A 72,089-nucleotide genomic window follows, 5' to 3' on the forward strand; every position below is an offset into this window, starting at 1 on the left:
ATCTTGGGCAAACCTGTCCCTATTTTGTGAGCTATATGCTGGAGGATAAACTGTGCCCCCTCTTAAGAATTGCCCATTCTGTACATACCCTTAGCTCCCACATGTTCCTGCGATGTGCGCTGTCATGCCACATGTACAACATATATGAGCGAGCCTTCTAATTTGCCCTCCTTGCATATTTTTATTGTCATTCTGCATATTCTGAAACCTGCCTTTGTTATTTTGAAAGCCACCCTGATCATTCTGGAAACCTCCTCTACCTCTGAAGCTCATTCCTCTGCCTCCTGGCATGAACGCATTCCCTCCTTGACCTGATTGGCATTGATTATTCGCCTGTGACGTTCCTACTGATTGCTGAATTCCCAGCCCTTCTCCACTTTTTTGACAATTTCTTCTGAACTAGCTTAGCTTCCTCGAGTTTCCTAGCATCTTCCTTCCTCTTATTTTTCTCTTGTAGCAATCAGCAATGATGCGAGATAGTCAATTGAATCTCTGCCAATGGCTTTGCTTGCATTCCCACTAGCTTCTGGAGCTGTCTCTGTACCTGTTGTGGCAATCCCTGACACAAAATGTGGTAAAATACTGGCACTGATTTCCCCCATGACTCTCTTGTTTCCAAAGTCCACCGTTCCTGAATAATTTGAATGTAAGCAAGCAAATCTTGATCCTCTTTCATTTTATGTGGCATAATTGTACCCGTATCTGACATATCAGGATACTGTGCCCTGAGCATTTTCCAGACAGCCGGCCTACAATTTTTAAATGGCGCTCCATCATAAGCTGTGTTCGGTGCTGTGAAACTTGAATTACCTGTTCTCGTCCAAATGTCATCAGCCCTTTTCCCAGGAATAACTGCTGGGAGACCCTTAATGTCCCCTATGGCTAGAGTATTTCCTCCTGTCAACTTTTCTAACTCAATTGTCCTGCACCTGCTGTTAAACTAGGGAGTTTACATTTTAAATGATCCTTGTCCATCTGGAGCCAAGGGAAATACTGTGGCCTGGCCCCTACTTTCTCCAATAAGGGGAACTGCATGAACCCAAATCCGCAATCGGCTCCCATAGTCTGCCTATCCATAGTCGGGACAATGGTTCCCGATTTTCTTCTCCCTGGCAATGACCTTAACCTGTTTACATATGGTGACGATTCCCCCCTCTCACTATGCGATCATCCTTTAGGTTTAGGTCGCTCTGGGGACGCCATGGGATCTGGCGTCCTATCTTTAGGTTGGTCTAAATCCGACCATCTCAATTGCTTGTCTGTCTGCAAAAATCCCGCAGTATCACATGCACTTTCTCCCTCCTCCCCACGGAAAGTGTATCTGTCTTCGTCTGACATATCCAGTCCCCAACTAGTATGGCTTTCATCTTTCTCATCCCTATTTATAGTCAGCCTTTCTAAAGACAAAGCTCTATGCGCAAGACTTAACAGATTTCCTTCCTTGCCTCGTGACTGGGCAACTATAGATCAATCTTCTTTTCCCCTGCTTCCCGATTCTCCTTTTGTTCTCATCTCCTGATAAGCTTTATCAATCCTATCCCTGATGCTTCCTATCTCGAAATTCTCATGTATGTTTACCCTAGATGGTCCTGGCATTGCTCCTTACAACAGGAGAAACTCCTCTTTGTCATCCCATGATATTACTGGACTCGGTTCCATCAGCTCTCAATGCGATAATTATTGCGTGCCCTCTGTCTCCTTTTCTGCTCCATTTCTTCATTTCTTTTCCCTTCTTTCGTTTGCTTTATGCACCTCTTCATCCCTTGGTCTTTGCATTCTTTTATCTTGTAATTTCTGTTCTTCTTCTGCTTCTTTCTTCTTTTCTAACCTGTTTTATTCTTCAATTGCTCTCTGCCTATTATAATACTTCCTTTGCTCCTCTGCCTGTTCTTCCTTTCTTAACTCCTCCTCCTGATAGATCTGTTCTCGTCTTTGTCTACTTTTCCTTTTATGCTCATCTTCCAATCGTTTCTCTCGTTCCCTGACTTTTCTATCCAGTTCGTCTTGATCTTCCACTTGCCTTACTTCATCGATACTCATCCCATCGAGTTTGAGCAGTATCTGTCCACCCATCCATTCATTCTGTGTGAGCGTAACCTCGTCAGTTTTATCCTTTTCTCCTTTACATCTCTTAATCTCCCATTCTATATCTAGGGATACATTTGGTTGTTAACTTTTCTTTGCTTTGTCTTGTAAGATTAAAGGTCACCTCCTTTCCTTTAATCCTTTCTTGGTTCTTGTCAGTGCTATAAGCAGGTGGTTCACGTATCGGATTACTATATCCTGTTGCTGCCTTTAGTTCTTTTAATGGATATAATCCTTCATCTTTTCCACTTTCGCCATTTACTTCGGGCGAGGTAACGGGAGCAGAAGGTCAACACCTTCCTCCCTACACTGATTAAGCATCCTGTCCTCAGAAGGCGGATCTTCTCAATCATCCTGGTACATTTTCAAGAGCTCTAAACTAAATAGCTTTTTCTCCAATGTCTTCCCTGTCTATGCAGGCTGCAAGTATATGGTCAGGTATTGCAAAACCTCTTTTGACAGCAATCCCCCATGTGGTCAGGGCATAAACATTTTGTCTGCTGTACACTTGACGAATTCTGCAGTGTACTGTTTGAGCTTGGGTACGTGTTTTGGCAGTTGCTTGCAAAAATGCATCAGCGGAGTAACATCCCCCATTGTGACAAGTCTCAATTGACTATAAATACTGTTGATTTACACAAAGTACGTTTCAACAAATAACAAATATGAGTGCGCACCAACAGTCGCTGCTCAAAGCTTCTACTTCTCAGTTTACTCCAATCTACCTGTTCAGTTGGGCGCCAACAATGACTAAAAAGATAGTTATTAAATGTTGATCTCTACTTGCCACAGCCTACCTTTGTCACTGTTAGGCAAGATTGTTTGCAGTACCCTTTGGGTGCACTACAATAACCCTGACCTCTTGGCAATAGGAACCCAACCTTTGGTATAAGTCTGTACTACACAGGTTGGTAGTGTGGTCAAGTAGACAGGCTTATCTCAAGAGGGGTCAGTGTGAGCAGTAGGGGAGTTACACAGGGATTCACAGTGACAAGTGTCCAAATAAACTCTTACACAAAAGGTTTCTTGATTAAACTATTATTAATTTATTTATCAATCAGTCATAGTAAGCCTTCTTCAGAAGGGAGCAATATAAAGCAACACACAAATATACTTCAGAAATACACTCTTAGTTTTCTAAATCAGTAGATACCCATTTGGGATAGCTCACAGACACTACCTACACATTCAGGTGATGTCAATTGTTAGGGTGCAGGGGACATTAATATATCACTGTTTGCATTTAGACTTTCTTAGGAGAGTGTCAAAGAAAAGAGGGATCAGAACAAAACAACTATTTGCACAATGATTCTCAAGCATGTGAGTACTTGCAATAACCCCCCCCATGTAAAGTCAATTAACCCTTTCCTGGAACGAAGGCAGAAAACACTTAAACAGAGGAGAGAAAAGTCAGTCAGGGAGCCAGGCCAGCCAATGTTAAGTTAGCAAAAGTCAAGATGAACTGACACACTTCTTGCAAGTAAGTAGAAATTCTTTCACAATGTTTTAAAAGTCTTGGTAGAATAGAAGAAATCAAAGTAGGGCCACAAGCTGATTTGGCTTGTGAGGTAAAGAAGCTGATAGCAACTCTACAGATGCAACCAAGCAAGTCTCCAACAAGGACAAGTGGCTACACAACAAGATGTAATTTCTCTTAGACTTTACAGTACCTTTAAGTTGAAGAAAAAGTGCAGCAGATGACTTCTGTTCCTGTGCAGCTCTGCAGATCTCGCTGTTCCTGAGCCTCAGTTGTGGGGACAAGAGGGAGGATGTCTGAGGACTTCTGCACTGCAATGGGACGGTCACAGCTCGCAACCAGCAATATTCAAATAAGTGGAACTTCAGTGTTTCAGCTCCTTGTGTCTACCGGAAATAGCAACACTGCGGTTCCTGGCTGTCGAGTTGGGCTTTCCTTGCGTCTGGGGTCCCGCACTCTGTTGAGGGGGTTCAGGCTTGGTCAGTCCTGCTTCCTGGGAGTCTGGAGGATCTTCCTGGACCTCTTGCACAGCTCAAAAGCAACACACACAAACTGGTGTTCCTCTTCCTGGGTATCCGGTTCCAGCAGCAACTGCAGTGGAAACTCGACCAGCTTTGAGAGAATGTCCAGGTGGCTTAGTTTGGAGTTAATTGGTCCCACCAACTCACGGGGAGAAGTTGTCCTTGCAGGGGCTTCTCTGTTGATACAAATTTGGAATTTCAGCACAACAGCAGGGTTTCGCCAGGCAAACTAATGGTCCAGGAGTTGCAGCAGGCATCCTCTTCAAGTTCTTTTTCAGATTCCTTCGTCCAGTGGTCGACTCTGCCTTCCAAGCCAAAAAGCCTCGCCTTTTATGCAGCTTGCTCTCATTCATTGGAGCCTATCTGTCAGTCACCCAGCAGGGTTGCTGTCCTTGCCGGAAGCCAGCCGGCCAATCACCTGAGAGTGAATTCCTGTCTCCTAGGAGACTAAGCACAGGGAATTTTGGATACCTCCCTTGCTTCTTGCCCCCGCCAGCCACCCTGGAGCCGAGGCGGGCTTCACTCGGGAATCCCACCAGAGGGAAAATGAACAAAGGGAACAAACGCGGTTTGGCGCGCAGAGTAAATCTCAAGAAGGACCTTTCCACAAAGAAATGGCAAAAAAAGAAGACTGAGGCCATATTGAAAAAAATGGCACCCGTGGGTGCTTTACCGTGGCTGCGAACACAAGCCGCTGTAAAATCCCTTAATGGTAATAAAAAGTAAAACACTGCCACCGGCCACCAGCCATTCAGTGAGGAAAGGATAACATGAAAATGTTACATGAAAAGCTAGACAAAGTAGATACTAAGTACCCCTCCAGCACCCTGTTGTAATATAGTGTGTGCTGGGTCTAGAAAGTTACAAGTCTATGTTATCTCTTGTACCTAAAATACCCTGATAGGAGTTTGAATCATTTACTCTCATAGATCTACCTATGTGCTTCCTAAGTACCTAAGAACCCCTTGGGTTTTGAAATGACTCTTTCTAAAAGCTCCTTGAACTTAGGACTCTGGGCTATACAGACGCTCCTCGTTTAGACGCTCCTCATCATATATTAAACAAACAAACCCCCAATACCTTATGCTTTTATCACAATCCCCATTCCCTTATTTTGCCATCCCCCTTAATCTACTCACCATTTGCCTTTCGGCTCCTGACCCTCTGGAATGTCTACTCCTCCAACCAGCCACTGTCGCCTTCTGGCTGCTCAGCGCCTGTGGAGACCAGGAAGGATTTCGTGAAGGAGAGACCTTTCCCACATGTATCAGTCTTCTTGCAAGAGTTCTATAATGGCCGCTCTCCACAGGAAGCCTCGAGATCCTCCAGCTAAATGGCGGAGGACGTACAATATTCTGAAAGTTCTAAAAACCTACTGGACGACGTGTCTGAACCATCCTCTTTCTTCTACCAAGTGAACCCATTAGGTTCCTTTAAGGTGATGTAACAGTATCTGAGAAGGATGGGGATGCAGATCTTACTCATAAATCAATAATCAAACTGACTCAGGAAGTTTGGCGAAAATCACAGTTATTTTATTGACAATGATCTAAAACAGGGAGTACAATTGACATCAATGGATGTTCGCTCAAGTCTCTCAAACATTTCATAAAAACACACAACTTTATACTAAAAATTCATCATAAGTGACATCATACTACATGGCATGGCAAAATCAGAAAATCTACTATAGGGTATGATAGGCTTAAAGGGAACATCTAAGTATACTTTCTGTAGTGGCAGGGATCGTGATTGGGTCTTTAAGGTCAGATGGGCAACCCAGCCCAAGTGCAAGTCATCTTCCATGTCAGACTAAAACACAATGCTCTATTGGCTTCTCAAACTATAGGGCTTCTTGTTACGTGGCCCTCTACAATTGGCTGGCACGCTTGTACCCATCTGGAATATTCCACTCACTAGCAGCATGCAAGCTGGTACCCCAGGTGCTGGGGGTTGGCTTTGATCATGTCATGCCTCCCCACCCAATTAGCCCAATCCATCATCACTCCTGCAGTCTTCCATTTAATTACTTTGTTTGAACTCGGCCTTGCAAAGACTCACTGTGCCATAGAATAAAAGGGAGTGAAGGCATGGCCTTATTTTCTGGTCTCGGTGTAGCTCGCCCCAAAGTCTAATTTCATCTGACCATATGACTGTAGACCACGTTTTGAGCTCCTTTGCTGTATTCAATACTATTAAATGAAGAAACCTTGGCACTTCTAGTGATTTTCCGTTATACTTCAAATAGGAGATCAGCTCGCTACTCACGTTCACTGTATCTTCTTAAGTAGATAACCAGGCTCTTGCTGGCCCCGACTCTTGACACTGGTCCAGGCAAGGCTACTTAAATCTTCCTTTGCCGTCAGCTATTTTATTGAACTGCGCCACACTTGCACGGGATCCAAGTTTCCTAAAATGCATAGTGGAACATCCAGATTCTATGAATTCCTATATATATACAATGGCGGCTCCGCCTGCAATCTATTCACTCCGTAGCCAGCCTCATGATTACTTCGTCTTCTTGTGTTACTGCGTCTTTACATTTGTGAACTGGTTTTGCATTTTCTTCAGTGCTTCTCTGCACGTGCAATCTTCATTTTGCTCCCAAAATGTTGCTTCATTCGCAGCTTTGTCATCAGATTCTATTTGATCTATATACTTTCTTCATTGGCATCTCTTCTATGTGCGTCATTTCTGCTTCATGTGACATCAGCAGTCTTCACTTTCACTCATGTTCACACTTCTTCTGGAACTTCCTTCAGAAGACCGTCACTTCTTTGGAGATACATATAGAGTTTTCTCAATGGATACCTTGTTTCAAGGACTCTTCGTGATATAGGCACCATTATTGGCTTTACGCATGTCGCATGTTCCGGCAGCCAACATATAGGCAGAATGTGGGTGGACGTCCGGTAGAGATACTTGGCTCCTCCTCTACAGTATGTTTGCATGCAAAACTATATTGATTTGCTGACAGCTCTTGTGCTGAATGAGCATACACTCCTTAAAGAAAATCTTCAGTTGTGACACATCTGGGTCCATTTCTTGGTTCTGATAGCTCTGCTCTGGAGAGGCACTTGTCCAAAGAACGAATTAATATGATTCTTCAAATACCAAAAGCCCAAACCGGAAAACTAATTTCTTGAAATGGCTGGTCAGTGCTACAAGTGGATAAAGAGCTTTCGATTTGAACAATCATACTGTGACTGCAGGGTTACCACTTCATTTATGTGCACTTGTGGAGACTGCACTGTTAGTGGAACAAGCAGATAGATACCTTGGTTCGGGGACACCTGGCCACTGCAGCAGTAGATCATGTTGCTTTAGCATTGCCCTTGAATGGAAGGAGGCAACACATTTGACTGTCATTTGACTGAATATGACACATTTCTGCTCTCCACTGCGAATACAAACATGACAGCTGGTTCTATTCTGAACCTTGCTGCTTTACTCCTCTGACATTCTGATGGGGATGTCCACGACTGTGTATGAATAACAGATAACATTTCAACTCTCATATTTCACTCAAACATATTCCACTGTAGAAGCCTGGGATGATCCTGTTTATTGATGGGTCTTTTGCATAATTCTCTGGAAAAAATGCAGTTTGTACACAATTTAAATTGTAGGAACATTAACGTCTACCAAATGCTAATTGTGCTCAGGTTGTTGTAGTAATTGCTCTCACTGAAACATGTGCGCTGGCAAAGGGTAGATCCACCAAGATTTACACTTATTCCCGCTATGACTATTGTGTTTCTCATGACTTTGGCATTCTGTGGAAACAGCGTGGTTATGTGACGTCACCTAATACTCTATTATGTAATAGGCTTTATATTCTTTTCTAGAAGCATTACTCTTGCCCTCTCCACTGGCAATGATGAAGTGCAAGACAGATGATTTATCAGGATCAATGCTAGCAACAGGAAATTCATTGGCTGATAATTTAGCAATGATTGTGACTCTAGTAGGACTCCTTGCTACTAACAATGTTCTTATCTGTATTTAAGTTGATCCACCGCAGAATAAATCTATTTCTAGTTGGGTTGTGCTACAGGATCAGCCAGAGACACATGGGAGTCATGCAGTAGCTGAGCGTAGACATCAGGATGCCGGATTTTGCTGTCAGTAAAGAGAAGGGAGGAATCAGGTGGCTGATCGCACTTGGCAGGGAACTGAATTGCTGGCTGTAGTGAAGCAGGAGCCACAATAGACCAATGAAGACTGCAAGCACACTTCAGTCATTGACAGATTGCCAAATCCTCACCTTATAATCACCACTGATGACGGGATGACAGGAGATGGACCCCTCGATGCAAATGATTTGTTATTATTGGACCTATATGTCACTGAAGCCGGTCCACCTGCTTTGTGAATATCCTTTTTTGACATGCGCTTTAGGGATCCAAATTTTTAGTTTGTTTTTATGTGCATTGGCACACGTGACTGTTAATGAGTACACAAACCATGTTGTGGACAGATCACATGGACGCACATTTGAAGGTGGGTTGAATAAAATAACAATCCCCTCTTAAATGCTTGATGGGTTGATTCTGCAAAAATGTGCCTTTCTCTGTTCATACATTGTACTTTTTCAATCAGTCTGAACCAAGTTGTCTGCTGGCTGGACAACTGGTTTAGGATCCGTGGGCCCGCTACCTCAGTGGGGAACTTCGGAGGAGACAGGCTGGATGAATTGAGCAACTCTGTAATTCAGTTCATGCATTAGCTTGCATTATAATTAGATTCTTGTTCCAGTTTAGTGGAGGGATATACCTCTCCTTCTTTCTCTGTCAAATAGGTTGTGCAGCACCGCTGCCTAGGGTCATCTGGGGTTCGAAGGGAGAGTTTAGTTCTTCCTCTAAGGACAATGATAGTTTAGCAAGAGGTCATAAATTGAATCTAAGCATCAAACTGAATTGTTGCAATTTCTTGGGACACCCGTGTGTGTTGCAACACTACAAGATCTTGCACCAGAAGAAGAAAAGAACATTGGTCCTGAAAAAGTAGTACTTGTTTTCCCAAAATGTTGTGGTGCTTCTAAAATGGCCACTGGTATCACCCATATCATATCTTCCTGATCTCGCCATCGGATCCATTCAGTGGGCCATTGCTGTAAAGTTGCCTTGATTGTCGTGATCAATGGAGACTGGTTCATACTGCATTTTCTTACTGTTTCAGGGAACTAGTGCAACACTTGTTCAGTGTGTCTGACCTAGAACGTGGGACAAACTGTAAAGACTTTGCCTTCTACACAACAGTAATGGATGGACCCTTTTTATATATGTGTATAGACTATATCTAGATAACTTAATACCTTAACTTTGCATTTTGATTAGTTGTTCTGTGCTTGTTTTCCTGATGGGTAGAATATGAGAATGAGAATACAGATGTCGAAAGGCTGACAATGTCACTGTTGCTAAGACATTTTTCACAGAATGTATTTCTCTATTTGTTGTTGGTGTCACTGTCAGATGTAGACATTGACATCACATCACACTGGCCAGATGGTTGGGAATATTTGCAAGGTTTTGAATAGCTCCCAACATTTCCAAGGCACCTATCATCCCCATCGGTGGAACAGTAGAATGCCCCAATTGTGATATCAAACACAGATTGTATGCTGTTGATCCATGTAACAAGAGTGGTCTTTAAAGGGTGTCAGGCCCTACCATTTGTTTTGGTGCACATTTTAAAAAAAATCCAAATAGAAAGCATAGACTATCCCCCAGAAAATCCTGATTGGGAATCCTATGTTTACAGTCCCTACTTTTTCAGCAACCATATTTGGAAAATTATGTTTTAACTACTGTAAGTCCCTAAAACCCAAAGGGGTGCTCTGCCCATGAACACATCACAGAAAGCCTGCACAGCAACCATGTTGGTGGGTCTGTATCACATCTTCCTCACGACCCAGACAGCCATCAACTGCGAGGGGCATCAGACGTGGGTCCCTGCCTTCAACTGTTATAAGGCGCAGCCTCCATCTGAAACATCAGTTTAACTACAGAATCTCTAAAGTCCATTTCTTCACTCATACCTGGAGAGATTGTATCATTAGGGTCATCCTCATTTAAATCTGTTCCTCTATGTGATTCTGTTGTGAAAAGTGCCACAGCTTTGACCCCCTTTCAGAGTGGTAATCCTACTTCAAATGTGGGAGATGATTCACTGAAGGGAAAAGCCATAATGTCGGTATTAGTGAGGGTAAGAGGAGAGAGGGGTAGTAAACAATGTAAAAACCAGCGGAGAGATCAAGGAGCACCACAATCCAGGGCAATTTGGGATGGTGAGCACATGCGCGAGGTCTCATTCTGCTAATTTCCTTTTGCAGAACACAGAATAGGGGGATTTTCAGAATATTGGAATCAAGGACATTTGTAATACAGGTAAACAATATACATTATAAAATTGTAAAGTAGTATGATAGGCTGCTGGCAAGGGTTGCAGGATTAATGGGGTTTTGGAGGTTTTGGAGGCCTTTTCTATGATGGGCTAAGCAGTAACTCTTTTGCATCAACCAAGAAGGTCCAGAAAGCAAGAGACAGGTGAATAACGTGATGAAATGTGAGCATATTAGAGTTACTAAGATTGTGAACACTTGTGGTGCCAAAGGGCCAAAAAAGGAATATGGGTTAAGTTGGTATGTAAGATGATGGGTACCAGCACAACAGTGGTAGTGAGAGTGAATTACACAGGAAAGAGCAGGAGAAAAGAGTTCTAGGGAGAAGAGAATGGAAAGCTACATATGAGTAGTCAAACAATCTCTTATTTTCAATATTTTAGAAAAGAGGTAAGAGGCAATATTTTTGGCTGAAAGACAGGAGGAGATTTAAAAAGGATGAAGGGGCTGCATGAATGGAATGGATGGCAGAGGATAGATAAGGGGGATGGAAGCAGAGACCGGAAATGAATTTGATATAGCAACTGTACCTAATTGTGTACAGTCCATGATAGACAGGAAGAAAGGATTTCTGGTAGGAAGCCAGAGGAGCGATCGGACGGGCCTACTCCTCCTACTACTCCCCTTAATTTTCAAACTAATTGGGTTGTGGTCACTACTAGGGTCCGTCACCACTTAACAAGTCCACTATCCTTTCCCACAACTCCAATCGGAACACAAGTAATCTATTGTTGAGGAGCCCAAATGGTTATTAAAAGTCTGATTGCCCAGAATATTGGGTGCAATCCCTACAAACAAACATGAGCATCCTTCATTAGTGCCTTTGGGATGTTTAATGACATCTGCTAATGAAGCAGGGAGCATGAAGGAATTCTGATAGTTCACAAGATCATTCCTCAGGCCCATACTATTCCAGTCTTCCAGATACTATATCATCTCCCTAAACAATTATGGATCTAGCATATTGTGTATCTCATTTTCTAGGGAATTTCAGCCATGACTGTGTGTGAACCAATTTCAATTATGAAACACTGAATGTACAAGCCGATTTACTGGTATTTCCTGCTGCGCTTCCACTCCATTGAATATATGAATTCAATTTCAAAGCTTTATTAAGAATAGTCCTTTAGCACAACATGTGTAGAACATATGAATATATGTAGAACTTTAAATGGACACATACATTGAGGTGCAAGCATGGGGAAACAAAACATGATTTTATAATTTTCGGTTGGAAACCATACTTCCTAAACCACCACACACTTTGAGGTAGCGAGGCATTTCCTGCCAACAAACTACATATTGCTCTTGTTCACTTCTGTGACATGTACAATCATTTTTTCAATGTGTTGTGCAATATTTGTGCTTGTGGCTGTTCTTGGGGAACTGCTGATGCTAGTATCACTATGGGGAACATTTTCAGGTGACATCCAAATGTCACAAGAATGGTGAAATCTTTGTAGTGGTATTTGTGAGATTATAAGAGCAAAACTCTGGTAACGGTAACCATGATTCCTAATCATCCAGCAAACCTGCATCAAGTTAGGAATTTGCATGTAGGATTTAGTGATTCTGCCTGCCTGTTTGTCTGAGTTTGCATTATAGCTGGGTCATTTCTTACAAGTGATGTTCAATACTTTACAGAGCGCCACCCAAACCCACACATAAATTGTGATCCATTGTCGGAAATATTACTGACTGGTAACCCATGTGATAGAATAATTTATTTTCCAAAAACACTGGCTAAAGTCATAGCTGTAGATTGTTGTGTTGTAATCAATGTTTCCACCACCATCAAAACTACTGTACACTCTTCTTATGTTGGTAGGTCTGCTACAAAGTCTAAGACTGTCTGCCATTGGCTGCTTGCTGTACATACATAATGGACATAACACTCCCTTAAGTAATTATCTAATGTCTTTTCTATGGTGCGTGCTATACATGTCTGCACATAATTAGTTGCCTGTTTCCTCACAAAGGCCCATCAAATGGATTGTGCAAATAAGTATATGGTGTGTGTGTGCTTCTAGAGTGTCCTGTTAATCTTGCAGCATGACACCAATTAAGAGGAAAGCTTCATGGAGCATTTCCAAGAAAAAGATATGTTTGAATTCCTAAGCAGCTTGCCTTCTTCTAACCTTCATTTCTCTGGTTGTTCTCCTATCCTTTGTTCAATGTTAATTCATCTTAATTCCTTCATTAAGATAGTATCAAATGTAGATGATTGCCTATTGATATCTGCTGCAAGGGTTGACTCAAACAAAATCAACGGTTCATTGTTGAGAAGTATCTTCTTCACCCTTTAGTCTTGATAATGCATTTACCTTTCTATGTGTATTGCTTGGCTGGTATGAGACGTTGATATAGAATCTGGAATAGAACAGCTTTGTGTAGAGCCAATAATTCATGATAATATATAATATAGTTGTGTTCTAGGCAGGTGAGGGTTCTAATAAGAAAAGTAGAGGATGAATTTGTTCAAAATCAGTGGGCCTCATTACGACAATGGAGGTAGCCATGTGTCATGGTGCGTGCTCCAAAACCCCTGGAGCTGTTGGGCCCATCCCAGTCCCCGCCAACCAGAAGGACTTGGCAGGCCCCAAGGAAGTGCCCCAGAGTCTCATGGACTCATTCCTGTTGGCGCCAGGCTCATGAAATGGGCAGAACATATGGAACTACTTAATCTGCCTGTGAGGCTGAGCCTTCTGTTGAATCCAGGGTGTGGCAGAGGGACTATTTTTCCTGAGAGACAGGGTGTGGTAAAGGGACTACTTTACATGGAACTACTTACAAGGCTATATAGGCCACACCCTGCAAGCAGAACACGCTTTGCGTTATTCTGCACTTCTGCAGCGTAATGCTCACCTTGTCTGCTCTGCCCTCAAGCTTCTACAGCCACGCCCGTTGGTGTTTTCCATCCATCGGTGCCTGGAACAAGATAAGGAGAAGAACAGGAGTTACTACAGCGACAAGCCCTTACCTTCAATTCCAGCCATCGGTCTCATCTCCGGCTGGTGCTCTGATCATCGCCCCTGTTGAAAAAGGACTCCCACACAGATTCCTGATACTCACCTGGGATTCTGCATTCTCTGGGTTTCTTCGGAGAGGTTCTTCCATTCTTCATCTTGGGGCCGTTGATGAGCGGATAAAGCGGTTAGCCAGGTATTGGTCCAAATACTTTTTTAAATGCAGATTTTCAGGCTCCGACCTGGTTGTCGAAATGGCCAGGCTGACGCCCTATCTCGCATTGGGGTAGACGAGGAATCCCCCAACCCAGACCCAGTGCCCATCATTCCCGGAGAAAAAATATTAGGAGTGACAACGTCTCTAAACTTAGACGACATCCACAAAGAAATCACACATCTCATGGATACAGACACTCTGAGAGACTGGTCTACTAAAAGTGTTCATCATTCGGTCTCAAACCACTTACGGTATTTTCAAGGACGTCTCTACCTACCCAGTAAAGAACTTCAGCAGAGGGTCATCTCAACTTAGCACGAATCACTGGTTGAAGGCCATCCTGGGATAGCTAAGACCGAAGCCAAGATCAAGCGATTCTATTGGTGGCCAACATGGCGTAAAGATATCAAGCAATTTGGATTATCCTGTGGAATTTGCGCAAAAAAAAAGGCCTCGAAGAAAAGATCACCAGATCAACTGCAACCACTGGATATTCCGCCTACGCCTTGGCATACATTGTCTCTTGATTTTATAACTGACCTTCCCCCTTGTAACGGGTTCAACACAATTCTGTTAGTGGTGGACCTATTTTCGAAAATGGCTCATTTCATTCCACTGAAAGGCTTACCCTCAGCTGCAACCTTGGCTAAATAATTTTTAGTGCACATAGTCCGAATACATGGATTTCCTTCCATCCTAATTTCGGATCGTGGCAGCCAATTTATCTCACGCTTTTGGAAAAAGTGTTGCGAATTAGCGCAAATCGATGTAAGACTTTCCACCAGCCACCATCCCCAGACTGATGGTCAGACTGAGAGGACCAACTAGACTCTAGAACAATACCTCAGATGTATGTTACACCAGTCTGAAAATGGTTGGAAAGACATTTTATGGATAACCGAGTACGCCTACAACAACTCTCTGCACTCCAGCATCAGACAGACCCCCTTCTACACCATTTACGGTTTGCATCCACGAACTTCCAATCTTGACTCACCGCAACCTTTGGAAATGCCAGCAGTAAAAAGTGTGCACTATACCATCACCCAAGCTTTCAAACAAGCAACAGATCAGCTGAAACAAGTCAAGGAAAGGTACAAGAAGTCAGCAGACATCCATAGGAGTGAAGCTCCAAAGTATCACGTTGGAGATGAAGTCTGGCTGGCGTCTAAGCACATACCCATGAAAGGAACCCGAACCTTCAACCCCAGATACATAGGTCCATACACCATTAAGGCTATCATCAATCCGGTAACAGTGAAGTTGAATTTACCCTCACACATGAAAATTCATCCCGTGTTTCATGTCTCACTTCTAAAACCAGTACAACCAGGAACCCGAGTTCTGAAACCACCAAAACCGATCATGGTCGACGGAGAACCGGAATTTGAAATCAAGGATATTCTGGACTCGAAAATCATCAAATCACAACTGTTTTATCTAATAGACTGGAAAGGATATGGACCACACAAAAGATCATGGGAACCCAGTGAACACATTCATGCACCACGATTGTTGAAAAGGTTTCATCATAGTCATCAGAACAAACCAGGACCAAGGGGAGACCCGCCTTTAGAGGGCCTTGTGGGGGAGTGTTGTCATGGTGCGTGCTCCGAAACCCCTGGAGCTGTTGGGCCCATCCCAGTCCCTGCCAACCAGAAGGACTTGGCAGGCCCCAAGGAAGTGCCCCAGAGTCTCATGGCACCAGGCTCATGAAATGGGCTGAACTTATGGAATTACTTAATCTGCCTGTGAGGCTGAGTCTTCTGTTGAATCCAGGGTGTGGCAGAGGGGCTATTTTTCCTGAGAGACAGGGTGTGGTAAAGGGACTACTTTACCTGGAACTACTTACCAGGCTATATAAGCCACACCCTGCAAGCAGAACACGCTTCGCGTTTTTCTGCACTCCTGCAGCGTAATGCTCACCGTGTCTGCTCTGCCCGCGAACTTCTTCAGCCACGCCCGATGGTGCTTTCCTTCCATCTGTGCCTGGAACAAGATAAGGAGAAGAACAGGAGTTACTACAGCGGCAAGCCCTTAACTGCAATTCCGGGCATCGGTCTCATCTCCAGCTGGTTCTCTGATCGCCGCCCCTGTTGGAAAAGGACTCCCACGCAGATTCCCGATACTCACCTGGGATTCTGCATCCTCCAGATTCCTTCGGCGCGGTTCTTCCATTCTTCATCTTGGGGCCATGCCGCGCCTGCAAAAGGGGAACAGAAAACAGCAGGTTAGTCGCGCACCATCAAACGAACATTTACTCAGTCATCCGGCGCCACTCGTTCTCACCTGTACTCACCTAGAGGCAACGAGCTCAGCATCCGAGGAGGGCCGGATCTTCTCCCGGGCGACGCACAAAACTGCATCTGCAAGAAAGACATGCACGTTTAAAGCCTTGGGACAATATGAGCATCTATACCAAGCTTTTATTCAAATAGAGACTCAGCTGATTATCCAAGCATTCAGAAAAAGTAGCAACAGCACTCTGGAACAGTGAAGTAACTGTGCCCAGAGAAAGACTGAGCCTACCGCGCCCCTGCTGAAGGTCAAGCAGGTCGGAGCGCCAACATCACCAAACTCATAGGTGAGCAGGAGAGGAGTCGGGCACCAGGAGGTGGCAGGTAGTGGGGCCAATCCAACCCACTCATAGCTAACTTCTTGTTTCAACATTATAGGCTAACACCTTCTGGGGAGATCACAAGGTAGAGGACACTGCTATACCATAAAAACTACACCAGTGCAGTTCCCGGTCATACGACTATGTGCTACGCCCCCGTGGAGACCAGGTGAGCGTGATACCATGCCGCTATTTGCGGCATGGCTACCCCCATACCGGGTACTGGGTACCGGATCCGGGTTAATACAGGGCCATTCCGACCTTGAAGGGCCCAGTATTTCCCCATTCAGGGAACCCGGAACCGGTACATCTCCACTCCCGTTTCAGCCCCAATTGGGTTCAATGGGAATCGGGAGGATTCAAACAACGAGCCTGTTAATGATGGGCCTGTTGTTTGCATCCTTGTCTGCTTGCGGGACCCGCAAGGAGACCTCGTAATGAGGCGGTAGGGGGTTACCGGGGCCAGCAGCTCTACCGGCCCCATTAACCCCCCTACCGCCTACCTGTAATGAGGCCCACTGTCCCCTTTGGAGAGCATGGCTCCAAACACTGTGGCCAAGGCATCTGTCTCCATGCTAAATGTCAGGCTACAATTCAGCTGTTAAATCATTTGTGCTGACATCAAGGTTTTATTTGACCACAGTGATCCATGCCCTTAATCAGGTCTTCACAAAGACTCTGCAGTCTTCTTAAGCAACAAGGAATGAGTTCTATGGTAGACGAGAAGTTGTGAATACAAATCTTATAAGAATGAGTAAATCCTAGAAACCTCTGTATTTCCTTCATCAATGTATGTGCTGGCCATGTAAGTACTGCTTCCACCTTTTGACAATCCTTTTTAATCAATTTCATAGATTATAAGTATTACACAGAATTTACTTAACATTGACATTATTCTAATTAGCAAACAACAGGTGTTTATATAACCTCCTTACAACCACCTCGTTTGCATGTCCCTTGTGTTGGTATACCAATTCTGAGAAGATCAAAATGTTGTCCAAATTGACAATGATGAAGGTGTTGAAAGAACACTTTGATGAGAAGTTGAAAAGTATCTGCGGTGTTGCATAGGCCAAGTGGCAAAACCTAGTACTCAAAATGAGAATGCCTCACATTTAAGGCTGTTTTACATTCACCACCTTCCAATTTTCACATCAGAATATAGGAGCCCCACAAGTCCAACTTGGACTTTTTTGCCATTTGTAACTGGTCCATAAATACAGAGATGATTTACAGGGGATTACGATTGTGTACAAAAATAAAATGCAATTTGCACTTGTCCACAGAGGGTCTCAACATACCTGGGGCCTCATTACGACTCAGGCGGTAAGGGGTTAACGGCAGCGTTAACAGCGCCGCCCCTTACCGCCTGATTACGAGGTCCCCTAGCGCCATGGTGCTTTTAACACCTGCTTTTAGCAGGTGTTAAAATCCATGGCGCTAAGGGACCATGGAGTTAATTACGCCACCGTAATTTACGGTGGCGTAATTAACGCCTTCCCCACTCCCATTATGCCCTATGGGGCAAAAATGGGAATGGGGAAGGGTAAATGGGGATTGGGGACTTACCGCCCCGCCTAGGTCGGAATGGGGCGGTAAGTCCGCCAACCACCATGGCGTAAACATAGTTTACGCCATGGTGGTAAAGTCACGGCCCAGGCGGTAACTTACCGCCTGGGTCGTAATGAGGCCCCTACTAACTTTGGAATGAAAAAATGCTGACCATATTCTTTATAGATAAGTGTCTGTTAAAACCTTTTTATTTAGTTTCTCCCCTAAGTACTTTCTTAAATGGGTGTCCTCTGTCAGTGTTAAGGCATTAATTCAACAATGGGGAACCTTAGAGTCAGGTACCACCTCAATTGGGCAGTAATACTCTGTGAGAAACACACTTTTGGAGCAGGCTATCCCTCCCTCTTATACCATATGTTCAGGGAAATGAGGACTCATGGAGGCACATTTTCACTGCATCACACCTAGGCCTAATTAGCTAAAAACAACGTTATTCCAACTTTTAACAATAAATAAAATAGACACATTTGTCCATACAAATATACATCTACAATTCTGTGCAAAAATAGCAGAGGTACAACAAGTTGCAAAATGTGAAAATTGTGCAAATGGGGTTAGTATAAGGTTCCCTGCAAAGAGCAAGACATGACTACACCATACATATAACTGCTACTTGGTTTGCAATATTGGAGATAAGGCAAACACCAAATTTAATCTAAAGTCAAGCATACAAAACTAATGAAGAATCTCTGGATTGTTGTAATTGAAAAGTATTTGCAGTGTTGCATGGGCTGAGTGGCAATAACTAGTACTCAGAATGGGTATGCCTTGCATTTAAGGCTATTTTCCATTCACCAACTTCCTATGTTCACATCACAATATAGGGAACCCACAAGGGGAACCCACATGTCCAACTTGGCCTTTTCTGTGAAATATCTGACTGGTTCAAAAGTACAGAGATGATTGACAGGGGATAGCGAGTGTGTATAAAAATAAAATCCAATATGCACTTGTTCATAGAGGGTCTCAACGTACCGCCTGCCTTTGGAATGAAAAAAGGAGGCTGCTGTTGGTTAAATAGAGGGTCTGTTAGAGCCTTTTTATTTAGCTTCTCCCCTAAGCACTTTTTTTATTGGGTGTCCTATTTCACTTGGTGGACTACGGGCTCTGAATATTAACATTTAGATTCTTCATTTCAGCTTGCACATGCTAGCGTGGGTTTGAACTCCAACTGGGGCACAGGGTGTGAAACTCATTACTGGACTCAAAAGTGTGAGTCTCAGCCAGAATTAAATAGATGCCAATGCACAGAGCACACGCTTCAAATTGCATTTTGAATCAGGATGATATTTCAAAGAACTAAGCTGCATTAAATATAATACTAACATACATTTAACATACTAATTAACCCAACTCCATTTAACATGTAACAGATTTGATTCCCATAATAACATTTAGTGAAAATTAGTCCATGAGAAAAAAAGTTGGGGGAAGATTGAGAAAAATGCATGATGCTTTGAAAATGGGAATTTAAACATGCAGACTGAATCTGCACTGGGTGATAAACAAAAAAAAATAAAAAAAATTGAAGACCCATTCTACTGAAAACATCGCATTGTTTCAGAGCAGGAAGTGCAAGAGGGATGTATCTCAGAGTCAGCGGAGTCAGGGCAGAGTCTGAGGAGCTGCAGGAACTGGTGTCCTGTTCGCTTCCAGTCTGTTTACCCTGTCTACAACCTTCTGAGGGCGTGCCTTACCTTCAAAGACTTGTTCCCCCCGTGGAGCGGGCGTGGAGTCAGGGTAGAGTCTGAGGAGTTGCATGAGCTGGTGTGCTGTTCCCTTCCAGTCTGTTTACCCTGTCTCCAACCTTCTGATGGCGTGCCTTACCTTCAAAGACTTGTTCCCTCCGCGGAACCCGCGCGGAGTCAGGGGAGAGTCTGAGGAGTCCGAGTCAGCCGAGCAGTCTTACAGTCCCCACCCTCTGCCCCTTCTCTCCCCTCTTTTCCCACGTTGGATCGTGTGATCATGAGCTGCCCTCTGAGAATGCCAAAATTGCCTGCTACAGCGAATGCACTTCTGAAGACGCGCGCTCAACTCAAACGGATGAAATCCACCGACGATATGCAGGACACATTCACCATTGCAGCTTCTCAGCATCGTCGTGCTCGCCGAGACCAAGTAAGTCAGCTGTGCTGCCATGCTTAGGACTCTGCGGCTGCTATGGTTGTGCAACTTTACGGACATGTTGTACCGCTAGCGAAAGCAAAAGTGAGAACTCGAACATCGCTAAAATCACCAACATTAACACAGCACCTGAACACATTGCCGGCAAAAAATCCTTAACACCCGAACTGGTAACAAGCACGATGCCCATTCCTCTGGCCGTGTACCTGGAGGACGCTGTGAAACAAGGAGGGGCTGACTGGGTTTGTCCCGAGGAGGAGGGGGCGTGTACTACTAACACCGAAGCTGATTTGATCAAGCATGTTCCCATGGAATTCTGTTCCTCTGCACCTCCTTCGGATCTGCCTTCGGATATGCCGATGGAGCCGATCGAGCAGATGCACAATGCCTACAAAACATTGCTGTGCCCTATTGTGGGGCCTGCCCCTGCCGATTTGTCATCTCATACTACGACCACTGACCCTTTTGCAACTGTGAAATCGACTGCAGCTCCACACATGTCTGGGCGCTCAATTTATTTTAGTGCCTCAGCCAACCACTCAGAGAGTGTTGATGGTTCCTGCTGTGACAATGTCTTTACAAACGCCACTCTGTCTCGTGGCCATCATATTAATCCACTCGTTACGCTCTCTCCTACTCTTCTCCCGGATGGTCACTGCCAAAACTTGAGCGCAACGGCTCCTGCATATGTCACAGAAAATCGTCGCAACTCACTTGACATTGCTGACAAGTTGCTTACTGATTAAGTACTGATCAATAAAGCTCGGCAAACCCACAAAGCGGTAACTGCTTCCATCGGAAATACTGTTTAATCAACTCAAACAAAGATAACTGACAGGCTGGCTACCTGCTCTGATCTTGTGGTGAAGCCCTCCACTAGAGACGCTGGTGGCACCAAATGCAGGAGGAACAGCGCCAGCAGCTCTTCCACGATGCAATGCTCACAGAGGAAAAAGGCAAAATATGGCTTACTAGGTGCTCAGTGCTCACCAGAAAATGTCTCTGCACCCCTTGTAACTGAGTCTGGATCAAAAATTTCGAGAGACACTAGCAATCTGACCTCAGACTCTTCCTCATCTGACACTTCACTTACTGATTCCTCCCTGATGGAACGCCCCTATCTGAAAATAAGGACATGCAGACACTGTTGCCGACACAAACAGACACCCACCAATCAGAATTCAAAGAATCCTAGTGATTCAAATTGGGCCCGAGACCTTCAGGCATCCGTCATGACATCAATGGCCATATCCATTGCTACCTTTACTAAACTTTATGAACACATCAACCAAAACATTAAAGACCTCACAACTCTGATTGCAGTCTGCAACACCAAACTAATTGACATTGAGAGTAAGCGTATCCACTGCAAAGATGATTTAACATCTCTAAGCAGCAAAAACGGAATCCATGCTAAACATTATTTCTAGTCAAACCAAAAACAACAAAGAGGACACAAAACTGCTTGCCGAAGTAGCCAATGAAACACTGAAACTCTTCAGGTCAAAGCCTGAGTTTTCAACGCGAAATTTTTATAATGAGCCACGCCAACTTGGCGTTGATCTACGAGACAAAGAGCTGGAGAGTGTCTTACCTACAGTCATCATCAAACCCGTGCCAACCAATCTCGGCCCGATGTCAACGTCCACCATTATATATGACCCCGTATTTACACAGGAGATCCCCGGGCACTCTCAACTGGACCTGCACGCGAACGCGGTCAGTACTGTGGACTCTGACGACAGGATGCATTGTCTCAATAAGACTCCGACATGCCCTGTCGAACTTGAGAGGCATAAAATTGAGATGCTGAAGACCGTCCTGACCCCAAGTTTCACCTCGCCTGTGGTCAAACCGACACTTAAGGGACTCCAATCCAAGAACAAAAAACCTACACCTAGTGCTAGCGGGCCGGTTGACCACCTTGGCATCGGCCTTGTTATAAACACTTACTCAGTGCTCCCACACAGTCTTTCTCAGGATCCATCGTTGCAGGACTCAACTTCTTTTGGCGAAGCACTTGCAGTCAGTCTTTGAACTAGTAATCCTGCCATTGCGAATCCACAAATGGCCTCGTCTTCAAGCAACTTACCTCTCAATGCTGATACAAGCATGAAGAACAGCAATGCGGCAACAGTTTCCGCCGACCCCAACTCTTCCAAGAGCTTGGAGGTCTTTGATATCTTTAAAGGCGCTCAACATTCAATGAAGCCAATGACCACTTTTGCATTTGGAAAAACCCAGACAATGAAAAGAAAAAACAAAAACCAACTAATAACTAAAAAGCGGCATGGGAACGGTTCTAGAAAATTTCTCTGTAATATAAAAACGGTAAACCTAACCGTTCACAACAACACTGGGTTTAAAGAACTTAACCTTCCAAAACAAAAAGTGGTTTGTGAGAGCTTAAGTTCAAATGCTGAATCTACTGATTTAGATGGGGCCCTGAATGAAGAAATTGACCTTGTCAACTTAACGACGTACGAAGACGAAGACGACGACCATCAAAACGACCAGGAATGGTCTTCAAAGAATTCACCTGTTGAATTGCCAGTTATCGATCCACCCCAAAACATATGCATCAAGGTACCCGTTAAGGCGCCTCTCTCTGAGCCTCCAAGAGCTCCCACCCAGTCCAACTGCCAGAGAACATGTACCTTGGTGCAACCTGTTACTCTGGTACCTACTATAAAAAAAACTATTGGCACTCCCTTCTTGACAATGGAGGAAAAATGAGCCAAAACTGCGGCAAGCAAGTCCTCTGTCTTGAGTTGCGAAACTCAATCACTCGAGGTAACTCCGGACCTCCACAAAGACACTGCACCTCTAAATCACGTGTCCCAAGATAGACTCCATCCTCGTGTTTCTACCTCAGAGGCAACTCACCTTGCTCATAAACGAGACATTGACAACTCAAAGATCATAAAAAAAGCCTCTCCTTATCATCAATTGATTCTGGAAAGAGTGGACTCGTCGGACGATTTAATTCTGAACCGTCACTACATAACCATGCTGTTCCATCTTGTGCCTAGCCTGAGAATGATTCTTCCCGACAACTTGAAAATTGTGGAATTTCACACAGAAAAATGAAATGACAAGGTGATTCTACATCTTGCATCAAGAATGATTCGGGACATCCTGTTGGAAGCTGGCCCAGTGCTGTTGTCCTTGGGCTTCGAGTTATACACAAAACCCCAAGTCGACTCGCCCTCCAAGTCTACAAATAATGGAGTTTGATATTTCATAAACATACAGTGACCCTTTTAACGGATGTAAGAGATAAACCCTTAAGAGCTCTCGGGTCTTTACCATCTTCTGAGAATGTCCTTATAAAAAGAATTGTGGCTTCTCACAAATTCCCAGTTGGCAAGCAAATAAAAATAACCATTGAGGGTCTAAGTGGAATGCCTGACGCAACTGCCATTGATGGTCCTATTACTTGCCCCTCTGACAATGGAAACTGGGCATGGTTCTCATCTGCTCTAAATACGAAGCAGAGCAAGTAACGCCAGGAATCTCATGACTTCTCGCCCATGACCTTTGGATCCTGGAACACACGTGGCTTTGTACATCTGTTTCACTCGCCATGGTTATCTGACCTTGACTTGGTATGTTTACAAGAAACATGGCTAACGGAATGCCCAATTCTACCTTTGTTCGAGATAGCTCTAAATCCTGCGTCTAAACAGCAGAAAGGAAGGCCAACGGCTGGGCTACTAATTGCTGCAAAAAATCATCTGGCCTCAGAATTGTGGAGACCAAAAACATCTCCCCTTATATCCAGATGGCCAAAGTGTCGCTACTCGGACCTCATGAAATTGAGTCTGTATACATCATCAACTTATATTGGAAACAGGTCGCTACAGGAATATCGCCATTTATCGATCTCGTGACCACCATTATAAACACCCTACTTGAGACCTCGATCACCGCAAAAATAATAATCTGCAGAGATTTCAATATCGACTGTCTGAACCATGACATTAGCTTTACAACTAAGTCACAAAGAGGGAAGGCAAATGACCTAGCGGCCTGCTCATGGTGTTCTGAAATGGACTCTCGCAAGATGGCACTTCTAAACGGGAACCTTTCTGGTGATATTCCAGCTAACGCCACATGGAGCTGAGATCAGCAATCTTCAACACTCGAGAGGTCATAAAGATGGCACACACTGACCACGATATGCTGAAGTTGTCATTTAACACCCGAAATATCTAAACACAGCCTACCTGGCCTCATCCTATTTGCTTTTGTGCAGGCAGAATAAGATTAAACCTCAAAACCACTGATGTCAACAAGATTGTTGCTAACCTAAATTTAGAACCTGATATGATAGAAACCAACATCTTCTGTCTCAATTCTCTGAACATAAACAGGCCGTCAAACAGCCTAAGTTTTGTCATTAACACAAGTTCGATATTCAAGTGCTACAGCATAAACTCCAGTTGCGTTGTGTGATAACAAAGCTATTTTGTGAAGACCCAGGTCATTACCATGCAAAAAAAACTTGCAATGCAGAAATACAAGAACTGGAGCAAGACCCATGACTCATTTCTATTACAGAACGACTCAGAGGAAATCCTGATGAAGCTTAAAAACAAAAACTCCTCTGAGTTTTGGAGCCTTACAAACAACTTCACAGCTCCCCAGTATGCGCTGCAAACATCAATCATCTCCGAAGAAACTTGGGTGAAATACTACATGGATATGTCCAGCAAAAACAGAGATGAAACCCATGAACATCTCTCAAACTTGGTTACTTGGTTACCTGAAATTCAACAAAGCCGACATCCTGAGATCCATCAATAAATCCCGTGCATCGAGAGCTCCGGGTCCTGATGGGCTTTCGAACTAGACCATCAAATTAAACCCGGATGTATGGGCAGGCTTTGGCGTCATATTATTTGAAAGAATAACAACTAAATGTGCCACGCCAAAATCGTGGAAAAGTGCCATCATCGTCCACATCTTTAGAAAAGGCAACATGTCAAACCCAAAAGATTATCGACCCATTGCCCTTCTCGATGTACTGGGAAAAATGTACGCAAGCCAATTACAACAAATGCTGCTGAACTGGCCAACGGTAGACCACCGGCAAGCTGGTTTTGTGAAAGGCGTCAGATGTGGCCTTAACACTCTTTTGCTGAACCTACTGAAAATGGAAGCAATTAGAACAAATTCCAAAATTTTTGTGGCAGCAATTGATTTCTCCCATGCCTTCGATAGCGTAGATCGTCAAATTCTGTGGGACAAACTGAAAGCTTGGAAGTATCCACCAACCCTATTGGAAGCCATCAAGGAACTCCACTCTCACACGTCCATTAAAATCAGATTGGACTATGGCGTGCCTTGACATCTGCAATAAACACCTTTAAAGGTGTGAAACAGGGTTGTCCTTTGGCAGCCATTATCTTTAACCTCTTCATCTCAGACATTGGAGAAACATTCAATGCAGTGGCCGCCTTTTCTTCCAAAATTCATGGCTCGCACTTTGGCTGGCTCATCTAACTGATGACTTGATTCTCTTAGATGTCACGCCCATTGGACTTCAACATAAGCTTGATGCCCTGGAAACTTACGTCATCAGAAACAGGATTTGCATCAACAAGTAAAAAAGTTAAATACTGATCCTTTGTAACCTGTTAACCCAAAAACAGGAACACAGTAAACAAGCCTGGCATCTCGAAAAACCAACTTTAAGAACTTCCCCAAACATTAACTACTTGGGCCCATTGATAAGTTCCAACATAAATGACGGTCCTTGGGTCGAAGCAACAAAAACAAAATGTCGACAGCCAACTTGTCAGGCAGCCATCATCAATAAAAAATGTGTAAAATTCTCCATAAAGCCTTTACTGAATTTCTACTGTCAAAAGGCAGTTCCGGCTCTCATTTATGGAGCAGAACACATGTTTGGCTGCCCACATGACTTGTGGAGTACACTGGAGACCATTTTTTGGTCTAGAGCTCTTCATCTTCCCAAAGGATGTCCTACTTGTAACCTAAGATATGAATTAGGACTGATATCCATACACTCCAGAGTGTGTTGGAATCTACTAAGTCTTTACAGGAAGACCATTATACCAACTCCGGCCCCACAATTCAAAATTCTACACAAGCCTAATACTGATCCGGACTAAACGGTTCTTTTTATGTGGAACAATCTATGTCACAAAGTACCAAAGAAAAGGAAAAAGGCCTCCTTCTTCACTTTTTTTTGCAGTGCCACAATAATTCATTCAAACAGTGAATATAGTTTTTCTCTGTGTATCCTAATATTTATAGGTAAGTTTTCACATTCCTTAGTAATGTGTTCCAATTGCCCTTAGTGAGACATGTGTTTCGGCAAATTCTATGCCTTTTTCAATCAGGGCTAAAAATCATAAGATTTAAAACAGACAATAACATTTAAAGGAAACAAATGATTGCACATTTTGCCAAAATCAAAGGATAGGTCAAAAAATCACAAATTTGGAGCATGAATAACATTCATTATTATGTGTCCATGATCAAAAAATAAGAGTGGAAATGAGTAACAGACAGTAATTATTTTTGTCACAGAGAATCCGGGATGGGGGAAAGGGGGTGGAAATATTTAGGAAATTGAAAAAAAACACATATATAAGTTAGTTTTTAGATCAATTGTCTACTTGTTGTCGTTTTTAAAAAAGTTCATTATTATCAGTCCTCAGGGTGGACTTACCCAGTTGTGCTTTCAATTTGTGTGGCTCTAGTTATGCTATTCACAGATATAGTTTGCGGGTTAAATCCCACCTGGAAAAGAGAAAGTATTGTAACTTGCCTAGAGCCATTGCCATGAGATGGAGCGGCTGACTTCTTTTACTTCTGTTCTTTGCCCCGTAGCCAATATATATTGTCATTCGCTTTACTTAGAAATACATATTCATATGTTATTCATATACTTGTACGGAGTGTTAATTACAGGGTTTCTACCACTTGTCATACCTAAACTCTGAGCACACTGCCTACTATGCAGTTCACACTCCGTGCCACGTTGCACTGTTGGTGACCGATTATGAGCGGAATGACTGTTCTGAAGTACGGTTTTAGAAACCGACATTCGTATTTGTAAGTTTAACAATTCCATAATCATCTGTGCAGCGCGATGCTATCCCCTTATTATGATCTCGTATGGTGTGGCGATAGGAGGTTACCTGTGGGTTCATCTGACAGTCTCCTCGCATCTCGAAGTACTTGAAGCGAATGACATCAAGGTTACGACTCTGCTGGAAAATCTTGACAAAGCGAAGCAAAATCTATGGAGAGCAAACTGGCAAATAATCTGTTCAGACAGACAAAGTTCTTGCCTAATGAGAGATGTTCCCTTTGAAGCAAGAGTGTACGACAAATTGCAGCCTTACTTGCTTCAATCACCTGACCAAAATTCAAGATTGCTTCTCATACAATTCACACTCAAACTGTATCTCACTAAAGACCGTACCAGAACCTGGAACAAAAATGAAATTGTCAATCTCAATTGTTGCCTCTGAGCAACCAACAGAGTCTCTTAAACATCTAATTATGTTTTGTCCAAAGCTCCTAAGCTTACGAACTCGGCTATTTGGCCTTATCTTTTGGGTGTGACAAACCTACTCTGCCGATGACTGGTGGAAATCTATGTTTGAGGGGTCAGTGTGAAAACAGAAACAAAATATCGAGGCTGAGTACCCCAAAAGGAAATACACCGAACACGGGTTACAAAAGAACATACAAAGTATTTATTCTCTACTGAATTCAATTACAAAAACAGTGCAAAGGCAGATAGCTATCGGCCCTCAGTACAACACAACGAACTCCTGCGTGGTTCAGTGTGTTCAGTGAGAGACGCTGTAAATTAGAATGCATTCGCCTTTTTCATACATTTTGTGGGCATTAAGTCCAGCCCCACTTTGGGTTAATATTCCACTCTATACATCACCAATTCTAGGGTTCGTTGCCGAATCCCAAATAACTGCATCTAACTGGTTTGTTTTTATTACATGTAACAATAAGCGTATGCATTAACTGTGTATTCTAAAGTTTCGTATTGCAGGTCTTCTTAAACATTAATACAATGTAGTAAAACAGATGTTCTTTGTTCAACATGTAAATACATTATCATAATATATACTTGTGGATTGGTTTCATTGTGCGAGTAATCTTTTTACAGATAGGTCAACGTAGGACGAGGTCTCAGTTCATGACCTCAACAAGTAGCCTGCAGGCAGATTACACATTAGCGACGTACAGAGGTCAAGACGGCCATGTTGTATTTTGCAATGACATCGTCCACCATTTTAGCTCACAGGGTGACTTTTCCACACAAATCCTAGAATGACGGTTTGACCTAAAATGGCGACCTACATGGATTAAAGGTCAGGACCTTGCAACGCAGATTTTCTCGCAAGCGTCTTTCAAGCAGCTTGGCGTAGGCCAATATTAAATATATTTTCCAAAATAGGAGACACGATATATTTTCTATTCCGACATCAGAATGTAAACTTATGTACGGACTAGTACATTTTCTGAAAGATCTGAAAACTTGTCTAGCCAAACGTGACCACACCCCGTAAGAGGTAATAAATGTCACTTTGTAGCTCTCGCTTTACTTATGCCAGAATTGATCACATCTGACAGACACTACGGCATATGATGTTGTCATTACGGAGGGTTCGCGTAGAGTTCACGTGGGATTGTTTTCGTTCTGTAACTCTGTTTTTGTACTCTTCCTCTTTTTAAAGGTTTCTTTGAAACTAATTTAAATAAAGAGATGTATCTTTTTGCTCTACAGCAATGAAATCGCGTTGCAGTTCGGTGGAATTATCTGCTCAAGGGGAGGTGCTTTCTTTGACTGACAAGGGGTTTGGTTAAAAGGGGTTTTGAGAGAGAGCAGGGGGCCAGTTTCTCTTTGGGCGCTGGGAGACGAAGGAGCAGAGTGCTGAATGGGCAGACGGTGTTCAGTGCTGGCAAGCTGATTAATGCTGAAGCTGTCCTTATCTGGGTTGACCCTCTGCGAGGCAGGCAGAAAGACTGGGGAAGATTTTCTTTGCCAAATCGAGTCAGAAACACAGCCAACAAATTGAGGTAAATATGAAGTTAAGTGAGGGGCTGATGATGTGAATAACAGATAGCTTCAGTTAAATAGTTAATTTCTTTTTAGGTGCTGTGCTGTATTAGGGATCCTATATGTAATGTGGATGTATTACTGTGTTTATAAACTCTCAAATTCTTACTGGGTTTTTTAAAGTGTATTTCTCTTGCCAAGTTCAACGATGCCAAGGACAGTTGGAAGGGCTTTGCACAGATAAAGTACTGAAAGCTATTACAAGAAGAAATGTTCTTGCACTATGAAGTACAATGTGCACATTAGTATCACACTGTGTAATTTGCATATTTCTATTTTATGATAAAAAACAGATTGAGAAGTAACTTAGTCTCATGATATTTATTCTGCATTCAGTCCCTTTTATTTGACATGCATAAGCAGACAGAGGTGTGGTAAGCCATATCCCTAAGTAAAGTAGCTGCTGTGTGCTGTTTATCTCAAGAGATTGAGTGAATTTGCAGTATTTAAATTGCATGCTTTACAATTGTTCAACTTAGCCAAAATGGCATAGTATGGTATTGTACATAAGGTACCACCAGAGGGCATGAGCCATCAACCCAGAGTGTATCAAGTCCAGTATTTTGTTTGTTGTTAGTGACCTATTATTAGACAGTACACTGAAATTACTCTCACCACTATAAAACTACCCCAACAGATTACCAAAATATATTGCCATGGACTATAAAATACCACCAAATGCCACCATAATCCATAATAAAAAATACCCCGAAGTAATAGATATAACCCCAAAATATATCCAACAACTGTTAAGGCATTTATTCAACAAAGGGGACTCTTAGAGTGTAGTACCAACTCAATTGGGCAGTAATTATTTTTTTGTGTTCTGCGTCCTTTTCAGAAAATGGAATTCCAGAATTTGGACAATTAGGGCCCGATTCTCATCATGGCGCAGTGAACCTGCTAAATAGCATGATTCACTGTGCCATTTTGTGATGCCCAGGCACCACTGCGATTCTGAAATTGGCCTGGCCGTCACCTCAAAGCACGACAGTGCTTTCCCTGTAATCCGCCTGTTTCTAATGGAAACAGGCGGATTGCAGAATCTCGGCAGCATTTTCGTTAAATAACGAGGGAATTGTTATTTGACGAAAATGCTGCCGATACTATACACCAAAGTGGGCAGCTTCAACATTGCAGGATGTTGAAGCTGCTTACTGTGGTGTATAGGAAAGTGTTCATATACACCCGTGTGGTATATATGAACACTTCCATTTACACCAAAGCGAGCAGCGCTTTGGTGTACATGAAAGTGTCCATATACAACACGGGTGTATGGACACTTCCATTTACACTGGTGGCACTCCTCCAGGTCAACAGCACCAAAAGGGTACCGTAAATGTGCGCTAATTTAGTGCACATATTAAACTGGAGGAATGCCACAAGAATAGGCTTCCAAAAAGCCAGTTTATGAATGTGGTGGTTGCTAGGTTGGTTCCCAACCCATCCTAGCAACTGCCACATGTATTCCGAAAGTGGCGCATTCCTTCCGACTTCGGAAGAATGTGCCACCTTCCGAATAGGTCTTAAATACCGAAAAGGTCCTTAAGCCTTTTAACATCCTTTTCGGTACTTAACACCTACATGAGAATCGGGCCCTTAGTGGGTATCTCCTTAACCTCTTTTTCCTTAAGAACCCTGTCATGTTTTGTTGACAAATCTTGCCTTGTTCCAGACTACAATGTTCCTTGCACCAGGCAACAATCTACTTCCTCAATCAATACACGGATTGTATCTTCTCAGACGTAATGTGATGGAATTACAGGGAAATCTGAGGAATGTAAAACATCAAAATAAATGTCCTCAAGTTGACCAGCTGACTATAACATAACATTTTCCACACATACATTCCCTGATGTAAATGGTCTCCAATCAACTGTACTTACGGGCTCCTGCCAGGCCATTTTGTACTGTTTGGATCCCAATGTGACTACATAATATTCATCAATGAAATCCCCTGATACTCCCAAATCCATTAAAGCCACCAGCACTTGAGGGCCTACATGCCAGTAAGATGGCTCAGTGAGTTGAGCGCTCGCTGATTTGATGTGTGTGATATCTGCAGGTCACAGGTTTGAATAACGGCAAGGCCAATGTCATGATGCCTACCCCCGGGCATCCGGATCGAGTCCATCATCCCCGGGAGCAGGCATCCAGATACTCATTAAAACCCCAACAGCCCCAGCTGGGGGCTGTTTGGATTCAGTCCTGGTGCCTTAGGCGCCAGGGTCATCATAGAAATCAGTCCTGGCGCCATAGGCGCCAGGCTCATAGACTTTACTTACCTTATGCAGACCATGCTGCAAATGAGTCCAAGCCAACGTGAGGCCTGGATGGGACTATTTTATTACAGGGACTATTTTTTACTCGGGTGTGGTTCTGGGGAACTTCTTACCTGGGACTACTTTGCAGGCTATTTAAACCACGCCCGACAGCAGCTCATGCTTCGTGTTATTCTACATCCAGCAGCGTAACGCTCACCGTGTCTGCAAGTCAGCATCCAGTCTTCTGCCAAGCCTGCCTCGAATTCGGAGCTCCTAGACAAAAGGAAAAGAAAGGAGAAGAGGTTAGATCACAGACATTATATGATTCCTTACCTGATTCCAGACCCAGCACATCTCCGAGTCTGGAAAGGACATTATTTCAGCACGCGTCGCTTCGCCAGCAGCAGCGCCGCGTTATACTCACCAGTCCACCGCATCTTTCAACTCGGCGCTGCCTCCATCATTTTCTTCGTCGAAACCCAGCACCTGGGGGGAAAACAAAAGGAATAACAAGGTGAGCCGAGAAAACCGACAAAGACAATCTCTTTGCCACCATAGGCTTAACTGCTTTACCACCGGAGGTATTATCCTTTAATTTGCCACATCTTTCTATGCCGCACCTATGAAGGGAGAGAAAACAGCAAGTTCAACTCATGCAACTTTTACCGGACAGTGTTTGGTAATACATACTCTTACCTGAACGCCATCAGCTGCCTCCAGGAAATATTCTTTTGGACCCAGCTGCAACCTAACGAGGGAATGTAACAAGAGTGAACATCGGACATATTGAACTCTTTGAACTTTATAGACACTGGAGTCAATATTCCTCCGGAACTCCTCCAGTACCTTCAAACCAGTGAAGTAACTGGTATCTACGCGCCCCTGCATGCCATGCAGGATGGAGAGCTCATCATTTAAAAACATAAGGTGAGGTTACCAAGAGGGGATATAGGAGGTGATTAGTGGGGAGAACGAGAACAGTTGGGGGGGGATCACTAAAGTCCACGGGTGGCTAAATCCCTTTCTCCACTTGCAGGAGAATACTTCTACGAGTCCAGCAGACAAGATTAGGCGGGCCAGTCCAGACTGTCATCTCTTCACTACGCATCACGTTGGTGGAGACCGCAGCTGTCCGGGTCCTATCGACGCCCCTGTGGGAACCAGGTGAGCGTAACAACCAACTCAGCCTTTCATCCTTCATTGGTCGATAAATGAGTACCAACTTTGGTTGGGTGATATTGTATGTATACATGTTCTCTGTAAAGTGCTTTGGACAAAGCACCATATGACATTACATTGGGGGAAAATAAATCTGTAATAAGGAATGTTGTTTGATCGGAACTTCATGACTTGTTTCTAGCTTCAACTCCATGCCCCTTATTCATGGTTGAGCTTCCCAAAATAAACACACAATTTCCTCTGCTTAGTCTTTCTCTTTTTGAGGGGTTCAAGTAAAGTTTGTCTCTGAATTTCAATCTGCATAGCCTCCGCCTCCCTTTCCTGTCCCGACAAATGCAGAGTCCATGAAAGCTTGCTCAATAGAGCTTGGTGAGTTGTGATGACTTGGACGGAAGACCTGAATTTGTCTGTGTTGGGAGCCAAAAAGTCATATTTGTACTTGTCGTCAATAATGGTGGACGCAGAGCAGAGAGGCAAAGTGGTGGCAGACAGAAAAACATTATAGAATGGTAAAGACTTGAAGGGTTTGTAAGAGCTGCATCATGGATCTCTCACTGGCTGAACACAAAATATGGCAGCTGTAGAAATAGAATTGTGCTTGACTGAATGTAACATTGTTATCACCAAAGTGGTACGCCTGCCATTGATGTTATTGCATTTGAACTTAATGCTCAAGTCTCCAGAAGAAGTGATTTTAAAACACTCCGAGTTATGTGATCTATGTTAATCTGTGAAATGGATGTAAACATGAAAAAAGCCTGCTTTTGATGTTCACTTGGAGTATGAACAAGTATGCATTTTAAAAGGCTCTGTAGTTCAGACTTCACTGAGAGTATTCATATTAAGTATAAAGGAAATCAAAATAGAAGAAATGAAAGAAATGATTTGAAACTTTGAAAGACAAAATTGTAAACCATTAAACAAAGAATCGAACATGTTGCTGTATTGAAGATGGTTCCCTCTACATACCATTGTGCAAATAAATGTTTTTTTTTACCATAGAGCTGTGTTTGTACTAATTGGTCCTCATTACGAGTCTGGCGGTAGCCGTGCCGGTAAAACGGCAGGCTGCCACCAGACTAGTGGGGATTTACCAGCTCCAGACTTGCCGGAATAACAAGGGCATTACATCCACGGTGGTCTGGTAATTCCAGAGTTGGCATTCCGTTAATTCCCATTCCCGTGGAGTCCAATAGGACTCCACGGGAATGGGGGCCGTGGAAACACCGGCACCATGCAGTAATAGTGCTGGTGTTTCCACGTCCGTCTGTGGCCGGTGGTGTTACACCCGCCAGGTCAGACCTGGCTGGAGTAACACCAAACGGCCACAAAATTCGTAGTTAGCCGGTCCGGAAAACAGTGCTGGTACGGTTTTACAAGCACCTTTCAATCCGGAACGGCTAACATGTAATGAGGCCCATTGTGTTTTTACAGTGCATTTTCTTTAGACATACGTTTTTGGACGGATTCACAAAGAGGTTAACATAAGTAATCATGGAGATGTCTGTGACAAATTGACTTCTGCCCTGCAGGAGTGCAAGCATGAGTGGAGGCTAAAACACCCACTCAGCCCTCACACTTCTACAACAAACGAGGTAACACAATCATAAAGGTAAAACAGGCACATTCAAGAGATATACCTCCTTTGTCTTTTTATGTTAACGTGGACCGAGTCAAGGCTACATACTCTTAAGAGGGGTCTGAATATGGTTCAGTAGCAACCCAAACAACAAAGTATTAAAGTCCAAAATGAATGAATGTCCAATCAAGATTCTATGAAAATATATACTTTTAATTAGACACACCATGTACAATACCACTAAATAACTAGAAAACACTGCAAAAACCCACCCATGTAGAAAAAAAAACAGAATATGCACACCGGGTGATGAGATAAGCTGAAAAAGGCATTCAAAAGACCACAATGTTAAAAAGGATATGCTTTAAGTTGGAAAGAGAAATAGAACTGCCCAAGCCAGTCTCTAAGGCCCAAAGATGGACCAGGGAGGCAGATATAACTCAAATACCTTCCGCAAATGTAGTTGGGGTTTGACAGTTTCGAATGAGACTTCTCTGCATGGACTGCAGTGTTGGCTCAGGTCGCAGATGCAGCAGTTGTGATGGTCCAGCAGCAAGCTGGTGTTGAGGTGGGGTTGAAAGAAAGGGAAGCTGAGTTCTCAAAGCGTCTACTTGAGCTGTGCGGATCGGGTAGTTACAAGGTCTGGTTTCGGCAGTCGAGGATCAACAGCGGTCGAGCTGGTACCAAGATGTGCAGGCAATTTGGTTTATTGCGATGGCTTGCAGGCCTCAGTTCAGGGAAACACCAGGGTCATGTTGGTCGACTCTGAGAAGTGGAGGTCAACGAGCTGGCATTTCGGACGGTGACTCAAGCAAGGATGCTGTACTTCATAGTTCGTGCATGGGCAACAATGTGCTTTGCTGGTGTGGTGCGGTGGCAAATGAGGTAGAAAAGCAGGCGGTAGTGCAGAGAACAGTCGAAACCAAAGGGCAGCATTGACAGGTCCTGCTGAATTGTTCAGAGTTGGGGGTCATCATTGAAAACAGGGATCTCTGCTGTTCAGGCTTTCAGGTGCTGTGAGTCCCACTCCGGGCTATCAAAGGACAATGTCAGTCTGTTTCTTGGGCTCCCAAACACAGGGCAGGCTGGCAGACACCTTTAGGGGACCTGAAGCACTGTGAGGTCCCTAGCACAGGGTGGCAGGCAGAGAGGCAGGCTTATGGTCTAGCAGCAGTGTTCACCCACAATGGTCACTGGGGTTGGTTAGGGGGCAGATCTTGATTCTGCCTTTGGAACCTCTGCCTTCATCCCACAACTGGAGAACTTTAGAGAGGACCGCCATCCCAGGACGGTTCAAAGAAATCTTCAGGATGGTTCAAGATGAATCCAGATGATTCCAAGAAGTAGTGGCAGACCCTTGTTTTATAGGAAAACGTCTGTGGGTGATTGGACTAAAGCTAGCCTGCTTTAGGGGTCAGATCCTTTCTATTGAGATGTGTGGATTTTAACCTTATGATGTCACACCCACATTGGTGTGCTCCAGGGTAAGTAGATGGGACAGGAAAGGGAAAGAGAGACAGAGAGAATCAAGATGGAAGAACCGTCCCAAAACTGTACAGATCCCTCTCTGGCTTACCCTAGTTCCAGCCACTTACCTTATCAATAGGATCAACGGCCTTTAGAAATGCAGCACCCTGGTGTGGAGCCTGACTCTTTGTGAATGGGTGTGTCTCTTGATTTCTGCTCCCAGGCCAGCATCCTCTTGAGTGGCTGACACAACGAAAATGGTGTTACCTGCCCTTACAAAGAAACGAAGAGAGACACCTCATCAGGCTACCTTCCTGCCAGTAGGGCAGGACCAGCCTGTCTTGGGAAATACACATAACCGTTTACAGCTGAACTCGGCCTACTGGGCTGATACATGTGCAATATTGACTCAATGTGGCTGGGATAACTCTGGGAGATGATGGCCAGCATACCCTAACTCAGGTATGGCTTATATATGTTATGTTATGTTATGTTATTTTGCACTTATATAGCGCCTTATATACCATTGGTATGGTCTGAAGGCGCTGGTAGGTTGAACGCCCTTGGGAACCGAAGTTCAGATCGGTAGAAAGAGTAGAGAGAGTCAAAGAGGTGCGTGTGAGCACCGGATATGTGTGCAGCTCGTGCGGTATTCGTGTGATAGCTGCTTCTTAGCGATAGGTGTGGTGGTTGAGAGATCAGGAGAATGTGTTCGTTCTGGCAGTATTTATCCAGAACGGATGTGGCTGCGTTAGGCCTGAGGAGAACGCCTGGCTGGGGGGTGTGAAACCAGCAGTGTTTACTTAGAGTGATGTGGAGTAAGCGGCCGATGTTGGTATGAGAACAGTTATACTGAATGGTGTCATAGTATCTCTGCGTTCTAGTTGAGTGGTGATGTAAAGGAGAGAGTAAGCGTGGTGGTGTGATAGGATGGGTTATATGCTCTTTCGAAACGTTCTCTGCATTCCAGATTGTACTATAAACGCTCCAGATACTTTGTTTATTTTCTAAATCCACACATAGGTTATTGGGTACACTTCTAAATGCAACTTTCTCAGAGAGGATATTGTGCACAACTTCTAAATATACACATAGGCTATTGGGCAGAGCTTCTAAATGCAACTTCTAAATATACACATTGGCTAGTGGGTACACTTCTAAATGCAACTTTTCTCAGAGCGCCTATTGGGCGCAACTTCTAAATGCAACTTTTCTCAGAGAGGCTATTGGGCACAACTTCTGAATGCAACTACAAAATATACACATTGGCTAGTGGGTACACTTCTAAATGCAACCTTTCTCAGAGAGGCTATTGGGCACAACTTCTAAATATACACACTGGCTGTTAGGCATTACTTCTAAATGCAACTTTCTCATTGAGGCTATTGGGCACAACTTCTAAATGCAGCTTTTCTCTGAGGGGTTATTGGGCACAGCTTCTAAATGTACCCATAGGCTATTGGGTCCACTTCTGAATGCAACTTTTCCTGAGGGAGGCTATTGGGCACAACTTCTAAATGCAGCTTTTCTCTGAGGTGTTATTGGGCATAGCTTCTAAATGTACACATAGGCTATCGGGTACACTTCTAAATGGAACTTTCCTCAGAGAGGTTATTGGGTACACTTCTAAATGCAACCTTTCTCAGAGAGGCTATTGGGCACAACTTCTAAATATACACACTGGCTATTGGATACACTTCTAAAATGCAACTTTTTCTCAGAGAGGCTATTGGGCACAACTTCTAAATATACACACTGGTTATTGGGTCCACTTCTAAATGCAACTTTTCTCAGAGAGGCTATTGGGCACAACTTCTACATATACACACTGGCTATTGGGTATACTTCTAAATGCAACTTTTCTCAGAGAGGCTATTGGGCACAACTTCTAAATGCAACTTTTCTCAGAGAGGCTATTGGGCACAACTTCTGAATGCAACTTCAAAATATACACATTGGCTAGTGGGTACACTTCTAAATGCAACCTTTCTCAGAGAGGCTATTGGGCACAACTTCTAATTATACACACTGGCTATTAGGCATTACTTCTAAATGCAACTTTCTCATTGAGGATATTGGGCACAACTTCTAAATGCAGCTTTTCTCTGAGGGGTTATTGGGCACAGCTTCTAAATGTACCCATAGGCTATTGGGTCCACTTCTGAATGCAATTTTTCCTGAGGGAGGCTATTGGGCACAACTTCTAAATGCAGCTTTTCTCTGAGGTGTTATTGGGCATAGCTTCTAAATGTACACATAGGCTATCGGGTACACTTCTAAATGGAACTTTCCTCAGAGAAGTTATTGGGTACACTTCTAAATGCAACCTTTCTCAGAGAGGCTATTGGGCACAACTTCTAAATATACACACTGGCTATTGGATACACTTCTAAAATGCAACTTTTTCTCAGAGAGGCTATTGGGCACAAATTCTAAATATACACACTGGTTATTGGGTACAATTCTAGATGCAACTTTTCTCAGAGAGGCTATTGGGCACAACTTCTAAATGCAACTTTTCTCAGAGAGACTATTGGGCACAACTTCTAAATGCAGCTTTTCTCAGAGAGGCTATTGGGCACAACTTCTAAATGCAACTTTTCTCAGAGAGGCTAGTGGGCACAACTTCTAAATGCAACTTTTCTCAGAGAGGCTATTGGGCACAACTTCTAAATGCAACTTTCTCAGAGAGGCTATTGGGCACAACTTCTAAATGCAACTTTTCTCAGAGAGGCTAGTGGGCACAACTTCTAAATGCAACTTTCTCAGAGAGGCTATTGGGCACAACTTCTAAATATACACACTGGCTATTGGATACGCTTCTAAAATGCAACTTTTTCTCAGAGAGGCTATTGGGCACAACTTCTAAATATACACACTGGTTATTGGGTACAATTCTAGATGCAACTTTTCTCAGAGAGGCTATTGGGCACAACTTCTAAATATACACACTGGCTATTGGGTATACTTCTAAATGCAACTTTTCTCAGAGAGGCTATTGGGCACAACTTCTAAATGCAACTTTTCTCAGAGAGATTATTGGGCACAACTTCTAAATGCAGCTTTTCTCAGAGAGGCTATTGGGCACAACTTCTAAATGCAACTTTTCTCAGAGAGGCTAGTGGGCACAACTTCTAAATGCAACTTTTCTCAGAGAGGCTATTGGGCACAACTTCTAAATGCAACTTTCTCAGAGAGGCTATTGGGCACAACTTCTAAATGCAACTTTTCTCAGAGAGGCTCATGGGCACAACTTCTAAATGCAACTTTTCTCAGAGAGGCTATTGGTCACTACTTCTAAATGCAACTTTCTCAGAGAGGCTATTGGGCACAACTTCTAAATATACACACTGGCTATTGGGTACACTTCTAAATGCACCTTTTCTCAGAGAGGTTATTGGGTACACTTCTAAATGCAGCTTTTCTCTGAGGGGTTATTGGGCACAGCTTCTAAATGTACACATAGGCTATTGGGTACACTTCTAAATGGAACTTTCCTCAGAGAGGTTACTGGGCACAATTCTAAATGCAACCTTTCTCAGAGAGGCTATTGAGCACAACTTCTAAATATACACACTGGCTATTGGGTATACTTCTAGATGCAACGTTTCTCAGAGAGGCTATTGGGCACAACTTCTAAATGCAACTTTTCTCAGAGAGACTATTGGGCACAACCTCTAAATATACACACTGGCTATTGGGTATACTTCTAAATGCAACTTTTCTCAGAGAGGCTATTGGGCACAACTTCGAAATGCAGCTTTTCTCAGAGAGGCTATTGGGCACAACTTCTAAATATACACACTGGCTATTGGGTACACTTCTAAAATGCAACTTTTTCTCAGAGGGGCTATTGGGCACAATTTCTAAATATACACACTGGTTATTGGATACACTTCTAGATGCAACCTTTCTCAGAGAGGCTATTGGGCACAACCTCTAAATATACACACTGGCTATTGGGCACAACTTCTAAATGCAACTTTTCTCAGAGAGGCTATTGGGCACAACTTATAAATGCAACTTTTCTCAGAGAGGCTATTGGGCACAACTTCTAAATGCAGCTTTTCTCAGAGAGGCTATTGGGCACAACTTCTAAATATACACACTAGCTATTGGGTATACTTCTAAATGCAACTTTTTCTTAGAGGGGCTATTGGGCACACCTTCTAAATGCAACTTTCTCAGAGAGGCTATTGGGCACAACTTCTAAATATACACATAGGCTATTGGGCACAGCTTCTAAATGGAACTTCTAAATATACACATTGGCTAGTGGGTACACTTCTGAATGCAACTTTTCTCAGAGCGGCTATTGGGCACAGCTTCTGAATGCAACTTCTAAATATACACACTGGCTATTGGGCACTACTTCTAAATGCAACTTTCTCAGGGAGGCTATTGGGCACAACTTCTAAATATACACACTGGCTATTGGGTATACTTCTAAATGCAACTTTTTCTTAGAGGGGCTATTGGGCACACCTTCTAAATGCAACTTTCTCAGAGAGGCTATTGGGCACAACTTCTAAATATACACAGAGGCTATTGGGCACAGCTTCTAAATGGAACTTCTAAATATACACATTGGCTAGTGGGTACACTTCTGAATGCAACTTTTCTCAGAGCGGCTATTGGGCACAGCTTCTGAATCCAACTTCTAAATATACACACTGGCTATTGGGCACTACTTCTAAATGCAACTTTCTCAGAGAGGCTATTGGGCACAACTTCTAAATATACACACTGGCTATTGGGTACACTTCTAAATGCAACTTTTCTCATAGAGGTTATTGGCTACACTTCTAAATGCAGCTTTTCTCTGAGGGGTTATTGGGCACAGCTTCTAAATGTACACATAGGCTATTGGGTACACTTCTGAATGCAACTTTCCTGAGGGAGGCTATTGGGCACAACTTCTAAATGCAGCTTTTCTCTGAGGGGCGATTGGGCATAGCTTCTAAATGTACACATAGGCTATCGGGTACACTTCTAAATGGAACTTTCCTCAGAGAGGTTATTGGGCACAACTTCGAAATGCAGCTTTTCTCAGAGCGGCTATTGGGCACAACTTCTAAATATACACACTGGCTATTGGGTATTCTTCTAGATACAACGTTTCTCAGAGAGGCTATTGGGCACAACTTCTAAATATACACACTGGCTATTGGGTATTCTTCTAGATACAACGTTTCTCAGAGAGGCTATTGGGCACAACTTCGAAATGCAGCTTTTCTCAGAGAGGCTATTGGGCACAACTTCTAAATGCAGCTTTTCTCAGAGAGGCTATTGGGCACAACTTCTAAATATACACACTGGCTATTTGGGTACACTTCTAAATGCAACTTTCACATGTTTAGGACAGAGTTTCCAAATGCAAATATACTGCAGGAGTAATGAATTTACATGTTTTGTTAGATGAGTGGTAGGGTAGTATGGCCTGAAATAGTGGCTTCTGGCCCTGCCCTTGCCACACTTACTTGTTGTTGGCTTCTTGCTTCTCCTGCGGATACCTGCAGATACGATCTCGAGCTGTCTACCGTATGGGTCGTCCTTTGCCTCGGGTCCTTAGCCGCAGGGGCTGCACGGGCAGAGGGCTGCCCTGGGATGGTCGGTAATCATCTGGATTAGATAGTGCGAGGGCCAATCAGGGATGGGGGCGGGAGGGCGACGGAGGATCAGGAAGGGGAGGCAGGGAAACACTGGGCAACGCGGGGCCTGGGGCTCCAAGAAAACCCTAAAACCCACGGAAATGGGGTAGCGGGGGGCTGGCGCACTCACCTGCTCCTCAGATGGGAAAGGGGAGCAGGTGCACTGTGCGGGTCACTAGACCCAGGCAGCCACTTGCCAACAGCTAATCAGGGGTGGGGGGGCAGGCTGGGAGGCGGGAGGGCGACAGAGGACCAGGAAGGGGAGGCAGGGAAACACTGGGCAACGCGGGGCCTGGGTCGTCAAGAAAACCCTAAAACCCACGGAAATGGGGTCGCGGGGGGCTGGCGCACTCACCTGCTCCTCAGATGGGAAAGGGGAGCAGGTGCACCGAGCGGGTCGCTAGAACCAGGCAGCCACTTGCCAGCAGCCAATCAGGGGTGGGGGGCGGGCTGGGAGGCGGGAGGGCGACGGAGGACCAGGAAGGGGAGGCAGGGAAACAATGGGCAACGCGGGGCCTGGGGCTCCAAGAAAACCCTAAAACCCATGGAAATGGGGTCGTGGGGGGCTGGCGCACTCACCTGCTCCTCAGATGGGAAAGGAGAGCAGGTGCACCGAGTGGGTCGCTAGACCCAGGCAGCCACTTGCCAGCAGCCAATCCGGGGTGGGGGGCGGGCTGGGAGGCGGGAGGGCGACGGAGGACCAGGAAGGGGAGGCAGGGAAACACTGGGCAACGCGGGGCCTGGAGCTCCAAGAAAACCCTAAAATCCAAGGAAATGGGGTCGCAAGGGGCTGGCGCACTCACCTGCTTCTCAGATGGGAAAGGGGAGCAGGTGCACCGAGCGGGTCGCTAGAACCAGGCAGCCACTTGCCAGCAGCCAATCAGGGGTGGGGGGCGGGCTGGGAGGCGGGAGGGCGACGGAGGACCAGGAAGGGGAGGCAGGGAAACACTGGGCAACGTGGGGCCTGGGGCTCCAACAAAACCCTAAAACCCACGGAAATGGGGTCGTGGGGGGCTGGCGCACTCACCTGCTCCTCAGATGGGAAAGGGGAGCAGGTGCACCGAGTGGGTCGCTAGACCAAGGCAGCCAGTTACCAGCAGCTAATCAGGGGTGGGGGACGGGCTGGGAGGCGGGAGGGCGACGGAGGACCAGGAAGGGGAGGCAGGGAAACACTGGGCAACGCGGGGCCTGGAGCTCCAAGAAAACCCTAAAATCCAAGGAAATGGGGTCGCAAGGGGCTGGCGCACTCACCTGCTTCTCAGATGGGAAAGGGGAGCAGGTGCACCAAGCGGGTCGCTAGACCCAGGCAGCCACTTGCAAGCAGCCAATCAGGGGTGGGGGGCGGGCTGGGAGGCGGGAGGGCGACGGAGGACGAGGAAGGGGAGGCAAGGAAACACTGGGCAACGCGGGGCCTGGGGCTCCAAGAAAACCCTAAAAACCACGGAAATGGGGTCGGGGGGGGGGCTGGCGCACTCACCTGCTCCTCAGATGGGAAAGGGGAGCAGGTGCACCGAGCGGGTCGCTAGACCCAGGCAGCCACTTGCCAGCAGCCAATCAGGGGTGGGGGGCGGGCTGGGAGGCAGTAGGGCGACGGAGGACCAGGAAGGGGAGGCAGGGAAACACTCGGCAACGCGGGGCCTGGGGCTCCAAGAAAACCCTAAAACCCACAGAAATGGCGTCGCGGGGGGCTGGCACACTCACCTGCTCCTCAGATGGGAAAGGGGAGCAGGTGCACCGAGCGGGTCGCTAGATCCAGGCAGCCACTTGCCAGCAGCAAATCAGGGGTGGGGGCGGGCTGGGTGGCGGGAGGGTGACAGAGGACCAGGAAGGGGCGGCAGGGAAACACTGGGCAAAGCGGGGCCTGGGGCTCCAAGAAAACCCTAAAACCCATGGAAATGGGGTCGCGGGGGGCTGGCGCACTCACCTGCTCCTCAGATGTTGTCACAGTTGTATGTGCCATCAGGACAACATATTCAGGGTTGAACAGTTTTTGGGACAGGGGTTCATGTTTTAAATGCATTTCCTGTGCTGCAGAGACTTGGTTGTCACTGTAGCTTTCAAGGGGGATCCTGTGGCCTCTGAATATACTCTGTCACTGATAAAGCAGGTGCTGTAAATCGGCAGGCACAAGCACACACAAAGCTTTTGGAATGGAGCTTATTAAAGGGAAATCTGATTAGCAGATTTCGATTTCAGATAAGGAATTACCCAGTCGTTTTATTTAACAAAAATAAAAAAGCCACGGCTTTCACACCCTTGCCAGATGGCAATTCATCACAAATACAATCCACAAATAATATATTTTATGAATTAAATAGCCTTTTCTACGAACATGTAAAGGTGCATCGGGGCTATTTGTGGTTACTTCATTGTGAATCAGCCCCGGTAAGATAAAAAAAAGTCTCTCCTACGGTTTCGTTTTTGAAGGGAGCTAAAGGGTTTTGATGCTATGATCCTCTAAGGGCTGGACTTGAGAAAGAGGACACTGGAGAATGCTGCCTTAAACCAATGAGAAGCGCGACCTGACCACTTACATAATTGTAAGCTAGTGCAGTGATGCCTCTTAAGCTGATGCTGCCCCCATTTTGGAATTAACACACCCTATGCAAACATAGATGGCATTACAACTCTTCGCAGATTTCGATAGATTTGAACAAGCATTCTTATCTAATACCTTTCTGATAAATGTATATTGTGACACTTCTGCTGTTATTTCACTTTGTTTGTTTCATCAACGGTGCTAAACACATGTTTACCAGCAACCATAATACTATATATTTTGCTGGTGTGCCCTTAGACTTTAGTCATCAAACAATGATTGCTGCTGTCTGTTTCACATTAAAATAAACATCTTCAGAGAAATTGGTAAGTGTGTTTTGTATTTCTGTTTGTATATAGCCTGACTTCGAAGATTAGGCATGCAATGGTGCTGGCACATGCCCAGCTCACAAGTTCCTCAGGTCACCAGATGAACACGAGAAATATTTGTCACATCCTGCATCTGCCAGCAATGGTCTTCAAGTCCCTTGATTCTCACAAGGCCCTTGAATCCATAACCAGGGCAGGCCCCAGGAGCTGGTTGACCTGCAGCACAAATTCCCCACACCAACCAAGGCTTTCGGAACCTGGATTTAGTGCTGGACCAGACCTGGACCCACATCAGTGCTTGGTGCACATTGCATATGTCATGTTCTAATAGGCCCATCACGTGAAATACATATGTTACATGTCCACCCCATTTTAAACAGTGCAAGTGTAAAATACGGAAATGCACATGAGCGTGTCCGCGTGCAGTCTGGGAATGCAGTCATGGTCTGAAAAGACATACGCGTGCCCAAGCCTCCCCCAGCACTTGTACTATAACAGGGCAGGAACGATACAGGTGAACATGACACAGATGGGTGCATCCCAGTTTGTATCTCTTTGAGAATAATTCTACCCGATGTGGGTCATTTGGTACTAGGTGGAGTGAGAAGATGGTGTACTGCTTGTATGCATGTATGCATACATGTTCTCCTCTACCCTATTTTTATGTTGACAGACAGTGGGGGAGGGGCAGAATGGTGTTAACATCTCCGCCATGCTTTTCTCCTCCGTCTTGTGTGAGCACTTTGTTTTAGGCCTGCATGATCCTGCATGATATTTTTATGTTGGTGTAAAACAAATGTATTCATATGAATCCACCTTGGCTTTGCACCAGCCCTAGAGCAGGCAGATTTCATAGGAATCCATTAGTGAAATTAGTGATTAAAGTAAAGTGAAGAGTAACTGCATTTTCAAATTGCTTTTCTATTTACTTTTGCATGCCGCCCCCTGCCATTGTTGAACATTGCATTCACAGTGCACTTCCGAATGTTAGAGATTGCATTGTTGGTCCGCTGCATGAAATTAGCATAGGTTTCAAAATGATCATGAATCTGATTGTATTACCTTGACATTTCTAAAAATCACTGCATTTTATTTGGTGCAAAACTGCATGTGCAAAATGATGCATCCATGTTTTTTGTGCCTATTTTTTCTGATTGTGTTTGAATTTTGCACACAAAAGATGGAAAAAAAATTGATAATTATGGTGGGATACCGTCAAGCTGACCCTACCGTTACCAGTGCCTGACAACCCAGTATTACCAGGATAATCCAGGTGCCAGCAAGGGTGGTATATCCGCATTCCATGGAGTCCCATAAAACTCCATGGAGGGGATTTCTGGTATTTGCAGCACCCATAATACCAGTGCTGCAAATACTGCCATTTCTTTGCTGGTGGGGGCTTGATTTTACCTCCAGCTCTTGGCTGGAGGTAAATCCGTTCCAACACCAGCAAGCTTGTGTTTTACCAGTGCCCGAAAATTACCATTGCCAGAATTACCAGCAAGTCATATCTGTTATGTCCTATATGTGGTTTGAGAGTATTACTCAGCTTGACACTTGTCCTTAATTTGAGAACAAGATGTCTTTTTTGGTGCTGACAAATTCCTAATGAAGTTGGGTGTCGCAAGATGATTCATTGTCCAATCAGCGTTAGTGGATCTTGTGTTGAAACCAGGTTCATTATTCAGACGTGTCTAGCTAATCATGGCCCTCTGCAGTGATTCATTCTGTTCGTCCATTCAGCGAATCAGAGGCCACACATCTCCTAAAGCAGATTTATCCCCTCATATAAGAGCCAGCTCACTCCTTGTTCATTTGTGGTATTTACTAGCTTTTGAGGGAAGGTGTTACACGTGATTGGCTCACATTTGGAGGGTAATGGGTGCATTTTAGAGTATAAGTAGGGAAACACCTTTTTGTACTTTAATTAAACAATGAGGATGTTCGGATGTTCTAATAGCTTTATAGACCTGCAGCTCCGGCCGACTGGGTGTTATGGTCCCTCATACCTTGTTAACTTGGTCTTCAGGGCCCATAACGCCTGGTATGGCCCTAGGTCTATAAGGCTATATTAATCCCCCTAAGCATACACTAGCAAGAGGGTCACTCAGCAGATCACAACTTGCAACGACCTGGGGGAATGTATCAAAAAAGCGGGTGCAGACAACGTCTCAGCACTGCCTCCCCATTCACACATTGCCAGCGTGTATGCCCCAGGCTGCAATGCGACAAGTCAGACACCCCTGGACTGGAACACTCAATCCATATCATGATCTTTGCAATGTCCACTTCCGTGCTACAAAAGTGGAGCACGCTCGCAATCACTTACAAATTGTCACACCGTATGTTTTGGTCTTTGCTGCTAGAATCTGTGCCACATCTTTTGTCATTGGGAGAACACATATCACACAATTTCACAGATACAACAAAGTGCATTTGCCTAGTGCAGTGAAGTTCCTTTCTTCCATTTGCACAAAAGCTCCAGGGACAGCAGAGCGTGGCAGAGTGAGGTTGAGTGTTCTGATAAATTTGCAACTTTGTTCATGGCAGCGTTCTGCAATCTTTCCACTACTTTCATCTTCCGAGGAAGTGACCCGCCTTCAAAAGCTCCATGGACAGTGTAGCGTGGAGGAGTGAGGCTGTCCTGAGCAGCTTTGCAACTTTGTTTCTGGCAGCGTTCTGCAGTCTTTCTATTGATTTCATTGTCCAAAGGAGTCGCCCACCTTCAAAAGCTCCAGGGACAACGAATCGTGGCTGAGGGCTCTTGTTTGATGGACGGTTAGTGAACCTTCAAGAAAGTGTGCAGCCACTGCTTGGACGCTACATGGAACGATGGAGGACTCACACGGATCTGCAATCACAGGAACTCTGAGTAGCAAGCTTGCATTGCCCGCTTTTTCATTTTCTTTCCAGTGGACATTTCACATATACGCATCTAAAGTTCACCACAGAAGGTTGCCTCTGACTGAAGCTTATTGATCCCTGTTACTTTTGTCTGGCTGAGTTTGTGGCAGGATTGGTCCGCGGAACCAATTGACTTTGTAGTCTGTCCCCCGTGTTACTTGCTGGAAAGAGGAGGATTTGTGTCTAGTTAGCAGGTGAAGGTTCTGCTATGTTTGAGTGGGAAGATAGTCAAGAGTAGGATCAGGGGGAAGACGAGCCTGCAGAGTTGCTTCAGCAGGAGATAGACCACCCTGAGAGTTACAGTTACAGCTGTGAAAAAGGGGAACGATAGGAGGTGTACCAAGGAGCAGTGGCCTTAAGCCAACAACACATCAAGCAGGATCCGTGGTATGGGATTATTTTGACCTGCCACAACCGAAGACAAACATGGGGATGTGCTTGAGGTCTTCTGCATGTTGGAGTACTGTGGGCATCTTGAACTGAAGCACCAAGGTCACCATATAAAACCGACAGTCTTTCACCCTAAGCACTGGAGCATCACGTCACTCGCTGACCCCAACCAGTGGTTACCAATGTCTGAAACCTGCTGGACTCCTGATCTGTCCCTGGAGAGCCATCCAAGTCGCATTACCCAACAACTGCATTCAAACTGCACTGAGCTCCCGATTATAACTGACTAGGCATCAGCTTGCCACTTAACCCAGCACGGCTCGTTGTAACTGAACCTGGGTCGGCCCATACCACAGCACTGCTCGAAATCTGGCACAATGCTGGTGAACCAACTAAGAGCAACAGAAAAGTACTATTGACACATAACTGCCCCTTGCAATTCATCTTTGATTCCTAGAGACTGGTTTGGTTAGTTTGCAATTTTGTTTTCACTCAACCGCTTATCTTTTTAATTGACTTCCGGTTGTCTGTTGCCTTTTAACCCTTACTTAAAATGACCCTTAGTCCAGCATCTTTCAACATATTGCTTATTCTGTGTTCTCTCCTACAGGACTGGCTTTTTATATTGTTTTTGTAGTTACTTGAACATTGGCGTGTTTGATTGAAGTATGTATATTTTTATAGAACCTTAATTGGACATTCCTTTTTATTTTGGACTGTTCTTACTATGCTATTTGTGTTGCTACTGGATCCCATTCCATCCCGTCTGAGACTATAGCCTTCCATTGGCCTATGTTACCATAAAAAGCAAGGTGGCATATCTATTGGCTACCCCTGTTATAGCATTATGATTGGGATTGGGATTGCATTCTTATGCCAATTCACATTGCATGTGCTGCAGCAAAACATCTGGGCACATTTTCACAGTGTCTCTTTTTTATGATGATGTCTATGAGTCCTCTTACCATGAGACATGTAGATGAAAACAGCCACTTTTACTTACAGAAATGTGCCTACCAAGGAAGCATAGCAGGTGATCAATGTTAACTTTAAATCTAAGTACACATGGATCACCACATAACAGCTGTGTCACATCAGCATCATCTGCCATATTAGACAGCAGGTTGTGTTCATGGAGGAATACCAGAGGGATAACCTTGCTCACAAATATGGAGGGATGGCTAAACCACTATGTGTGCTCCTCAATTGTTGGCAGCACAAACTAGACATTGGCTGGCTGTTAGGGAGAATTTTGTTTTCTGAGCTAATTATCTTCAACCTTAGAGACCCCACCTCTTTTGCTGTACTTAGGACTTGTGACCTTTTCCGCCTGAATGAGTGGGACCTTTTTCTCACTTGCATCTGTTTTTTGTATAAGTACTTCTCAGATTTTTTGAATACATGTTCTTGGGTGAACTACTGTTCCCAAGAATAGTAAGATGATCCCTGTCTTATTGTTCTCTTTGTGGGGCCAGCACATACCACCCTATGTGGAGTGCTGGGGGTTCCTTAGTAATTCCCTATCCCACTTCTCATGTAACATGTTTTTTATACTAACCTACTTTGAATGGCTAGTGGCAGTGTTTTAATTTTTACTACCAGTGTGCATTTTTTCTGCAGGCTGAATCCTCAGCTGCCGTAAAGCACCCATGTGTGACCATGTTTTCAAAATGGACCCTGTCTTCTTTTTTCGCAATTTTCTGTTTGTTCATTTTTTCAGGGCTTTTACTCTGTTAGGTGAAGCAGGTTTGAGTCCTTTGTGTGTTTTTCCTTTGCTGGGATACAGCTCTGAAGCCCGGGCAGGCTCTGGTGTGTCTGGAAATGCAGAAGTGAGGGAGGGTTGCAAAACTTCCCTGTCCTTTGTCTCTAGGTGTGCATGAGTGAAACCAGTCCTGATTGACCGGCTGGCTGTTCTGAAAAGACAGGCACCCTGCTGTGTGATTAACAGCATAGCCTGTGAATGAATGGGAAATCACATAAAAAGCGAGGTTTTTGGGACTAGATGCAGAGTTGACCACTGGAGAGGAACATCCAAAGAAGAAGACATGACGAGAGACCAGCAGCACCCTCCTGGACCGTGAAGTGCCCGGTGAAGCCCTGCAGCTATGATGACCCTGTATTCATATCGAGTTGGAAGACCCGTATGGGATGACTCCCTCCCTTGGGCTGGTGGGCCCAAATAGCATCAAGACAAGCTTCCATTTGGAGCAACGTCTGACTTTCTGTACCTCACCAGAGCTTTAGACGTCGAATGCCAGGGGTCCTGTAACCAGTGAGGAGTGCATCATCTTGCAGAGTCCGAATCTGGCCAAATCTTCGGAGGCATCCCGAGAACCCTGCAGAGACAAGAAGCCTTGATCCAGAGTACCCACAACAGAGTTCAGGACTGAGGGAGCAAGCTTCTTCCAACTGGACATATTCGTTCTTCAGTGACATGGAGGAAAAGGCACCAAAACACTGAAGTGCCACTGACACTGAGGAGATCCATAGCTGAGAAGTCCCTCTCCTGAGTACTGCTGCAGGTGCCGGCCAGATGTCCTTCCTTTTGTCACCACACCCAAGATCCAGGAACAAGGGTCTGCCAAGTTTTAGCAAGGAGGAGTCCAGCTGGACATTTTTCTTTGAATCACAGGTACCATTGGGGTTGGGGTGCTCACCTTTTAGCCATAAGTTGTGCTTTGTGTCTTACAAAGTGTTTTTGTTCCACTTTAGAGGGGATATCAACTCTCCTGCACTGGCCTGAACACCGTGTGCTCTCTACAAAGTACCTCACTTGAGTTACTGTGATTTCAGCTGAATTTACTAATGTTGTCAAGACTTTACCTAAGAAAAAGTGCATCAGAAATATTGACTTTGTCCATTAACTTTGGCTGTCCTGGCTCCCTAAAGGCACCCTTCTAATCCCACAGGCTTTGGTAGTACTTGTTCCCTCATAAGTTATAATTGTGGACACTATTATTGCTGGGATAAAAGTTCCTCTGCATCCCTTTGGGAGATTGTAATTGTTTTACACTGTGGAAATTATGTTCTAAATCTGATTCTAACCTGCCCTTCCTTTACAACTCAATAACTGAATTGGTAACTGAAAATAAGTGCAATACTGACCTTAAATGACATCACACCTATGTGCTGGAAAATGTGTTAGCATAAAGTATTTACCAACTTTTATTGTCCTTTACAAACTGAATCCAAACGTTCATTGAATATTACTAGTAGATAACACTTTTAAAAGAATGCTTATTTAAACCTTGTGTATAATATGTATAAATATGTATATATAACATTAAGTGTGTAAGTGTTACTTGACTACTTGTACTTACTGATTTCAATTGTACAGTTCAACAGCTCACATTACTCCTCTTAAGATAGGCCTGGCTGCTCAGTCTCAATGCCAACTTGTGTAGTACAGGCCTATATAGTAAAATGTGAGTTACCTAATAACAAGCAGATAGGTCTTGTGTAGTCCTCACCAGTTGGACTGCACTAATTCTTACCTAACAGTGGCTGATGACACTGACACAGTATTAATAGGGATCATGTGTCAGCAATGCAAACCCTATGGTTACACCTGGAAAGTGGACCAAACACTGTTAACTCCATCAATTCAGATAATATATCTGGGCTTCTCAAAAGAAGCTGCCAGATGTCCAAAAAGTGTTTGGAGAAACTAAAAATGAAAAGCCTTGAACTAGCAGCTTAATTAAAGAAAATCAATTCTGCCTATTGTCACTTCACTATAACAACCTTCATTGATTTCTATAACGGAAAGGTGGTACCAGCTTTCTTGTATGGACAGGAGATCTTTTATATCTCAAGCAATATAAGTCGGGGAGTCATTGAGGCCCTCATATGGAGAAAAACAAGTGCTTAGTCTCCCACAATCATTACCAATAGTTGCATTAAAGTACAAACTGGGTTTGTCCTCAATGAGAGTTTGGTTAGAATGGAAGCTTTTGGGCCTCATTACGAGGTTGGCGGTAACCCCGTAACACTGTTTCCGTCACCTAAGATCTCAGTGCCACTTGGACATTACATGTCCCTGCGGCCCAAGATATCAGTTGGTGGAAAATGTTAGTCCCCACTCCTGTGAAGCCCCAAAGGACTACATGGGAATGGGGACTTAGAAGCACTGGCACTGTTGCTAACAGTGTCGCTGCTTCTGTGATAACTCTGCTTTCCAGGGCTGTTGCGCCCAGCAGGTCAGACCTGCCGGGCACAGAGGCCCCGGAAAGCAGCGTTGTAGTCTGCCAGCCTGGAAAGTATGCCAGTACGTTGCGACTGGCACCCTTATTTCCTGAACCCCAGACTTGTAATGAGGCCCATTGTCCTTTTACAGGAACATATTGATGCCTATAAAACAATTCTCTATCCAGGGACATTAAAGAAAGACTTACAAGTGGATCAGTCGGCTCTGTTACTACATTTCTGGAAATAGTTTTACTGATTTTGATTAAAATTCGATCAAACTGAGGAGGTTCTAATTGATAATCCTCTAAAGGTAAAAATAAAATCGTAAAACTGGATGTCTATGATTACTGTGATGAGAAATGTAGAGTACCACTCAAGCTTCTGACTGTTGGACAAACCCATGTGAGTTAGACCTCGCTATTTGGAAAAGTTTCCTATTACGTTTTAAAGGGGGCAATTTTTGCGATTTAGGCTGAATTTTATTCCATCTGGGCAGATGCAGTATACAAGAGATAGAACAAATACCTTGCCTCAAATTCACACATTATGCAATGAAAATGTATAACAATCCTTGGAGCATTTGATATGTGAATGAACAACTTTGCATTAATTAAGAATTGAAACAATGGGTGGCCACTGAGGTCTTCAGTCTATGCAGTGGCAACTTGTGTTGCACTTGCAGCTGGCACAGTTCATTGCTGGCATGGTCAATCCTGGTGAACTGGCCACAGCGACCAGTTTTTGACAGTTTCGTAATTGCTCATAAGGTTTTTGACCATGAGTTGAAAGACATGCAGACAGCGGGGGAAATGTATTGTATTGCCATTAAATAAGGTAGAAATTACATTTGAAACATGGTTAGCTGCTACAAAGTCCAAATGCAAACTATGAGGACTTAGCCACTGTGGTTCCAAATGCTTCAACTTATCTCAGAGGTTAACTTCCCCATGGTTCTGCCCTTAAACCATTGCATGCACAACCTTACCTAGTGATGAACTACATACACCTGTTGCTGTCATGAATTATTTTGGGAACACTCTTGTCCATGGTAAAATTGACGTTTTGGCTCACATACTATTGTAGTATGCAACCCACTAGCCATAAACACATTGTACAATTCTGGTACAACATTTTGAGAGAGAAAAACATTGGATGGAGGCTTTCCAGTTGGTATTTTCTTTCTTCTCACAAAGCTGATGAAATCCAACGTTTCAAACACATTTGAAGGCCAAGAGAACTATTGCCAATATAATAGTCAGGTTAGCATGAGGCGGTTTTTGAATGCCATGCGATGTGTGATATATCTTATCAAGCTTAAATGATTTCATAACACTGTCCTGGCGCAATAGGTGATCACTAGTATTTGATAATTGAGTATCAGGGTAGAACTTGGTGACTTACTCCTATTGGCAAGCATTGACACAGCTGAGGGTTTTCATGGGCATTTGTGCAGACTCCCTGTTTTATGGTATGGTTGACTTCACCCCACGCATGTATATGGTTCTTCTGCATATGCAGCCCCATATACAGGGTTATTAATGTTGGTCCGTACCTTTTTCAGTACATTAATTGTTTGTAGAGGAAGCAAGTAGCCATATTTGGTTGTTGTCTCGTCTCTGTGAAGTGCTGCCCAACTATTGACATTTGTAGAGGGCTAGGAACCGTGTGTGTGGGCATGATGGTGCTCGTGGTCATCATACCTATGGTGTTTGGATGCCTGATAATGATGTGATATGCTTTCTGATCTGCAATTGGAGATATTTTTCTCAAAGAGACTGTCTACAGGTGGGGAAGATCTTCCGTTGATACTACAACCTCTGATGTGATATTGCTCTTTCACCTGATTTCCAAAAGCAAAGGTTGTTACTGTCTTGAATTGGATGGAGCATAATTTGTGTCGTGCTCATCATAAATCTCATCACCATTAGCGCCTGACCAAGTGGATGGCAGTGGCAGACATTGAGGCCTCGATCTTTCGCTCCCCTCCCATTGTTCACATACTCTGTTTGTTCATCCCTGATCTTCATTAGATAATATCTACACCCCTCACCCCTCCTGCCCCTGAGATGCTGAGAGGAACTGAAAGTTCAAACTCCTCTCTTGGTCTCAGTGGATTTTCATTGTCATGGTGTAATACCTACACATTATCATGTGCTGGCGCATGTACACCTGAGTGACTTGCGACTGGGGTGTTGAACCTAAATTGGGTAATATATTTAATTGACCATATTCAATTCTGTTCTACCCAGCACAAACAACAAGTGCAGCTGCATGAGTGAAAGTCCCATGGGCAGCACATCTACACTGTTTCCTGCTTATTTTCTTTTGAATGTTTTGTTCCAAATCTGTCAAAGTATTTTCTCCCACCACCACTGCAAATCACACCTGCTCGCTCCCACCAAACTCAGCCAAGTATGACTCTCTCACAAGCTATCCTTAAGGATTTAGCTCCGCCCACTATTCCCTTCTCCTCCTCCCTAGGATTACCTGATGGCATGTTTTGTGTCCACCACATCAAGCGATCAACACTAATTCGTGTGTCACCCACTGCCACCTACATTTCTAATGCTTCCTCCCATCAAAATCAAGCAAGCATGACTCTCCCACAAACAGCCCTCAGGGACTCACACTCGACACACTCCTCCTCCAAGATGTCACCCAATGGCACATGTCTCATCCACATGCTTCAAGAGGTGATCACTGACTGGCATGTAGCCTTCCGCCATCATGAATCACTGCTGCTCCCTACCAGAAAAATAAGATGAGCAGGACTCTCCCACAAGTTGCACTGCATGCTTCTTGGCTCTTCCTGCTCCTCCGCCCAATGTCACCCAAAAGTAATATCTTGCTCATTGTCTTCAAGAGATGAACACTGACTGGTTTGGCATCCACCTCCAACATGGATTTTAGCTGATCCCTTTCAGAAAAATAAGAAGCTGCACTCAAAAAATAACAATTTGCTCAGGGACTTTGGGTTCCTCCCAGCTATCACCCAATGGCAGCTGTCTCACCCACTCACTGTAAGAGCTGGACACGGACATCCCGAATCTCTGATACTCACTTCTAGCAAGATCAGGTGAGTATGACCCCCCCACAAGTTGCCTACAGGGATTCCTTGCTCCTCCTACCAGGTGTCACCCAATGGAACATGACTTGCCTACTCACTTCAAGAGACAGACACAGACTGGTTTGTCACCCACTGCCACACTATACCTCTGATGCTCCCTCTCAACAAAACCAGGCATGCATGACTCTCCAGTATGCTGCTCTTGGGGTTGATTGGCTCTCACTGCTCCTTATCCTACGTGTTGCCCAATGATATGTGTCTAATCAACTCACTTCAAGAGATGGACACTAACTGATGAGTCACCTGCCCCCCTAATATCTACAGATGACATTTGTTTTGTTCAACCACTCTAATTCATTAATGTGTCGCACAGCACTGAGTAAGATAAACCAGCACTTATCTCACTTTCTGAATGTGTCCCAGGCATTCTCTACCTTTCCCCAACCTTCTTGCTACAATGACTCTAAATATCCCTAATCTGCCCTAAGTATTTTATGCCTGCTACCAGCAAAGACATCCTGCCTCTCTGAAAGCTGTTTTAGCCTGAATGGAAGCACTATACACATGTCTTCATTTAAGCCATGAATTTCAGACAAATGTTTCCAAATGTTTGTCCGAGCTTCATCCTTGATGAATCACCCAAAATGTAGGTGTTTTGAATGTGTTGCTGGAAGGTTCGCCCTGGACTACTTATAAAGCTAGCCATTATTATTCTGGCAGCAGAGGAACGACTAGGAGCTAGGGATTTCATCAGCCGTTTGTTCCAGCAGCCTCCTTCTTCACCATTCAATGCAGGTTGTAACACAAATGAGGTGATCATATAGAATGGTAGATGTTTAATTTCCAACTTCTAATATTACCCAGCTTCTTCTGTTAGTACATCACTGTATGAGCCACCGGTAATCAGCCAGTTCTGTAGCTAACACACATACCCATGATAACCTTAACATACCCATGATAACATAAACATACCCATGATTACCTAAACAGTTGCTGAATTGATAGCAGCTCTACTTCCATGCAAAGTAAAACGGACCATCTTAAATTGCTTTTTCCAGGAGCAGTCAGTAATTATTGCATGTTGCACACTTATGTTGAGTTCTTGTCCCTTTAGTGAAATTGAGCACAGAGGATTGTAGGACATCCTTCCAGCTGCACATTTGTTCTAGTTTTATTGTAGGTGTGCTTAGGGGAGTGGATGGGCCTTCTCTTATTAAGAAAGGATTATAGGCAACTTGGGTCCTTGTGCAGTGGTGGTCCTGCAGCATGCAAATGCTTTCTGAGATACTGTGGGGGTCATTCCGAGTTGGGCGGTAAAGGTTTACGAGCACCGGTAAGGATGCCGGTGCCGGTAAACCCTTACCGCCCTATTTTGAGGTCCCTTAGCGGGTCCCAGCAGGAACGGCTGGTCTGACCAACTGTTTTTTGCAGGACCCGTTAAGGGACTGTCGGGGGGAAATTCTGCCGGGGTCGGCCGGGCCATCCGTAGACCTCCGGGCAGGGAGGCCCCAACTCCTCCAGTATATCCCAAAAGAGATAGAGTATGAGACACACGCAAGAAGCAAGGTGACTCTGCTGTTTATTAGACAAAACGGCAGGGATGGGTCAAGGATCGTACGCGTCCGTCCTGACACACACACAATCGTGGGGCTCGCAGGCCCTTTTTACCTTAGTATGAAGTGCTACTTGCGTCACCTTAGAAAGTTTAGCAAAAAACCTATTTCCACTCTGGATTGGTTACTCGAGTGGTAGGGTTAGTATAGCATACATATAGAGAACGGTGTTAGTGGTTGAGGGTTAGTCAGGTGATATACTTGGGCTGTCCCTTCAATTTGATACATGAAAATTGTTACATGAAGACCTCTGAGGATTGGTCAATGTTAATGGCGTCAGTGATAAGAGCCCCATGTTCTGATTGGTCCGCTTGCGAGCCTCCCAGTCTGGGACTATCGCTGTTCCCAGCTCGCTGTGCACCTGTCATTTGCAACAATGTTTTACTATGGGTAGGTGTAAACAATGTGAGGATTTATTCATATGTTGGGTGGTCGACTACTCCCACTGCTGCAGATGTCCAATGAGCCTTTTAATTGTATCTGCCTGTGTCTTGAAACGTGGGATTCAGGCGTCTTCTTCCTCCTGGGCTTGGCATCCTGTCAGGTTTGGCTTTGTCACGTGAGGTGGGACCGTGTTTGAGGCAAAATTCAGCACAATTAATATTGTTTTTCTCACTGTGTGCCTGGTTTATCTTGCAGGTGCGACCTTGGCGTCGGCTTGCGGCGTGCGAGATTGCAACATCGTGCCCTTGGCGGTGTGCTTTCGCCGGGCTCATTCTGCAGGGTCAGCAACCGAGCTCTTGCTCATTCAATGTGGAACCGTTTGATGCAGAGCGCTTTAGGTTATGGTATCATATTGCTCTATCCTCAGTATCGTGTCTCCGTTATATTCTTCATTATGGTACATGGTTCTTAGAAGAAGCGTGACCAAGCCTTTTTAGATAAGTTCATTATGCGTCTTACGTTTCTGCATTTTGAGAGCCTATGTGGAAAATAATAAAGATGCACGTCCGTGGGTATGTCTGTCGCCTACGTCATAGCACTGAGTATGTTCTTCGTGTGGATTGGTGTGGGAGTGTCCGGTGTGCATGTTTGCACAGGTGTGCTGACCGTTGGCTAGGTCGTCATGGCATCTCTAACGACGTGTAGGTTTAGTCGAGTTGATCCATGCCGCAGGTGTCGGCATGGGCAGGGCGGGCTGCTGGGCAGGTAGGTGGGCACATCCGTATGTTCCTGTGCCAGGGTATTTGGTCGTCTGGTAGATAGGCAAACTCCTCTCGTGGCGGGTGTCTAGGCTGTGATCCTCTAGGCCAAGCGCGAGAGGGGAAGGGCGGGAGCCTGTTCTTCCATTCTCCCACTTCAGGACCCTGGAGCTAATAACAGGCCTACAATTTGCGGGCCCGTTATTAGTGCCTTCCCCATTCCCATTGAGCCCTATGGGGGCTCAAATGGAAATGGGGAATGGTTTACTGAATGGGGACTTACCGGGTCCGCATAGGTCTGAATGTCCCGGTAAGTCCCCATTCAGTGAGAACGGACCCGGACCCGGGTTTGGAGGCAGCCATGGTGCTAATACCGCCATGGCTACCTCCAAACCAATAATGACCCCCTGTGAGTTTGCTTTCTGTATAATATAACCTACATTTTTGTGTATTTCAATGAACTAAACGTGCAGTTAAGTCTCTTTTTCTGGGTTTAGAACAAATATGACTTGTGCACATATTACGATGTAATGTTTGGTCCATTCCTATTCAGCATGAGCTATGCAACTTTTGAAGTACCTCAAGTCTCATTAACTTCCTGTGTCTCTCCAATGCAAATTTGTGACCCAGGCAATGATCATAGAATCCTTCAACCTTCCCATCTAATTATTTGCTGATGATGTAAAGCCAAAAATCAGCCGAGTTCAATCTCTCCATGCATTAAGAAAACATATAACAGGAACATTTCAACTGTTTATTTCTAGATGGTGAGACGACAAATGTAAAAGTGTGGGTTCAACACATTCAAATACAACTACCAAGAAGCTACAGTTAATTTAAAATAGAGCTGCCTGTATAAACATTGGACAAAAGAACTAGTAGCATGCTTGACTTGAGGCATTACACTGTCTAGAAGTGGAATAAAACAATTTACATCAAATTATTCTGCATCACAGGTAAGGTCAAATAGCATAGGCCTGACATACCTCATGTATACATAATAGACAAGGGCCTAAATTGCAAGGGAAAATGAACGAACACATGATTTAGTGATAGGTTTGAACTGGAGCTCCCAGCCCTTTAAGACAAGGTAGCAATACCCTTGAGATGGATGGGGATGCAGAAATTATTCAAACATCAATAATCAAAATGACTCAGGTAGTTGGCAAAAGGATAACTGTTTAAATATCAATTATCTAAAACAGGGAGTACAACAGACATCAATGGATGTCGCAGCATAAGAAATGTCAATGCATCTTTAAAAAAAACATTATTTTATAGCAAAAACATCATCGGTGATGTCAACCTATGTATTACAAATGTCATCATATGTGGCAAACTACAAAAACCTATTGGTAAGTGTGATAGGGTCTTAGGGAGTATCTAAGTATACAATCCATAATCGTCTAAGGCAGTGAAGAAATGTGATAGGTTTCTTAACATCAGGTGGGGCAACTAAGCCATCCCCTAAAACAGGTCACTATTAATGTTTAATGTCCCTAAATACACAACGTCCCATTGGCTAAACAAACTGTAGGACCTTTAATCATGCGGTCCTCTTCCATTGGTTGGCACTCTAACCTCCATCAGTACATTCCACCTACGTTAGCAGCACACAGACTGGGCTTCTAGGTGTTGGTGAGCTAGTCTTTTACCATAGTTCCCCACCAATTAGCATATTCATCCATCATCACCTCAGTGGTTTGCTGTCAATTAGGGTTTTGAACTTGTCCTTGGGAGTGTTGTTAGCTCTTGAGAATTTAGGGGAGCGAAAGCACGCTTAGCCCTCATGCGTAGGTGTGACCATCATGTTCATCTAACATCATCCATCCACGTGACGGAAGACCACAAAATTGAGTTTCAAGTGTATTAAAATACTATTTTCTAATAAACCTCTTACGTGTTCCTTGTTTTGTGCATGCCTCCTGAACAGGAGTTTCGCTATTTCACACCATTTGTATCCAATGTTTGCTCACTCCAGCCTGATAAGACCTTGGCTTCTTGGCTTGGCTTCATGGCTCATCCAGCCTCACCTTTCTGAGATTCACTTTGTAATTCATTTGTTTTTTTCACTGCGACACACTGGAAAAGAGGCTTTCTTTTTTTAGCCCAGGTCTGCTATAGTTCATAGTGGAAACATCCATCTTTACTCACTTATGTATATATGTATACTTTGGTGCATGCCACAATATATTCACTACTTAGCTAGCCTCAAGAATAGAATACTTTGTCTGCTTGCATTTCTTTGCATCTGTACATATGTAAACTGACTTGACATCTTCATAAATTCTGTAACATAAGTTTATTCCTCTTGTTCCAAAGATGCCTTGTAGAATATCAACATTCTTTAGTCTGCATCACTTCTATGTACATCAGTTTTGATTTTGTGTGACATCACCATTCATTTTGGTCTTTCATTTGCTCTGCTTCTTCTGGGATTTCATTCAAATGGCCAACATACTTTCTTGTATGCAGATATGATTTTCTCAATCGGAACCTTGCTTCCAGGATTCTCCTTGGTACCAGTATTTTCACTGGTACGGCACGTGTCTCACACTCTGGTTGCCAACATATAGGCAAGACGGGTGAGGCGATTGAGGTGGGGGTACTTAGCTCCTTCTGTACACTGCCCCCTCTGGGTGATTCATCAACCACTCTCCCATCATTCTTCATCTGTTGACATCCTTGTCTGAAGAAATGCTTCTTTGGGATCCATATCTTTATGACTCCCTTCAGGCATCCAGCTGATTTCACATACTCATCGTTGTTCTGAGTCATGAGCATGCACTGTCCGCTTGGACTGCAATAGATCCATCTTCCCACATATTTCTTATGGTTCTTTGGATAAAGAAACTTTGTTCCCTCAGGTGCATGGATACTGGCCTTCACAAAGTTTCTGATTTCCTCATCTGTCAAGTCTCTTGTCTTCCATCCTGACTCAACATCGATCATGATTTGATCCCTATAGCTTTCTTTGCTGTCCGTTTGCATTGTGACAGTATTATCCTGATCACACAGAATCTAAGTAACACTAGTACTATCAGGGCTCCTAGGAACTTGAACATATCTGCCATCCATTGTGGAACCAAGAAAAGAGTGATCCAAACCGGCTGTCATCAGCTATGTCTTCTACATTTTCCATCATCTGGGCTTGTAGCTTTGTTAACATCTCTGTCAAGATGCCATTCTCGTCATCATGAGAAGGTAAGAATGTGCAACATGATTCTCCGATTTTTGCACAAACACCTCCATCCATAGTTGTGATCATGTCCAAGATGTATCTCTTCTAAAGAGTCATCAGTCTTATGGCTCTCATCACTTCCCTGATAGTATTAAATCCCTTTATGGTTGTGTGGATCATCTACAGCAATTCTCATCTGGTAATCTGCAGCCATTTGGTATTTGCTCCAACCTGGACTTTCAGAATAAAGATCAATGTGGATACTGATGAAGTCTGGCTGGACATTCTGTGTTCGTATGGATAGAATCAAAAGTTTCTATTGAATTGGCAGAGAAAACGTTTCCCTCTTCATACGATTAATCAGCTCTACAGATCTCTTCTTCCTCAGGTGCGCATCTGCTTTCGGGGAACTGTCAATATTCAGATCACATTTAGGAATCACCAACGCTGGAACATGAACATTCACTAGTGAGCATAGTCCTCCCCAATCCTTCGGTAGCTTCATATATGCTCTGGATCCACAAGCCCAATAGTGATCCGTGATCACTGTTGTGCCAAGTTTCATTCCTGGTACATCAACAATTCGACCACATTTTTGATTCTCTCCAACTTTTCTTTTGCCATTATTTCTGAAGCACAGCTTTGCACTCTCCAAAGGCACTATCTGCAAGGGTGCTCCTTTATCTTCTACTCAGGCCAGTATCTTAGCAAGTCTTGGCCATACTGGCTTGCATCCATTTTGCACTATGTCAATGGCTGGTTGATAACAACCAATGACCACCCAGGCTCTGCAGATAACCACAGCTTATTCCCATCCATCAGGTGATAGCACTGATCCACAAATCTGAATTTTATCTCTGTTTTTCTATCAACACATCTCTTCTGCAGACTTTCCTGTACTCTCAAGTCTTCTGTTTACATCGCATTTGATTCCAGCACCTTTCACTCCAAGTTTTTCATATCTGATCAATCATATGATTCTTAGTATGCACCCTATTTCTTGTCTTTGTGTCCTGTATGTAGTCATCTTCATCTGGATCTGTCCATTCAGTTGACCATATGATATAGGCATCACAGCCCATGTACTGACCTCTGATGTGGCAAACTGCTATGTGTGATGGACAATGTGCTTTCAGGATTTCTATTTTAATGGCTGTGAAGATGTTAGAGACTTTCCCATGCACATACAAAGCATTCCTCCTTTGAGGGTCTTCTTCCCACTTCTTTAATATGCTGATACCAGATGTTATTCCCCAAGTGTTCTGTACTGTCCAGGTAATCTTTCAGCTCACGATCATCCTCCCTAGCACGTCTCTTAGGTCTGGTTCTTTTCTTACAAGCTTCTCTAACCATCTCATGCAATATACCAGCATAATTCTTCTCACTGGACCAATCATAGAAACATTTGTCAGTAGACTGGCTGTTTTTACATGTACTATCTGTGTAGGAGAAAGCTCCAGAAGTTTCATCCTATCAATATACTCTTTAGGCATTAACATATGTCACATAATCTGCATCCGTGATCTCCTTTTAAAAAGGTAACCCAGGTTTACTAATCGCTGGACCATGTGCTCTTGTGTGTGTCTCTAGAGAAGGAATATTCACATAAGGTCCCAGGAGCCTTGTAGTTGTCACATCGGTACCCTTCTCTTGTACACAAGGATACACAGGAGACTTTGCTCCACTTACATCTATATAGTAAGCAGTTCATATTGTAAGTGAAAGCAATATCACTGTGAACAAGATACAGTAGTAAATGACACATAAGTATGACCACTTACAGCAATAGCTTTTTGCACATCGTGGACGTCTCTCATGAACTGCCACAACATAATTGCTATTGATGCTGCCCATTTTTACATTTAAGGAAGGAAAAACACATTTTAATTGGGCAACATCATGCAATACTTCTGGATGCTGCTGAGTTGGCTCCAAAAGTTCCTTGATCAGCTTCAGCTGCGTGGGCGATGATGAATACAATTCCCAATGGACACCACGAATTGGGCGATCCTCTCTCAGCATGAAACAAAGTTCCTAAATCAGTAGACCTTTGGACCTTCTCCCTTAAAAGTCTCATTCAGTTCTTAATGTTCTCGTAGAGTACCCTTTCACTTTTATTATGATATCTGTCAATATTCTATTGAGCGCTGACTTATTCCTCCGGTTTCTCAGGAACGTTCGGACATTCATTTCCTTCCCAACAAGATGCAGGCACTCCTCAATCAGGTAGTAGAATACTAAGCTGACCAGTCTATGTGCATTATCCGGTGACAGGGACATTTGTGTTCTCCCCACTGAACTCAGGAAGCAGAAGACTTTTCTCAATGATAGCTGCAAGAAATCTCCTCACAATTGGACCATTCTTAGCACCTTGCAAGAACAGATGTACGCTGGTAATTCTCTCCACAAGCGTAGGGTAAGCGTGCAATATGAACAGAAAAACTACCAGAGTGATCCTTGAAATTTTGTCATTGGGCACCACATAGGCATTTCCGAACAGGAACTCAGTGAGAAAGGAATTGGGGAACTGCTCCCTCTTCCAGTCGTTTAAAAGGAACTCCAGATATGGCATATCTTTGTTCTTCACTCAAGTTTAAGCATGCCTCAGCTCAATGTCAACAAACTCCTGTGGCTCAAGAACAAATAACTTCCCTTAACTCTTTTTTAATGACTAAAAGAGTGTCCTGAAATAAGCCACCGTCCAATAAACGCTTTATCTTTATTCAACAGCTTCTGCGTCCTTCTTTCATGCATTGACCTAGTCTGAACGTGCTGTGGTTCTTCCTCAATGCGTATTTCCGATGCAGATGGGGGAGTAGGGGGTTCTCCAGCATAGATCTTCACGTCACAGAGGAATAGCCAAGTGCGTCTTCCTTGCACCTTGTCTGAAGACGGTGTAGCGTGCTCCACTATGAAGGGGCCATTGAAGGGTGGCTCGTGCCACCTTCTAGTGAAGTTTTGGATTAGGACCACATCTCTGGGGAAAATTTTAGGAAGACATAGCTCCTTAACTCTGTTTGCTGCAGCATCTACTTCTGTGTTCCCAGTTGCCCCACACCCCTTCGCTTGAGCTGATCTGAAATGACAGAGATACTTGAAGTCATGCATGTAATGCATGTAAGACAATCACGTAGCTCCTTTCCTAACAATTCTGCTGTTGACTGGGCATCACTTCTAACCCTAGTCAGAGGTGTGAGAGGTGTCCTCATTCACCTCCTTGTCACTATCTTGTGGGGGTTAAGATGGTGGTCTGAACCCGGTTGATTCCTCAATGCATACAATGCTGTGGTAGACAATGCAACAATTATACTAAGCAAGAAGCTTATTTGCTCAAAGACTTCGTTAACACAATGAGGGCCGTTATCTGATCTCAGTACTTCACATATTGCCAATCTAGGAACCAATTCTCATATTAAAAATGTGGCTGCACAGGTGGCATCTGGATGTGTACAATTTCCAGCTTCCACCCACCTTGAAAAGGGACATACCACTACAATCATGTATCTGTATCCATTACAGACTTGCAGCATGTCGACATAGTCCATATGTAAATGCTGAAAGGGACCATTCGGTCTTGGAATAAGTCCTCTAATTGTTCACAATGTGTGCAAAGCAGTAAAGTTTTGACATACAATACAATTTACTACATGAAATGCAATGTGTTCTACTATATTTGGAATTAACCAATCCGCCATAAGTGTTGTGGCAAGGCTCTATCTAGTAATGAGCACAGGGTAGTGAGTCTGTTCCAACACCACCATTGATAAGGCTACAGGCATCACTGGTTTACCAGTGCTGTCTTGTCACCACAATGCTTCAGAGGGGTTTAAAGAATGCCCTCTCTGCGTCCATGAGTCTTTTTCATCCTGGGGTGCTTCCCCTTGGATCTCTACCAATTGAGTCCTAGACAGGTTTTTACAACACTCAGACACACTCATCATCACCATCATGCTTTCATCCACATCGGGCATATAAAAGGACATAATAACTTCTGTATATGCAACACGTTTCGCTTCCTCATCGGATTTTTGATTTCCATGTGAGATGAAATCAGCTCTTTTAGTATGAGCTGCATATTTAACTATGCAATGGCTACTGGGAGTTGTAGTGCCCTAATAAGCCTGTACAATAAGGCTGTGTGCTGCACTAGAGTACCATCCACTCAGAGGTAGCCCTTCCTTTTCCAACATGCTAGCCCTGCATCTACTGTCGACGTCACATAGGCAGAATCACTGTACACAGTTACTTCCTGGTCTGCATGATTCCCGAGTGGAACTATCAGTGCCACTAATTCTGTAGCCTGTGATGAAAAGTGAGACGGTATCCATGCACTTACCAACACTTGAAACTTGCCATTGGCCATTTGCTTCACAACAGCAGCACCTGTATATCTTTGTTCATTGTTTTGATCGATTCTTGAAGAACCATCTATAAAGAGAATCTCCCCAGCTGCCAATGCATTTTCCCTTGCCCTAGAGAGCTCATCATATAACTCCTCATAGTTCGAGCAATCATGTGCCTGCTCGCCCTCTGCCAATGGTTCTGTGCTGAGCAAGCCAGGATTCACTATTCTGCATCTGACTATTTTTTAATCATTGGATTCGATATGGCCTTTCAGAAGTCAACGTGTCCTTAGGTTTTTCCAAAATTGCAAATAATGCATGTTCAACAAATAACATCATAGAACATCCCATCACTATGCTAGCAGCCTTCTATATGGCAAACACGCCGGCTGCCAAAGATTGTTCGCACGGAAAGTGACCCCTCATTACTAGGTCCAGAATCCCACTGTAATATGCAAGGGTTTGTACCTCAATCTGGTTCTCTGTGTAAGAACAGCTGTCATCACAGTTCCATTTGTGTGCGAAAATAAAAATAATTCCTCATCATAATTGGGAATCCCTAAAACTGGAGTTGTGCAAATTGCTTTTTTTCGATTCGTCAAACCATTCTTCCATCTCCTCATTCCAAACAATATTTTCCTGATTTACATGTGCTTTCTTCAAAGCTTGCAAAAGGGTCTTATATATGAATTGTAATCAAAGACCCATGCTCGTACATAATTACACAGTCCCAAAAATCTCTGCATTTCCTTTATCGTGATCGGTTTTTACTTTTTTCAAAATAGCCTCAGCCCTGTCAGGAGTAACCTTCTTTCCTTCATACGAAATTAACTGGCGTATGTACAGCACTTCCTCTTTGCAATTCTGCAATTTCTCGTTGTCTACTTTATATCCTTTGTCTGTAAGAATAATCATCAGTTGAACTGAATCACGTCTGCACTCTTCCTCTGAGGTGCTACAGACCAATATGTTATCCACATACTTAAATACAACACTCTCTAAATAAATATTGCTTAAGTCCATCTGTAGGACTCTATTGAAAATCAATGCATTTTTCATGTCAATCACAGTGAAGTGTTGTGCTTTGAGAGGTATATTACATAAAATTGTCACCAGATTAGAAACTAGAGAGAACTTGGTCTCATTTAATTTTTACTTCTCCAGCCCCCTTCAACAGGCCTACGTCATAGCGGCTTTTTGTCCATAGTGAGGCTCACACTTTTGCCATGTCTTCATCATAATACTCGGGTTGTTTCTGGGCAAGCATCATTTTCTGAGGAATCTCACTTTGAATTGCTCTCACCCAAAAAGTAATACTGATCTCACATATTACTTCGTCATCTGTGGGATGATCTCCAAACAGATCCTCATCAGTGACGTCAGTCTATCTGTAACCTTCCCCAATAGCAATCACTGTGCAAATTTGTCTGCCGTCAAGGTCAATCTCATCAAATAAAGCTAATTTTCCTCGTACTATATCTGCTTGTAATTCTAAAGGAAAGACTCATCCTTCCTCATCATGCATAGGTATCTTTGGCCTGAATAAATATTCATCAGGTTTTCTCACAGTTTTGTCCACTAAGCCTGGCAGCCATGTTAACAAAATGCATACCCCAAAGTGAAAAATTTCTGGTTCCAGTGGCATTCCTCATATGGCCACCTGTCCTGAAAATGTCATAATAAATTCACTCACGTTTAAACAATGCATTCCTGGTGTTGAGCACACTATGGGCCTCATTGCACGGATGGCGGTGGACCAAGGTGCTATTAGCACCTTGGTCCATGCCGGTAAAATACAGGCACCGCCTTGGTGGAAAGGGGAAGTACCGCCCTATTCCAAGGTTGGTGGGGCGGTAATTCCCCCTTCCCCCATTGCCCTTCCCCATTCCCATTTTTGCCCCATAGGGCATAATGGGAATGGGGAAGGTGCTAATTACGGCACGCAAATTGCGGTACCGTAATTAGCTCCCTGGTCCCTTTGCGGGTTGGTTTTTAATGCCTGCAAAAAGCAGGCGTTAAATTCCCCTACCTGCAAAGGGACCTCGTAGTAAGGCGGTAAGTGTTTGCCGGTACCAGTAAAATACTGGTACCGGTAAACTCTTACCGCCTACCGTGTAATGAGGCCCTATGCCTTCATCAGTGAATGAAATTGCCATGTGCAACTTGGTCATTAAATCTCGACCCAATATATTGACAAGTGTCTACCTTGAATATAATAATGGCACAGACATGACACACTCTCCTATAGAGACTGGTAATGCATCAGTAAAAGGAACTCTGCTTGTAGCTCCTGTGAATCATTGAGTATTCATTGCATTTCCAGACATCAAAAATTTCCCCTTTCGTATACATGAGCGTGTTGCACCTGTGTCTACTAAAAACTAAAAGGATTTGTCTCCTATATAAACATCAACCCTTGGTTCCTCGTGAGGATTTGGCATTATAGATAGTATTGACCACATAAAGCTCCCAGTGAGCTGTCCTATTGTGGGTATATTCTCATCCCCGTACCTGTGAAAGGATTCCCTCCATCAACAGTGACACCCCCTATTCTAGGAGTCATAAATTGTCCTGTGTTTGTGCTCTGCTGTATCTGTATGGGTGACTGCTGTGACTGCTCCTTTGGTGGATTTGTTGTTGCCTGCTGTGTTTGAAAGTCTTGCTGTACTATCGGCACTTGTGTCTGCTGCACTGTTTGATTCTGAGCAAACCCATCTCCATTCTGCTGCAAATATGCAGGCCGGTTTGTAGTCCCCCCTCTTAAGAATTGCCCATTCTGTATGATGCCTTGACTTCTACATGTGCGGGAGAAATGCTCTGTCACGCCACATGTCCAACATATAGGAGGAAGTCTTCTGATCTGACCTTCCTGCATGTTTTGATTATCATTCTGTGTGTTTTGGAACCCATCTTGAATGTTCTGGAAGTGTCTTCCTCGGAAACCTCCCCTTCCCTGTGATGTAAACCCAGTTTTACCTTGGTTGAACTGCCTTTGGTTATTCATGTGTGGCATAGTTGCTGTTTGCTGTGCACCCAATCCGTCTCCACTAGTCAACACTGCCCCTTCAATGGAATACTTGGATAGTATATTTCTGCGCTAACTTTGCCTCTTAGCCTTTCCTAACATCGTCTTTCATTCAATTTTTTTCTTGCAAAAGCCTGCAATAATGTGCAATCGTCAGGTGTATTTCGCACTATGGCTTTGCTTCCATACCCACTAACTTCTTGAGTTGCTTCTGTACTAGGTCTAGCAGCCCCTGGCATAATATATGATAAAATCCAGGTATAGATTTCCCCCAAGCCTCCTGTGTCTCCAACGCCCACCGCTCTTGGAAATGTTGACTATAAACAAGCGGATTGTCTCCTTCCTGCTTCTTTTTTGTCATTATAGCTCCCATATCTGACTTGTCTGAATAGAGTGGTCTAAGCGCTTTCCAGACCGCCCCCCTACAGTTATTGAACAGTGCTCCACCATGAGCATTGATCACCATGGTGACACTAGAATACCCTGCTCTTGGCCAAACAGCATCAGCCCTCTCCCCAAGGATGGCAATCAGGAGACATTTAATGTCCCCTATAACTAATGTGTTTTCTCTAACTCATGTATCCACCTCCCAGCGACAGAGGTTAAACTCGGGATTTTGCACCTTAAAATATCTTTATCCATCTGTGGTAAACGGTATGTAGTGTGGCCTTGTTCCTCCCTTTTCTAACAAAGGAAACTGTGAAACCCCAAACTCATATTTGTCACTGATTGTTGGTCTATCCATAGCAGGGACAATGGTACCACTCCGCCTTCTACCTGGCAGTGACCTTAGCCTGCTCACATAAGGTGGTGAGTCCTCCCTCTGACCATGGGATCACCCTTTAGGTGGATCTAGCCGCGTCAATGACCCTGATGCCTGAGATTAGGGTAGGTCTAGACCTGACCACCTTACTTCCTTCTCCATTGAAAAACACCCTTCATGGCCATATCCGTCACCTTCCTCTCCCCCACAGAAGGTTGCTCTGTCTTCATCTGACATATCCTGCCACCATTTGTGTGACTTCTCTCTTCTCTGTTTCTATCCAGAGTCAGTCTGTCTAAAGACAGCTCCTTTGGCTCAAAACTACATGAGGGTCCCTCTTTATCATACATCTGCATACTCTCAAGTCGATCATTTTTACACTTCCCCTGCAAAACTTTCTTAGTCTTCATATCATGATAGACTTTATTGATAGCATCCCCAATGCTTCTTGAGTCATTCTCATCCTCTAGATTTGCTCTAGACGGACCTGCTATTGGCTCATGTGCTGGGAAGAATCTTCTATGTCTTCCCATGACACTACTGTATGAGGATCCATTACTTCCTTTTCCATACGATCAATGTTGCATGCTCCCTGTCTTCACTTTCATTCTAACTCATCGTCAAATTCTCTTCACTTTCAAGCTTTCTGTCTCATCCTTTCTTCCTCTTTTCTCTTCGTGACTCTTTTCTCATGTGTCCTTCGTATCTCTTTGTCTCTACGTCTTTGCATTGTTGTATCCCTTCATTTCTGTTCCCCTTCCTCCATTCTTTTCCTTTCTAATATTTCCTGCTCTTCAATTGCCCTCTGCCTGTTGACATATTTTCTCTGTTCCTCTGCCCTTTCCTGTTTTCTAAATGGCTCCTGCTGATACAATTGTTCCCGTCTTTGTCTATCCCTTCTTTTTGCCCCATCTTCTTTCTATCTTTTCTCTCTTTCTTTTTCCTTCTTATCTTGCTCGTTTCGATCTTCCCTTTGCATTACGTCCTTGATGCTCTTACCATGAAGTTTGAGCAAAATCTGACCACCCATCCATTTGTTCTGTATAAGCGCTTACTTCTCTCCTTATCACGTCTCTTTTTGTCCCACGGGACCTTAGAGATTACATGTCTCTCAGTATTTTTCTCAATGCCCTTGTCGCTGCTTTGCACAGGCGAATCATATGCTGGGTTACTATTCCCTGTTGCAGCTTTAAGCTCGCTCAATGGGTACAGCCTGCCATCTTTCTTATTAACGCTGTCTGTTTCAGGTGCGGCGGGTGGAGAAGAAGGCTCCTCACCCCCCTCTTTGCATTCAATAAGTATCCAGTTTACAGGAGACAGGTCTTCTTTCTCCTCCTGATACATCTTCCAGAGCTCTAACTTCACTAATCGCTTGTCGCGATTAGAATCCACACTGCCCAAAAGCTCAGGGGATGTCTTAAATTGTAGTAACGTGCAGCAGAAACAATAAACATGTTTAAAGAGCAAAACATATAGTGAATTAAGGAAACATGAAGTAGGTCTACACATTTTGTACTTATGAAAGCAGCAGTGCAATTGTATATTGTGTGCACCATAATGGAATGCACCAAGAAGAAAAATAACCTGTGCTTCCAACAGTATTACCTCAGTTCTGTTTACATACAAACTGAGAAGCAACTGTCAGCAGGACAACTGCAAAGTACTGACAGCAGAACTGTCCTACAAAGTGTTAAGTACACAACATGTTTTCTTATAACTGCACAGTTTCTTCTTTGTGCAATACTAGTATAAATTATTTTCTTTTTTTTACACAGAAATCACAAGCACCCTGGAGTGGCTTGAAGAGAATTTCACCTTGTGATGAAATGAGTGAAGACAGTAACTCCATTGGTACACAGTGCATTTTGAAAAGTAAGAGAATCGCATGTACCTGAGACATATTTGTTTCTTCAACAGTACGTAAAGGACATGAAGGGAATGGCCCAGAAGCAGCAGCTCCTCCACAAGTCCATGGGCACATAGAAAACCAAAGTAACAGTGCACACACTCAACTAGTGAGCCTGTAGGCAAGAATTGACCAATTAATGAACAGTTTGTCGACTTAAAAGATTTTGCACAGAGACATATAATGGACAATATTAAATACCACTGCCCCACCTACAGATGTACCACTTGCCCCTGTCCCAGCCAACCATCTCCACACGTTCCCTGTAAGCAAAGGCATTATGATGAGACCTCAATCCCTTCCTCCCTTGATGCCTAACCTGTGGAAAACCCTGCTTCCCTTGTATATGTCTCCATTTCTGCTACCCCTTCCATTTCCTAAGTGTGTGTATTTATGTGTTTAAATATACTTCTTTGTGTATAGTGTTGCTGTGTGTGTGTGTGTTTTCTTTTTTAAAAGCCCAGTGAGGAGTCTGCAGAGCACGGTACTGTCCAGGATGTCCTCAATCAATCAAAATCGAGATGTTGTACAGACAAGGTGCCTGTCCGGAAAGTCTGCTTTCAAAATGAGGTGTTCGTAGGAATTTGTGCATGTCTGGCATGTGCGCAAGGCTCTGACATACCTTTAATTACTTTGGGGATTGACCCCTGTTCGGCGGTCCAATGAACATTGCGCCTATCCAGCATGTCTGCAAAGCTGTGACATACTTTAATTAGTTTGGGGACCCCACCCATTTCTCTTGACACCTGGGCACATGCGAATCTCATTCCTTGTGTTCTACGGATAACATGCTGTCTGGCATGTCTGCAAAGTTGTGGTGTACTTTTAATTAATTTGGGGACCCCAACCCTGTCCAGTGGACACTTGGGTGCATGCGCATCTCTACCCCTGAGTCCTACGAACATCTTGCTATCCGACAAGTCCACAAAGTGGTGACCTACCTTAATTAGTTTTGGAAACTCATCCATGTCCGGCTGACATCTGGGCGCATGTGCATCTCATCCCCTGGGTCCTACGAGCACTGCGCCTGTTTGGAACTGCCCGGTGCATGTGTGTTGCACTTTTAATTAGTTTGGGGACCCCAACCCTGTCCGTAGGACACCTACGCGCATGCGCTCAAAGTATCTCATGCAATAGGTGTTGTGAGGACAGCTGTCCCATTCATGAACGTCTGTAACGTCACCATGTGACCGCACCCCACACTGAGCTTCGGACCTTATTTGCGAATAGGGTCCAGGCCCCCGAACAGCAAAAAAGTGTTTTTTGAGCAAACTAAGGAATTTTACTGTGTCCGTGGAGTGCACGACTGTCCGTAAATCGATCCCCCCACTCCTATAAAAGGCCACACCCTAGTGGTGCTCCTCATTCTGTTTTTGGATTTCCAGGACAGACAATGCTCCACATTGCTGGATTGCTGGACTACTGCTCCACATTGCTTCATTGCTGAATTGCT

This window comes from Ambystoma mexicanum, chromosome 7q (genome assembly GCF_040938575.1).
Source record: "Ambystoma mexicanum isolate Mex_15411 chromosome 7q, UKY_AmexF1_1, whole genome shotgun sequence".
NCBI classification, from domain to species: domain Eukaryota; kingdom Metazoa; phylum Chordata; class Amphibia; order Caudata; family Ambystomatidae; genus Ambystoma; species Ambystoma mexicanum.